The 56221-nt window shown below is 42.9% G+C and overlaps 1 protein-coding gene across 5 annotated transcripts; it reads right to left on the reverse strand.

Annotated features, from left to right (window-relative positions):
* Positions 1 to 15438: 15438 nt before the first annotated feature.
* PRDM15 (PR/SET domain 15) lies at positions 15439 to 53997 on the reverse strand. 5 transcript variants are annotated; one of them, XM_076354433.1, is made up of 25 exons: positions 53945 to 53997; positions 48565 to 48610; positions 45059 to 45152; positions 41121 to 41274; positions 40006 to 40258; positions 38711 to 38833; positions 35971 to 36069; positions 34931 to 35155; positions 34110 to 34245; positions 32828 to 32952; positions 32066 to 32160; positions 31037 to 31124; positions 29462 to 29629; positions 28105 to 28199; positions 26848 to 26979; positions 25742 to 25876; positions 23616 to 23779; positions 23074 to 23153; positions 22368 to 22487; positions 21525 to 21656; positions 20924 to 21007; positions 20551 to 20726; positions 19290 to 19370; positions 18698 to 18910; positions 15439 to 18192 (listed from the first exon to the last, which is right to left on the reverse strand). In XM_076354433.1, the coding sequence occupies exons 2-25, from the start codon at positions 48599 to 48601 to the stop codon at positions 17716 to 17718; spliced, it is 3486 nt and encodes a 1161-aa protein (XP_076210548.1). In that variant the 5' UTR covers positions 48602 to 48610; positions 53945 to 53997; the 3' UTR covers positions 15439 to 17715. The 5 variants fall into 5 exon arrangements, with proteins under 5 accessions (XP_076210548.1, XP_076210529.1, XP_076210539.1 ...); XM_076354414.1 differs by having other exon boundaries at positions 32828 to 33006; XM_076354424.1 differs by having other exon boundaries at positions 20551 to 20723; positions 32828 to 33009.
* Positions 53998 to 56221: the final 2224 nt, after the last annotated feature.

Below are 56221 nucleotides of genomic sequence, written 5' to 3' on the forward strand. Positions count from 1 at the left end.
CCTCACAAATTCAAACCAACTCAGACCACCAGCTAGTATACAGAGGGTCCCCGGAAAAGACTGATCACTTCCTATCTGTTGTCCCAGTTCCGTAACAACTGCTTCCTCACAGAGGTGAGACCTTACTGGCCTGTCCTTGCTTGTTAAGTTTGGGGGTGTGAATGAAAAGGTGTCTTTCACTGCCTGGACATTATGATGCTGCATGTCACTTTCAAACGTATACCACCACCCTGAATGTCAAGATCACAGACTACAACAGACCTTGTAAAACCCAGGACCTATTCTTTTGTTCTGAGGCAGGATCAATTACACCTTGGTCTCAGAAGAGGTCTTCTCAGTTCCCCAGTGATAGACAACCTCCATAATATCAACAGGCAACTGCTACAGTATTTTAAAATACCCTATTAAAATGGCTTTCCTAACTTACAACTTGCACCTCTCTTGTTACAACTTTTAGTGGGCATGGTGGTGTTGGGTTGACAGTTGGACTCGATGATCTTAGAGGCCTTTTCCAACCTTAATGATTCTATGATAAGTGAAGCTCATTACTTCTCATCCTTTCTAGCACAGGCATGGAGAACAGATGATGTCACTGTTCCTAACAGCAGGGCATTTCTTAAACATATTTGAAGACATATCATATTCCTTTTCTTCCGCATTTCCCTTTTCCCCATTCTGTTATTTAGGCTATACAGTCAGAGGAGTCCCTACACCTGTCCTAATGGGCTATATTTTCTAAAGCTATGGTCACACTGATGCGTGATTTTTGTTCCTCTAAGGACTACAGATTCTACATTATCAGGTCACTGGAGTGAGTTCCCCAGCCAAAAAATAGTGCATCTGTCAGCTAACCTCAAGAGCGAAAAGGAACAAAATTATGTCGCCTTGCATCCACTGATGGGATTTTTGTCATCATTGCAGTGAACAGCTAACCCAAAAAGTAACTTTAACACATACATTGAAAATACACATATCTGGGGGGGTTCACCAAGAGGACTCCAATCAAACCTGGACTTTGTTGACACATTTTACAAGACACAGCCAAATTGATTGGTTTAAAGCAAGCACAGAATGATCTGTTCCAGGACCAGAGTCCCACAAATTGTCTCATTATTTTTCAGCAGAAAGTCTTTTCTTCTGGAGAGGTTCTGTTCATACACTTTGTAGGTCTGAAGCTGAATGGCATGCACATCAAATGGCAGTCCATAGTTTAGCCCTTACTCAAACAATCAAGGCATCTGCTGTGAAAGACTGTCAATGGAATGTGGCTTCTACAACATAGCCAAGGGCAGAACATCAGCTTTGAAGCCATGACAACAATTTTAACACAAGAAGTAGCTAGCAATATAGAGAATGCATTAAAAATGCTCTTTCTCACCACAGAGTTGAGAAAAACTAGGACGGCGATAGGTGCACTTCCCTTGATTTGAAGGGAACAGATGAGGGAAAGCAAAGAGTAAGCTCACCATGAAAGATTATTGGGAGGGAGACAACCTTGATCCTGAGTACTAGAATATAAGTGAGAAGTCTGTTTGAATGGTATATGGACTATCAACCACAGGCAGAATTATGAGGAAACCCAACCCTGTTCAGTACTGGCGATTCTCAACTTAGACTAATTGGGAGTTGAGGGCCTTCAACCCCATGGATGATAGGAACGATTCTACATAAATCATGGTGCCTATAAAATAGAAACGTTTCTGCAACTATTTAAGATAGATGAAAAAATTTCTGGAGATCTCTCACAAATTCCTATGCAATACGTAGCACTAAGTGAATTTTATAAGCAACACTGCAGTGAAATACTTTTTGAAATAGAATTTTTTTAATATGAACTACCTTTCCAGTGACAATAAATAGCTTGCTTCTAATCTGTAACAGTTTCTCCCTCAGTATAATAGGCACGAATAGTAACATGTTGATAAAACCACACTGAGTTATTGAAGGTAACCTAAAAACAAAACAGAAGATGGAGAAGACAAGATAGACAGGAACATAGAATTAAGTGTTTTTAGAAACCAAACAGACACCAGTAAACACTGCAGTAACATTTAATTAACTCACCCCAACACAGAGACAATTACATCAACTACAAAAACGTAGAACATTCTGCAGCATCCACCACACAAACCAGGCCCTGAATTTTCACCTACCGTCTAGTAGTTGAAAAGTCTGTCCAGACTAATTGAGTGAGTGCGACCCATTCTTTGGGGCAGGGATGTGTCTGTTAATGTATTTCTGTTGATTTATTTCTTTGGTATATTTTTACGTTCTCCCCTCCCTTCACTTCTACCTGCTCCTACTCACGAGAAGGCTATAAGGGCAGCGCAGGTAATTGCAACAGAAATGGGAAGGCTGCACAACGATTAAACTGAATTAGGTGTTACGGACACAGCACTCCACGAGTCAGTACTTATGTGACAAGGGGGACTAAACTTTAATTAGCCTCTGTCTCACTCCATAAAAATCCACACCTGCAGAGTGAAAGTAGACTGCAGATTGCATTTTCTTCAAGTAACACAAGGTGTCATTCAACTGCATGCTGTCATCAGTCGCAATTCAAAGTATTCCTCTCAGTTCCCAATAATTTAACCCCTTAACCTCTCTGCTGTGCTGGCACTATTTAGTAAGGCTACACATTGATTTGGGACAAGGAATTGATCTGGGACAAGGAATTGATCTGGCTTTCAATGAAATCAAAACACTGGGGAGAGGAAATGGGAAACGGGTGAAACTGCTTAGGCTGATATTGCCTCTGCCAATAACGTACAGTTGATGCAAATTTGAACAGCATTGTTTTTTTTTTTAAAAAGAAAAATATATAAATGAAAAAGCCTATTTATTTAATATGATCTGGTTTTAATCATCCTAATCTTAGTAGAGTGGATTAAAATAAGCTGCTAGGCATTCTGTGTGCGGAACAGAGCATTCACATGAGGAGTTAATGCAGGCAAACTGCTGCATTTTAAATTCATACTCCAATGTATTTCACAATAGCTCCCTTGGGGAGACAAGCCCTTATTTCCTCTGAAGGGCTTGAAACATGATCTGAGAAATCCAATGTCTTGTGTATATGAAAACATACAGGCGTATTAAGGTGAATCAACTAAAAGTATTGAGCTAGACAGTGATCGAAAGCCTCTTCACTTCTTAATCAGAGTAACCACATGGGTGTTAAACCCATTTTAATTTGTTGGCACCATCTCTTTAAGTGTTTTGCCGGAACTTTCTTGAATATTTCTTTCTATATAAAGAGGAGAGGGAGTTTTTGGGGCTGTTGCCCGAGTCAGAAGCTTTACCTTTGGGGAAACTGAATCTGACACAGTAGGAGGCACCACAAGAGTCAGGGAAAGCTGTATGGGTGATTTTCAAAGAGAATTATATTCATAACTGTGGGAACATATTTGCAGGAGGGTGGGAAAGGTAAGCAGTTTTCCCTGCCCTCAAAGTTCTCCTCTTTTGCAGTGTGCCCTACCCCACCTCCTGGGTCTAGTCTAGCCTGCCTACTAAGTTGGGAAACATTCTTTTAATTAATAAAATTCACAACATAGTTTGAACTTGAAAAAACATGTATAAAAGGATTTAGCAAAATGCTATGGACTAAAGGTTTCCATTAGCCAAAACTGCCCACTTACATAAATGAAAAATGGAACATGAAATCAATTAATGGGAAGATTTTTCTTCTGGTTTTTAAGCATGTTTTTTGAAAGACTGTGCTTACTGACAGATGCAGCAAAATCAAATTCTGAGGGCTTTGAAGTTTTCCTGAACCTCCTCATTTTTAAAATAAATAGACCGATCATAGCAGTATCTGAGTAAAGACTGATTGGTATGTATTAAAAAGTGTTAATAACAAAAATAGCTACTGTAACAAATATGATTCCTATAAGCTATAAAACATAATGGCAATTAAGATTTGTTTGTAACAATAGTTTGTAATCAAACTATGCAAACAATCCAAAAGTTATCATAAATAATGCTCTGTATTATATGTTTAGGCTTATAGCTTTAAAAAGAAGAGAATGGGGTACTTCCATGCTTAATCCACTAGTAAATAAAAGTCTTTATTTACACAGAGATATTCTAAATTGAGACCCAAAAGAGCCAAATGGATATTTCTAGACATTCTGTCCAGTCATAACATACAGATGAGGAGGCACTCACCTTTTATATACACTATGGCACAATCAATCTGTAAGCTGAAACGTTAAGAGGAAACTGGAAAAAAATATAGACCTAGTAAGGAGAAGGTTAGCAAAGCAAAGCAGGGGCTGTAACCACCATCAGAAAACAGAATTTCACTCCATCACTGCAGTATATTTACTCAAACATCACACTGATCCTAATTCAACAATGTGATGCACATGAGAGATACAAGACCTATGTAAAGCATCACCAGTCTGACATTCCCTTGCATGGAAATATTTTCATCCTCATTAGTGTTTGTTTGTAACCTCAAAAAGCATAGTTTATGTCATAAATTATTTTTATCACAACTTTGACATGAAAAAGTCATAGATAGTAGAGAACTAGGATTTAAGGATGATAACCCATGAATCACTGAAAGGCCTAGAGTGACATAAGGAAAAAAGGATCAAAGGCCTTTGAAAAACTTTAAAGTTTTTGTTTTGATTTGTAGTTCAACATTACTAAACCTGCATCAGATTTGCCCATATGAGGTTTGCAAAATTGTTTAGTTTTACAGTTTTTCTGATTTCCACAGTACAACGTATTTCAGTTGTTTCTTCTTCGCCAATATTTTGTTTTCAGTTATATCATTTAACTCAAATGAAACAAAAAACTCATACAACATGAAAAAATTAATGTAGACCAGATAGACAATTTGCCTGCACTACTACGTTCTCTAAAAACTATCTTGCTCAACAGTTATACAGAAAAGGACATGGTAAGAAAATGTCATCTGCAAAGCATCACACTTGTGGATGCAAAGGTAATGCTCACTAGCCATAAAAAACAGCTGAGGTTCTGAGGCCAACAGCAACAGAGAAAGTGCTTCCCTATAACATCACATCAATACGAAGCCACTTCTGATCAGGAATGAACACCTCCAAGAAGCAGAAAAAAATTTATATAGGCAGCACTATTTGTGTTAACATTGTCAAAAAAAGGTAGCAACTGCTAATCATCTTGGTTTACTTGATGCAGAAATAGCACAGTCAGAACTGAATGGATAATGATTTTATTTAATACAAGACACCAAAAAGTGGTCAAGATACAAACCGTTTTTAGTTGAAACCAATCTCGGCCACATTTGGACATCAGACTTATATGAACAGCCTGTTGCAAATGTCTGATTTCTGTCCCAGTAAAAAAAACAAAAACATTTCCAGCTGACCAAGGAAACATCAGATACTCTGTTGCCTTTCTTCAGACAAGCAATAAACACTCTGGACCTGTCTACAAACTACCAAGTTCATTAATTTATCATTAAACCAGGTATATTACAGTTTTGCATATATGCTCTTAAAACACAAGAGAAGTTGCACCTTTGTCAAAAAGATCACTTTAGTCACCACAAAAAGAAAGAAAATTTTAATTCGAGGTCACAGATGCTACGCAAATATGTTGTTTACATTTTTGTGAATGCTACCATAGTAATTATCATGTATTACTTACAAAGATGGTGGGAAACATTGGTCAGAGTTAAGACTGAGCAGAAATTCCCAATAGTGAGTGAAATCCAAAGAATGCTGAGGTAAAGTTAGGAAAGGAAAAAAAATAGCAATATCTCAACCTATTTCACTTACATCACAATTCTCCCAATGGCAAACAAACTCTTCTGAAGTCTTTGGTAACTGATGCCAGCTACGGCTGTTCTGCAAACACACTGGCATATCGTGGTGCAATGCCCGTAACTGAGAGCCTATGAACTTCAGTTTGGGGCAGTAACTGTGAAAATTGACATGTGTGATCAGCTCTCTGGGATGTTCGCCCCAAATTCACAACTTCTCCACCAACACTGGTACTGCTCTAAACACAAGAAAGAAGCAACATCTTACAGAACGGTGCATGAAATCTGCAACCGTGTGCCACAACAGTGAGAATGCCAATAGTACTTACATTTGTAGTAACTTCACAATCTGTAAGTACCCTTAGCAGGGAAGCCAGTAATGGCTATCTACTGATAATGCACTAGATAAAACTTGCAAGTCTCAGTGGCAAACAGATTTTCCACTGTCTCACAACTGCAGCAATACTAGAGTGCTTTGTTCCTTAAAACACAATTTTTTGCAGAAAGGCACTTCATAGATTCAATAGGAAAATTTTGTAAAAATAAGTATTTTCTTAGGTATATACTATGACACTCTTCAGCTTAGGTCACAGAGACATTGTTCACGTTGGTCCAATTCTACTTTTTTCACCTTTAATTAAAACTCATTCACCTTTAATTAAAATGTCTACACCTGTAATTATACTTGATTACAGTGTTAAGAATAAAGAGCAGGATGCACAAGAGCCAAAATAGCTATATTAAAAAGTCTAGTATGTTATTGCTATTACATCCACAGAGACTGCCTATAATTTTCTGCAGAATCGAATTTTCTTGTTTTTCCTTTTAAGTACATTTAATACTATCAAAAATATGTAGAATATAATACCTGTCATAAAGTAACACCAGTGTATGTATCCAAATAAGGCAAATAGCATACAAACAATAACGTTTCCATTTTTCCATAAAGATTCATACAAGTGCTACTTTAAACTTAGAATTCTTAAGCAGCAGGCCAGTTCCCTGAAAGGGAAGAACTCTGCCATTCAAAAGCAATTTGCTAAAATCTGTTTTAGACAATTGCACCTGCCGAGGCCCTAATCTTAGAAAAAAAATCCTCAGCAGAAGTTCTCATGACATCACCTCTCCAGTCTCTTTCCACATTAGTAATAGCTATCAATACAAACAAAAATCCAGGACAATCAGATACGAAGCAAAAAGCAGGTGTAAGTCCTTGTCTAAGGGCTTCATGCAGCTGGGCCTTAGGAAAGCTATGAACATCTGCGGTGCAGGTAAACTGAAGTCAGTATTATTTCCTAGGCTAGGAATAATCTCCCAAACTGCAATGTAATCTGTGTGACAGATGAGACATAAACGACCTGCTGTTTCCAAGGGGTGCTGTAGGTATTCTTCCAAGTGTTCCGCAATATGATTACAAAATTCCTCTGTGCATTTCCCTACAAAGCAGCATTCTTTCCATTCGCATGGCAATATCAATTCAGCGTTCTTAAATTTGCTTCCAGGGGACATTGCCTAAAATTTTTAGGAGTACAGAGAAGTTCTAGTTATCATATTACATTTCTGTAAATTTCTTTTGTAAAAATAGCAGTTCAGATTACAGGCTCCTAGATGACATGAACGTTTCTTTTTTGTTTGGGTTTTTTTGTTTGGGTTTTTTTTTTTTTTATTATTACTGGATACATTATTTTAAGAATCTAAGGCCATATTTTGCAAACATTTACACCTTGCCAGAAGCCACAAGTTGTAACATTTTCATTACAACCACACAGTAAGAGTCCTACGATCACCATCCCAAACATCTGCTGAGGATGCCTTCATTGTAATTTAACTGTACAGCAGTACTGTAAAACCTCTTTCCACATAGAAAGCCAAAGTAACCATTACCAAGAGTGCAATTCCACAGTCACTTTAGCCTGACATCAGTGTGGGCTCCCACTGAAGAGGGCTGATTCCATGCACCCCTTCTTGTTCTTCTCAAGATCCAGCTCCGGAATTGGCACAGCCGGCCACTAAACTGGTGAGAAAACTGATCCAGCTGAAAGCTAATTCTTGGGGGGAATGATAGACAGAGGGCCGAATCAGTTTTCTGCTCAACTGGATGCATGTTTGTATCAGTATGAAGGAAGCAACAGGAATATAAACGAAGGAGAAATAGTTCCACCGTTTTTTCATGACGCTGAACAGATGTAACGGCAGCAAACTTTATTAAAAACTACTGGCCCTTTCTCAGTGGTTTTCCACCCCCCTACTCTTCCCTGTGTTACTAGCTTCAAAGATCTGCCAGTTCAGCTGCTCAGAGGACCACTCCCTAACTTGCATTATTCCCAGCAATCTGAATTAGTTTTAAGAGTTTAAATAGCTTCCAAGCAGATCAGCTGATGGATCTCAATCAGCAGCAGACTTTGGAAGGAGGATGGTAACAAGCAGCTGGGAGGAGGTTCTTCATTTTCTCATCAACACATACAGAGCTGGAAGACAAACTCTGTCCCATAGCCTAAAGCATCAGTATGAAAGTCTGACTGTGTCTTCCCTGATGCGCTTACTGATTCTATTGATTAGAAGTCAGGCACTGACATAATACCAGATTAAAAAAAAATAGCATGCAAGTGGAAAAGCACGCAGGAATCAGTATGCCAACGCAATGGCGTTAAGCAGACACCATCAACATAACTGGCAGTATTTTTGTACTTCCGGCTACTAAAAATGCCAATTTGGAAGCATTCCCCCACTGGCAAGTTAATTACCAGAAAACTTCCCAGAGAGCTGATCATCTTACATTGCAAGAGGGACTCCTCTTACATTGTAACAGTTTAATCTAAACTGCTACAACCAACCCTTTCATTTCACCAATGCCCCATCTTACTGACCCGAAGCAGAAAACGCTGGCATCCCCAAAGGCACACTGAAAGGTAAGAAGACTGCCGTTTATGCTACACATTTAATAATCCATTGCCAAGTACTTTATTAAAGTTATTCCAGACACACTATTAATACTACTGGAACAAAATATTTCAAGTTATAATTATTCTAATTGACGAATGCCGGTATCCACAATACCCTAACAAGCAGGCTACACTAGAGGCAAAAACGACCAGAGAGAAAACTCTGGGAGCGACCTCGAAATCCTCCCGTCCATCACGACACGGACCCTCACCGCCTTCCCCCTTCCCCCCGCCGTCTCCACACCCCACCTCAGCCGCCTACAGACCCCCCGCTATCTCTACACCCCCACCTCAGCCGCCCTTAGCTGCTTTCGGCTGGGGGGCGGGCGGGAGAGAAAGCAAGCCCTCCCCGGGCAGAGGGGGCTCTCCACACGCCTGACCAACGGCACTAACCGACCCCGGGGAGGGGGACGGGAACGCTGCAGAGCGGGACGGGCAAGAACGCGCACCTGCGCCAGCCGCAGGGGTGCGCATGCGCAGAAGCCGTACCCAACGGGGGGAGCCGGCTGGGCTCTCCCCTCACAGCGCGGCGCGAACGGGCGCGCTCGGGTCGCCGCCGTCCTTCTCCTCCAAGCGAAGGCGGAGCGGTGGCCGAGCCAGGCCGTGGGTTGCCCCGCGGTGGTGAAGCCCATGGCTTTGCCTGAAACCGGAGTCAGTGTGCGGCCCGCCGGCCGTTTACGGTCGCGGCGGTGATCTGTCCCCCGCCGCGCTGTGCGGAGGCAGCCTCAGAGGTTTATTCCCCCATTTTAAACCCTCCCCCATCAAGACGTTTCCCAAACCCGAGGGGTGCCCCGCGTGTGGCCGGGCGGTGGCCGGGGCGGGGCGGCGCAGCCAGGGCCGCGCACCTGCCTGGTGCGGGCGGCTGGGTGTGCGGGGACGTGCCTTCACTGGACCCGATCCATTTCGCTTCCTTTGTGGTGCAGGGTAACGAGTCCCCGCAGCTCACGAAGGCCTCGGAGGCGGACGGTGGCATGTCCCGCGGGCCCCCATTTCTGGTGCCGGAGCCAAGGCTGAACTGCCAGCTCACGGGCAGGGATGGGGGAGCTGCTGGTGGGAGGCGAATGTCCAGAGGAGAAGGGAAGCAGGCAACGGCCCGCAAAGGCATTTACGGTGGTTAAAACGCATCTTCCTATGACTGCTGTTGTAGCTACCACTGAGCAATCCCACTCACCACCGCCCGCCCTCTAACTCTCCCATTTATAGTGCTGTTAGTTTAGACTAAACCCCACCGTTTTCAATATCCTTCGCACCAAACACAGGCACCCTTAAAGGTAAGAGTGTATTAGCTGGCAATGCACGCTATTGAGAGCTGAGTCTTTGCAGCCAAGTGTAGGAGACCACACACATTCAGTTACTGCTTCCAGACTCCGCTAAGTGTCCCGTGCAACCAGAATTTGTGATTTCTTGCAAGCATTAATTGATTACAGCAAGTTCTCACTCTTCTTGAATTACTTCTTAAACTACTCTTCATTTTGATAAAATGCTTACACTTAATTTCTAGACATTTTTTAAAGTAGGTAGACTCAGAAATACTGGCTATACTGCAAGAAGACAAAGCAAATTAAGAAGGAAATGTGTATGCTGTATAATTAGAATGACAGCTATCCCTTTACTAACTAGAAATGCTCCCAGGGGTGACTGGATTACTTTAAAGCAACAGCAGTAAATAGAGCACTCTTTTCCAAGACTTTTCTGCCAGGAACACCTCGTATCTCTATTCAATCCACTTCTTTCTTAAATAACCACACAAGTATATCATGCCTGGAGGAAAACTTAGTGCGTGTTGGGATTTGCATGTATTTCATGGGAAAAAAAGTAGTGGAAAAGGGAGGAGTGTGAATGAGAAGTACGTGCATTTGCCTTCAGGACAAAGTTTCTCATTTTTCTCTGTGATTACGCAATCTAAGCTCTTCTTTTGCATCTTTAAAAATGGTGCTTTGTCATTGATTCCACTGTCTCTTCAGTAAAAATCTTCTGTTTGCATCAGCACGGACTTCACAGGAAGGCAATAAAGCAACTATTCTTTACTTTTTAAGACACCCCCCCCACACACACACACAAAAGAACCTGCTCCTGCCCAAATACCCCCAACCTATGTACCCATATTTACTTTGAAAACTAATCCTGAATTCTATAGAACTAGGGCCCTTGGGCACAAGCGCCATCTGTACATCAGTCAGACAAAGGTATTTACTCCTCTGAAAGCTCAGACTAGGGTCTTAGCACGGGCATGGGTGTGCGGAGAAGGGAAGAGGAGCTCACACATGCAGACGATCTGTTTTTTACCTACCTACAACACAGCCAGTGTAACAGATAGAGCGTCATCTCCCTCGCCTTGGCACAGCAAGGAACTGGGGTCAGAGCTTCCCCACCCTTTCCTTTAATGACCCGATTTGATTTTTTTGTTTTGTTTTTTAATTGTAAAACACCCCTCTCTATTCCAGTGTCATCCCCTCGATGGCACTCCTGTGTCCACCGTGCATGCCGATATCACGTATGCAACAGAGCAGGTCTATTCTGTGCGTGAGAAAGGACAGTCACTCTTGAGAAAACGCTGCCCACAACCTTGCTTTCGCTCTTCCCAAAAGTGATGAAATGTGGACCTGCTTCATTCTCTTATCGTTTGAGCATCTTACCCTTTGGTTTCTGCATGTTGCTGCATATAACACACCGAGTGTGTTTTACGTTTGAATTTAATTTATGGTAAACTGAACACACACTAACACTTTCCCCTATACAAGTAACAGAATATAGAAAAAAGCACCTGAACGCAACAGTCACTAATATTTAGTTAACAGCACTGCATCCACCACAACTTACCATACCGTTTGCTACAGCAGGCTAAGTATGTGTTCTCCCAGCTTTTTTTTTTAGCTGCACTTCCCATGTATTTCATTGCCTCAGCTCTCAGGTCCCTCTCTCTCCCCAGTTTTGAATCTGTTTCTTGACGTTCACTACAGGTGAGAGGTACAAGTCTCAGAGATGCTCACATTCCTGTGAGCTCTGTGAAAACAGCCAGCTGTGTCGGGAAGAGATACTGAAATGGGCACATGGCTTGAGGGGAAGGCTGGCAGAACTCAGCTGGTATCTGCTCTCATTAACAGCACCCAGCGCATCAACCCCTACACGAGTAGTTCTGGCGAACGAGCCAGAGCATGTCCCGTCTCCTTCCTTGAGCTAGTGTCACGGCAAGGACCCCAGACTCACGTGGGTAGGAGAAGGGCAGAAATCTGTAGAAAATTAGTATCATTAGTTTCTCCTAATTTTAACTCCTCATTCTGCCACTACTACACTTCTTTTTTTGTAGCCATTTAAATTTTTGCTACATTTACTGATCACCTTAAAAACTTTTTGGAATCCAAATCTATAAGCAAGCAGAAAAATAAAGGAAAGCACTCAACTGATAGCAAAAAGACATTAGAACTTAAAAGCTTTGCTTTAGATGAAATAAATCCCTAAACGAAGTAATTTTAATTGCTTTTGACATCAGCTGCTCTAACAGCCATTGCAACTAATAACCAGCTTTTCAAAAGTGTTAGCAGCTAACCAGGCACTGTAACTGGTCCAAACAGCTCATGGATAAGGCAGAAAGAAAATAGCATTACACAACAAACGTCGATGAAATCCTGACTCTAGGGGTGAGACTGAAGTCTCCTGGACAAGTCTCACCTTCCCTGCCACGCTCAAAGCATACCCTCTCTGCCCCTTTCAGCTCAGCTGTTGGGAATTTACGTTTAGCAACAGTGAGCTTGGACTCTCTAGAAAAGCGATCCAACGTGTCGGCCACCGTCAGGCTGTACTGCAGGGGCTCTCTATGCTGAATTCCAGTCTGAACTGAACTGTGCGCTTTGTAGCTGGCTGCAGTACCCATGCAGAACAGCACTTTAGCACCCAGGAGGGAAAATAAATCCAGAACAGCTTTCTCAAAGCATTTTAGGGCAAGAAACGTATTTCCCAACCGTGGTTACACTGTATGGTGAAGTACCTGTGGCTTTTTACAGTGTTCCAACATTTTTAGTTAAGAAAATTTAATGGTTTCTTGCCATATACAGCGCGAATATCATAGTAGCATCTCAGTCCTGAGGAAAATCACCTCTAAGATGAGTTGATGACAAACACGATGGAAATACTTTTTTCCTTTCTGCTGTTGCCACCGTGACACTGTGGGTTTGCTATAGGGCAAAAGCGCTTATGTGAAAACAAACCTTGGTAACTAATCTCCCAGATGCGAGTCACTTGGCTGCACACTGTCTCCGAGACTACTTCAAGCAGAGCTTTGCTGTGCATCGTGGTGTGGATCAGCATATCCTCCTCCGGTATGTTTCCTTCTCCCTTTACACCAGATGAGGCCAACACACAACCGCCGTGAAAAGGCATGCCGAAAACACAAACGGTTAAAGATTTTCCAACAGGTATGCCTGTATCAATAATAAATGTAAGGCCAAAGTAATTAGAAGGGGTGACGTTATTATTACTTTAAATAGCGCCAAGGAAATCTCGTTACTGAACAAGAATTCACAAAGCAATATTAACAAAGCTATTTACCCTGTCCACTTTCACGTAGTGCCTATCGGTTTTATATGATTGTCATTTGGACGTATGGTATTTTTTTCCCATTCCCAGTTTTCAAGATGAGAAATTCAGGCATCTTTATGTATGCAGAACACCAGCAAATCACTCTGACAAACTGCCAGAAAATTCAGTTCTAGAAATAAATTAATTCAACTGTTTCCTGGCTGTTAACTTCAAACAATTTCTGGAACAATAAAAAGGGACAGAAACATAGCTGGTTAGACCGATAGGAGACTGACTGGTAGGTTTCTGCAAAAATACTCACTTTTCATACTGACACATCTAAAAAGAAAACTTTAATTTTAGAGAGCGTAATAGCACTTGATACAGTAGGTTTTCCTGAGAGAACTCACCACAGACCATAGCCAAGAAAGATTCAATCATCTCCTCTGCTTTCTGTTATTACCCAGTAACAAGCCATAGAATAAATGTTTTAGAACGCTACCCCATGTTTCTGTATATTGTGGGATGTACAAAGTTCTACGAGATGATGATTTTGAAGCTTGCTTTTGAAGCAAGTCTATGTGATTTGAAGAAAAAAACGTTTGATGCATTAATTAAGGAACAGGAAAGAATAACACTGGTAGAGAAAGGGTTCTGTACCTTGATGCTCCTTTACTTCAGAGCCCATGTGCCACAGACAGCATTCAATTAAATAATAGTCTTAGCAATAAACAATGACAATACACAGAACACTACACAACATCACTCCTTTGGCTCAAAGTAATTCCAGTTTGTTACTGAACAGTTGTTATGCAAAATCTCCAACACATGGCTGAAAACAATAACCGTCACCTCCTATAGCTGAAAAGGCTAGTAACAAATCGGCAAAAGAAACTTAGATTGCACATCCCTTACGTGGTTTTCTCTCTTGTGCAGTTCGAAACAGCATCGGTATAACTTTGGTATTCACCTGAAAAAGGCTTAGTTGGGAGAGCAGCTGGCAGTCACTACTTGTCCAAGGTAAGCTCTGTCTGAAAAGGCATCAATTTCCAACGTCCCCAAGCAAAATAATTTGTTTGAAACAAACCCAAACAAAATAATTTGATTTGAAATTTTTCATGTTGCAGCACACCCAAGATACAGTTGTGTTCTCATAGGGATGTTAGTAACAGTAGTAATAACAAAATCACGCTGAAAGATGATGAGGTACCATAGCAATGGTTGCAGGGAAAGTCAAGATCATTTCTAAAAGGAGTGCTCTGGGAAGATCAGCTTTCAGAGAACTTTCTATTGCCTGGCCTAGTCAAAGCCCTTCCAGTGGTTGTATTTTTCCCTCCTGAAGCGGAATATTGTTTAAGATAATTTTTACAGTAAGAACAATCATCCACTGGAACAACCTCCTCAGGGACATGGTAGAGTCCCTGTCACTGGAGGTTTTAAAGATGCGATTGGACAGGGTGCTAAATAATCTTATCAGGCTCCCTTTAAGGTTGGACCAGGTGATCTTTCGAGGCCCCTTCCAACCTGGGCTGTTCTACGATTCTGTGATTTTGGAGATACTGAGAGACTGAAGAGAGACATTTCTTTTCTATGTGACCACCAACATGCAAGCATTTATTGTGTGACCATTCCTTTTTAAATCAGCTAGAATCGATCATTATCAGAAAGGTAAGATGCTAACTTGCCTGGATGGAATTACGCAGGCCAGTTAGCGTGAGAGGGATGCTCAGCAGCGTAAGAGTGCAGAATACCAGAGGATCGTGTTAGGATAAAGAGGTGTTGTGAAGTCGGAGAGGTCTCTGTAACGGTTGATTACCTCCATATGCAATTCTTACCAAATAGGCAATTACATGTTAAAATGGCTCAGGATGATTCAATGCATCATGAATGCTACTATCAGTAGTATTAACATAGAGCAGATGTACTCACTCTGCAGCTAAGGCAAAAAACCTCTTCTTCCCCACTTAAAAGCTTAATCACCATTTACATACGTCTAAACAAAACCCTGATCTTCTAGAAGCTCTATATGCAGCACTGTGACGCTCCGTGTGTGTGTGTATATATATATATGGATTTTTTTAGATGTTAGTCATCTTTTATTTACCATAACAACTTGACCTAGGACCTCTACATTTGCTTTCCTTCCCTTTTTTTTCCTTCTCCAAAGTACCCTGCCAAGAGGTAACGTGCTTTTGCCAATTAGGCACCAAACACACGGGGGGGGGGGGGGGGGGGAAGTTTCAAGTACTTTCAAATACATAAACAACATATTTAATAAATAAAACCTAACTTCGTCTTGACCAGTGGGTTTGGTGTGAAGGGGAAGCATTTGTGGACAGGACAGCTGAGGAGAAACTTAACTGGCTCTGGCCAGTGGTGAAATAATCCAGGTGATAGAGCAGCATAAAACTGTACCGCCCAGGATATTGGGAGGCTAATAAAACTACAGGATCTCATGGTATTGTGTGAAAAGGATCTGGGGAAGACAGAAGGGGCTAGAGAATGAAAAATTCTCTTTCCCACACCCCTAAAAGGTATTTTCTCTTTCTGATGCACATCTTTGTCCCATCAAATATAGGTCCCTCCCATGTGGACATTTTATAGGCTTGTTGACATTTACAGAAAAGTAGTTCTGCTCCTCTGACACACAAAATCTGTCACCAGAAACCCCTTTCCTACACATGTCCTGTTGCAACTAAGCTTTACACAGAGCCTAGCATAGTGAGCCTCTGGACACTGCTATGGCACCAAGAAAACCATCAGAGGTTAATTTTAATATCCAGACATTTATACTTTGGAAGAATTTGTGGTAGAGATTATAAGGCATCCTTTAGGGGTCAAGTAGTCCATGTTAATACAGACTTTCAAAGCTGAAGTCACTCCTACTCATATTTTTGCTAATACATAGAACATTTTCATAAATACGATAGGCACAGACAGGATTTTTACAACCATCAATCTATCTTCACTGTCAAACACAGCAGCTGCTTTATCCTCAGCAAAAACCTTCAGCACGGTTCTGTGGCTCAGTCTTCTGCCCCAAAGGACCTTGTTCTTCAGCCAAAGCTGGAAGGACAGATTTGCTGTTCAGGATTCCAGGCAGCAACATTTTTTTTTTAGTTTATTCATTTTTGATATCAGCTGCTTTTTCTCTGTGGGAAAGATACTATCTTCTTGACGTGCAAAAGTCCAGACTGCACATCAATGTATGGAGAATGGAATGGAAGTGTAGTATCAGCAATTGTGTATTTGACCCAACCCACTATTTATATCCCCAACAGTCATGCAAACCTTGCCCATTATACACTAGGGCATACTGCCTCCATGTGGCAGAATATGCTTCAGACATTCTTTTTTCTTGCATTTCACACACTCTTGTGTGGCTATGAATTTTGGAAATAGTTTTGGAAACAGAAGGAGTAGAATCCATACATTATTTCTGTGAGAAAGGGCAATACGGGGATGAAAAAATTAATGTATCATATTGATAACAGTGTTTTTCACACAAATACCAGGAACACACAGTAAAGTACAAAGGCGCTCTCTCTCTCTATGTGTGTGTGTGTGTGTATATATATAAAAAGAATGTTTTCTCAAATGTTTATTACACGATGAAAGAAGACTAATTGAAAAAAATTCACATCCTGAACTTCATCAAAGGGGACCGATTGCTCTTCAGGCCTATTAGCTAAAAGCAAGATTGAAAGAGCAGTTTTGAAAAATTACATAAAACTGTATCACATTCTTTTTTCAGTTCATAACTGGTTTGATTCAAACTTGACTAGAAGACCATAAAAGTTGCTTTAGCATTAGACCAGCTATCTGATTCAAGTAGCACTAACACCGTGTTATGGGTATAGGGTTTTTCCCATGACTAAAATGGAAATACTGTGTGAAATTGGTGTATTTTCTTCCACACCGCACTCATCCCCACCCCAAAGTCCCAACCTCCACCTACTTTACCAATGTTGTTAGATACAAGACCTAAAGAAGATAAAAACCAAGACGATTATTGTTTTGCCCATTTGCGTCTTTACATTTCAGTCTCTACCAGCTGACCACAAGTGCATTCCACCTCACCATGAACAAGGTCTTCATATGTAATTTCCAGACTGGAAAAAAGTGACATGGTATGGCTGAAAGGGTTTTGTAAATCACCAGTGCCGTAATATTTAGGATTTCCCTGCTTTGGTTAAGATGTATTATGATGCTCCTGTCAAATCTCAATCTTACTGCACAAAACACACAGTGCAAGGGGGTGCTAAATTTACGGTCAAATTTTTTTCCTTTTTCTTTTTTTTAAGACAGTGCAAGGTCTAGAGACAGCGTGACAATCTCAAGGTTAGGGTGTTGCAGGGTGCTATGCCAATTTTAGCTTACATTTCATTGTATAAACATTTTCCCATCTGTTTGGTCTCCAGCAAACAATCCTATTGGAAATTTTCCCAACGTCTCTGTGTTCTTGTCTCTAAGTACTGTCCATGTCAAAACTTTTCAACGTATAAATTAGTAGCTATACATCTGTTGTTGTTGCTCTGTTTGAACCTGTTGCTGTCCTGACTGCTGTTGCGTTGGCTGTGCCTGGGGCTGCAAGACATCAGTCTGCGGCACTGACCTCCATGTCAGAGGATGCTGTTCCGTTATCTGGTTCCCTAGAGGAGCAATGGAGTTCACCAAGGTGGTCAGGTTTATAAAGTGGGCCACAGACTGAGGATTGGCTGCCTCTGGCTGCGGCTGGATCTGAATGTCATTTTGGCGGTTGTGCAGCATGGCGGAACCACTGACGGTGTCAAACGTCACGGTGAGAATTGAGTTGTCCAGCTGTAACTGGCGTTCAGGTGCAGTCAGATGGCCCACAGCCACTGGCTGGAGGTTTGTGAATTGGGTTCCAGCTGCCGTCGTAATGGGGGTAACAGTGATATTTGTCAGCCCGACAGAACTGGAAGGGGCTGTGACATTTGGGTCACCAAGGGTCACCACCACCTGAGGAAGAGCAGAAAGGTAACCTCAACCTTATATCTTGCAGCCGACTACCAAATATCAAGCATCAAGAAAGATCACCTGAGTTCTGATGGGCTCACATGTTGCTACTGCCAGCAAGAGAAGTCATACACACAGAGGGGAACACAGAAAGCTTGGAATATAACAACTTCCCCATCTAGAAATAAGAAGGTAATGGGAAGGAGGCATAGGCAACATTCAAAACAAGCAGCCGAAGTAACTTTCACACTTTCAGTCACAGCTTCAGCCTGTTAGTGGTATCTGGCAAACAAGGAGACGGTAACACCAAAGGAAATGAAAACAAACATGAGGAGCTTACTGGTCCAACTCCTTGGTTTTTTAAAGTCTCTATTCGTCTTCCTATTACCACAGTTTATCAAACTAGCTCTAAATGTTCCAATCACTCTTTTGGTTTGCTATTAGGAAAAAAGAAGGGTTATCTCTCTAAGCAATGCCTGCTACTCATCACCCTGCTACTGGAGCTCACCTGCTGGATGCTCTGTACAGCTGAATTAGTCTCATCTCCAACATTCCCTGTGAATTCACCTTCCTTCTCTGTGTATTCACTGAAGGCAGGGTCCTCAGGCACTTGAGCTTCCTCCTCCTCACCTGACTTTTGTTTTCGTTTCTGGCCACGTTTAGGAGCTTTCATATGCTGCTTCCCTTCTGGTAATTCTCCCTGTTCCAAGGCTAATTCCGGCTGGAACAACACATTTCCAAACAAAACATCAAGTCATTTTGCTTAGCGAGGTTCCAAGTAAGAGACTATGACCTGAAGCTGGTTTACTGTCAATTCTCAAGTGAAGACACAAACTTTAGCAAAAACCTGATTTCAGAGAATCAGACCTCACCCTGTAATTACCTCCATTTTACCAGCACCCACGTTATACAACAAAACAGATCAACAGCTTGCATCTGCTTATACATGTTAAGCTGGGCCTGACTCTCTAAAAAAGCACATTCCTTGCCCATCAGCCTACGCCCAGCCATCTTATGTACCAAAAAAGTGACGTCCCCACCTCACCCTCGAGAAGGCCTGGAACCTAGCTGCCACCAGAATTCTGCAACGACCAATTTACCTGAACAATCCCAATTGAGGAAGCATCAATGGTAGTCGTCTCTGGCAGCTGCTCTAAATCATCAATCCTTACCGAAAGAATCTGTAGACAAAGAGGTGTCAGGTGGTGAACTACAGCAGTGCATACCACAGTCAAACAATACAGCATTGCCCTAATAAATCCTGTCACAAAGCAAAAAAGATGTAATCTAACATTTTACACATATCATTTAATACAAGGGATTTAACCATGGCTTTTTTTTAAATAACCTTTTGGCATATAACCTTTTCCTTCTCGCTGAACACCAGCAAAGTTTAAAGACAACAATAGAAGAATATGTTTATTTTCATATTCTAGACAGAACACAACCCACTGGGAAGTGATGAATTCCATAGAAAACAAACAACGTGAAAAAAATACTATTATTTTAGCATTTCTATTTATAAACCTATCGACTGTGTCCTACTCCATTATTTTCAGCTGAATCTATACATCTCAGCTTATCAAAGAACAGAGACAAACTGCCCTCTGGATTGCAGATATGTAGCTGCATTTTTAATCCAAAAATCAATAAACAAAGCTTTTTGTTGACTTCCTTCCCAGTCATCATGATAAAAAAATGTTCACGGCAATGCAATACTAATGATAAATTGGTAGTAAAAAAAAAAAAAGCCTCAAAGGAAACGGACAAGCCTTAGTCAACCTAACCAAGAAATGCTGAGGAGAAATGCAATAGCTATTCAGAAATCTAGAACACAGAAAAAGCCCCGTTGGGGTCAGACAAAACATCCCTCTAATCCAGATTGTCTGCAGTCAGCATTCATCTTTAATACTAAGAATAATTTTGTATCATCAGCAGATGCTGCCATCACCTCTCTATTCACCACTTCTTTCAGATCACTTCTGAATACAGAGAACACAATGGGGAAAAAAGAATCAATTATACTCACTAATGAATGAAGACAAAACATGAAAAAAATATACATTTAAGATGAGGCAGAAAAAGAAAAGGGATTTAAATAATCAGAAGAACTTCATTTTTAGTGACTGACAATCAGATATGTTTACTACTGAAACATAACACAATGAAAAGGCTGATTCAGCTAAGTGCACACTTGACACTACCTAAAATTGGCCCCAAAAGAGCAGAAAAAAGAGAGAGAGAGAAAAAAAAAAGTAATTCCTTTCAAGTCACTGAAGGCCATAAACTTTCTTTACCAAAAAAAGAAGTAAAAAAAATGCAAACAAACCACCCCACAATCTACCTGCCAAACTAACTCACCTCTGGATGTTTACGCCTCATATGTCGACTCATGGACGCTCTGGTAGAAACCTTTGTCCCACACAGCTGACAGCTCTGGGCTTCTACCTTATCATGAGTGAGCTGGATGTGCTTCTGTAGCATGTAATCAGTGACATATTTCTTATCACAGACTGAACACGTCCACTGTTTTCCTACTGGTGGCAGACGGAAGGAAACGCTGTTAGCAACAGCCCCCAAAGATGAGTATTGTATTGTCAGCATCTCAACAAGAGGAACAATTTTATGCTGGTAACATGATGTGTAACACTAGTTCCAAGACTGGCAAGTCTAAAGCAAGCCTAGCAATAAAATTAAGATATTGTCTTTGGATACTGTTTTTCAGATGATTTACCTGTATGAATCAACTTATGAGTCTCCATTGTATTTCTCTCACTAAACGTCTTGCCACAGAGCTCACACATGAAATCTTTGATTCCTGCATGAAGAGCACATTTAGCATCAGAGTGAAAACAGTCTAAGGTATCTGGGACAATTCTGAGTCTCGTATTACTAAAAAAAAAAAAAAAAAAAAAAAAATCACAGCCGAACAAGTAGAAGCAGCCCAGCTTCACCAGCTATTTTTATCTAAGCCATGCCACTGGACCTGGCAGAAAATGAATCCAAGAGAAATTGATGTGGGAGGTAAAATTTTGTTTTGGGAAATGAGAACCTGAAGACTAACTTAAAACAAAACCAACACTCTAGACCTACCCTAGACCAAAACAACCTCTCTTAAAAAAGCAAAACAACATGAAACCAACTAAACTATGTATCTTAATTGTATAATAGGTGGTCTTGGCTGACGAAAGGACAAAATCTCACTCTTCAAAAAGCAGAATATGTGTATTTTTTTATTGGTGTTTCTCATACTCTCTGACTGTTCTAGAAAAGAGTTCTCTCAGGAAGCATTTAACTGATTCGGTGCAACTTTTGTACATCTTTAGAGACCTCACCCGTGTGTCTTTTGTAATGCTTCAGCATGTTGACTTTCTGTGCAAATTTTCGGTGACATTCCTTGCATTCATATTCTTTAATCCCTTTGTGAAGTTTCATGTGGTGACGAAGTGCATGTTTTGTCTTCATTCCTGTGAGACAAAAGGTACAGCATGACAATTAGTCCATTGCTCCCACCTTCAGAGGAGAACTCAAGATGACCATGTTGTTAGCCAAGAGCTCTAAGATTATATTTGCTGCATGTCCACAATTGCGTATTTTTAATTGTTTAGGTAGCAGTGCACATTATCATTATTATTTTAATTCCAGGAAAAAGCTCTGGAAAACATCTGAGTAACCACTGAGGAAGAGGCAAAACAGCAGGGACAAGCAATGACAAAACATCATTAGAGATGTCAGACTTCTTGCCTTCCACTAAAATACCAGCTCAGATTTGTTCAAGTTATAACGCGAACAATTCAAAAAGTCAAAGCAACTTTGACTCTTAAGGCCCTTACAGAGAGAAATTACTCTCTTTCTTAAGCCTGAAAACAGCCTAGAATGAAAAAATTAACTTGTATTCACTTTTGTGCTGCAAACTCAGTCAAGCAAGCGCTCCTCAATCTGACAGAAGCAAATTTTATTAACATCAGTTTTGTCTTACAGGCCATGAAACCAAATTATAGAAAATTAGGGGTAGTTTATGTAACCGGAAGGTTAATACAGTTTCTACCTCTCAAAAATGCAAGATTTACAACACTCCGAGGACCTTCCCAATATTCTAAGAATGGAAGTAGTTTTAATTCAGATATTCACCTGCTATTCAGTATCACAATTAATGGAAAACAAGGCATTAGACATACCTTTGCCACATTCTGCACACAAGTATTCTCGGATATTATCATGGACTCGCATATGTTCTTTTAACATGTCTTTTCTAGCAAATGATTTGCCACATTGCTCACAAGCATGACTTTTTACACCTTAAAAATAAATTTAAAAGACAACATAAACAAAAAAAATGTTAATGAAAAATGTGCATCTCCTAAAAACTGACTAAACTGGTGAATTAGAGGGCAACAGTCCACCTGTGTTGTCAACCACATCCTTCATGCATATTGTAGCCCAAACTAAATTAGAAGACTTTGGAGAGAGAGAAAAGCTGACCTTTTGTGTGAGATTGGAAAAAAAAAAGATAAAGCCTGAGGTAGGAAAATACTGAATAGCATGAAATAATAATGAGCTGTTAAAAATGATTTTGCAATAGCAGTTTTCAGCCTGTGTAATGGTGAGAAGGTGGCATGGATAAGAATTTGGGGAAGAACAGAATACAGAATTAGGATTTTTAGCAGGTGAATCCTGCATCATATTAACTAGGAATCTTGATTGTATGCCTAGACCAAATATCTTCATTAATACTACCTGCTTTAGAAAACCGGTCTACCTTAAAAGCATAAATATAACATTTATCTTATTGTAACTTCCAGTAAAAACCCATAACTTTGCAGGCACTGGCAACAGAAATTTCTTTTTAATATTGATAATAATGAACAAACACAACAGTTTTACCTGTATGTATAAGCTTATGTCTTTCCAGATTTCCTATACTGTTAAAAATCCTTCCACAGATTTCACATGGATGGATGTATCTGAAACCAGAGAGACCAAAAACTGTGATTCTTTTCTTGAGACAGAGGTGGTTTTCAAGCATCTGTGTCAGTAACCGTTTTTCATTTGGTAATACTAATTACTATAAAAGTTTCTTGAAACATAAATGCATTTTTAAAATGAGCCTTAAGAAACCCATAAGTTCACTGCAAGCTTGGAGCAGTCTGGCATTGCTATATCCTCAAATCATAGTTTTTAAAAAAATATTTACCAAAATCATAGATTTATACTTTACAAAGCCCAAACTGAGAGGCTGTTGACTAATCATCTGTGTGAAGTGAATCATTAGTGATATATATTTCAGGCTTTTAATAAACGTCTTAACACCCATTACACAGTTTCAGGTATTTCAGTACAGCCCAATTCTCTAAAAGCATCAGCTGGCAGAGCCATTATAACTTCAAAAACATAGCTCCTCTTATCAGTCCAGCACATCATCTTACTTCTGCACGTTAGGATCAGGCAGGTTTTCCCGATGAATGACCATGTGTGCGTGGTAAGTTGCCTTCAAGGCAAAACGTCGGTTACAAATGCTACAGCCATAGCCTTTCTCCTTGTGCACGTCCATTATGTGCTTCAGGTACTCCTTCCCTCTGCCGAACGTCAACTGTGGAATGAACCAATAGTGAATGAAAGGGGAAAAAAGTCCTCGGGAACAGCAACGATCTAGTAACACGTTACCGGGATCTAGAGTCGGAGCTACTAGACATAAATACCCTGTGTATCACTAGATGAAAAATCTGTGAAAGCTGGATTTAGGCCTGAACCTCTTTGGCCATTACAAGCACATTGCTACAGGACATCAGTTAACTCATTTGGAAAACTAGCTTGAGATGGTATCTCTGCTTCTTACACTGCACAAGTAGAGGACCTCCAGTTATTTCTGCACTGAGGAACAGCCTTGAAGAGAGCCATGTCTAACCTCCACTAGCTGTCAAAGCAAGGATGCCACAGGTGGAAAAATGTCTTTTGGGCTCTAGGGGCATGGTAAGCTCTAGTCTGCATAGTAAGCTTCAGCACTAGCTCCAGAAGAGTTGGTATTTCTAGGCATTGCAGGGCAGTGATTCTAGCTCAGCTCCTGGAAGTGCTACAACTACGATAGACAGGTGCTCCACTACTTAGCTCCCTGGGCTAAGTAACCCTGCATACACATATATGCTCCAACATACCAGGGCAAAGTGCCATAATGACATGATCTTTTGCTCCAATTTTCAAACTAGTCAGGGTATTTCTGACAGCACTGCACAGCTTGGTGAAGGCGTACTTGGGATGAGAAAAAAATAAAGAGAGAGATTCCTAAGAGCTCAGAAGAGATACTTCACTAAGACTCATTCGTATGTTGTTCTCCCTTAGGAATGCATGAACAGATATGTTCAGCCAAAAAGAGCCTCCCCATCTCATCACAGGTTAACGCTCATTTTCCACAGCTGTTGCCTTACACAACTGTTTAGGTCACAAACACCTGCAAAAGCGCTAAAAAACCCAGCTTCCAAAAAGAGCTTTCTAATTTGAATGGCACAATTGCCCTCATTTGGAAGCATACAATTTTATATAGTTTATGTACCCATTAAGTGTCAGGTGTTAAAATTACCACATTGAAAGCAAGCACACGATTAACTGCTGTGATACCACATCTTCTCATGCTTACTGACATAAGCTTAAAATCAGTTTGCACTTAAAACCAGTTCACAGACGAGAAAAGAAAACTGAAGTAGTATTATTCCCGTGTCTTTAAAACGAAGATAAGCTAAGCACTTTCACCACAGTAAGCGTAGGCTGTGAAACAAGCTCGGCTTTCCAGGGGCCAAGTCAGTGGCTTAACTACCAAAATTCCCCCGTCCCTATGTCAGTTTGGCCAGTTTTGCTGTTCTCACGGATTGCTTTTGCATCCCACCCACCCCAACACAGCGCACTCGCCCAGTAAGGACACAGAATCCAAACGGGCCTTAAGGACCCCATTCTTCCCCACTACTTTACAAAATGGCAAAAGCCATGCGGTAAGAGCTTTAAAAAGTCTTCCTCTCTCAGCTGACAACTGAGTAAAGTATGTTCCAGCAGTACTTCTAATGCCATCCTGTTAGTAATAGAGTAGGCCAAGAATAAGCAGTCATACTGAACATAAGCAGCAGTCTTAATCCTCCAAAGTGGATATCCACTAGAGGACCATCTGATCTCATCAAAATTAATCGATTTGTGGACTGTATCATTCAGAAATGCTCTAACGATTTTAATTTGCACATAATTAAAAGATAGTGTAAGATTTGAATGTTCCTTTATTGTTTCTTCCTCCAGTTTTGCTTGCTTGCTTCCTTGCACACAGGTAAGCGTACGTATGTGTATTTATCTTTTTAAGTGTTTAGCATTCACCTTACAGACCACCACCTAAAGTCTTAATGAATAGCATCGCTTCATAGATTAGAGGTAACAAGCACTGCAGAAGAGAGCAGACCTGTGGACTGGCCTTCTCTTTGTGAACCCTTAACGTTATTTAAAATTCTGAATGATTTACAGACATCTCCACCCCCTTCCCCATCCCAAAACAAATTAATCTGAAAGTATTTAAAGCTACCTGGCACCTTTTGCAGCTATACTTGTGAGGCTCAGAATCTGCACTTTCATCAGAGTTGTCATCGTTTTCTTCTGATGAGATTCCAATTTTACCAATGAACTCTTCTCTCTGGTGATCATCCATTAGTGCTATGTCCTGTGTAGGGTGGGAAAGAATATTCTGTTTAAATAAACTTCTATTTCAAAAGGTAACACCTAGTCAGCTTTTGTTGCCATGCAGACTGCCTTGCATTAACAACTGCTATAACATTATTTATTTAAAATATCCTCCTGCTTCATTCAATTCAGGTAAACAAAGTTCCTCTGTCCAGGACTAAACAAGGAACAACTGTTTATTCAAACAATACTCCATTTTTTGTGTATAAAAGGAACTTCAATGTAAACAGAGACTCAACCGGTACAGTGTTAGATCCATTAAAGCATCTTTATCAGCACTACTGAGTGACACCAATTCCCTTTCAATTCAATTCCTTACAATTCAGTGTTAACCTAGTTACATCAAAATAATCTGGGTCTGATTAAGCACTATTAATAGGTGGGGTTTTTGTGATTTGGAACATTTTGATAAAACCAGGTAAGGAACTCAATACACAGGCAGTTATGCCGGCATATACAAAAGAATCACAATCACTGGCATGGAAAGGGCAGAAACAATTAGTTCCCTTGTTTGTTTTTTTCCCCACAAAGAGAGGGGATGACAGTAACCCCTCAGCCCAACCAAACTACAGCTGGAACAATACATCTCTCTGCAGCCTTCCTGTTAAGTTATTCTCCCTGCTTTAAACCGAGCAGCCTCTGTGATTCACCCAAGTTCACAGAGGTGGTTTTTCCTTAGCGTTCAGAACAGTGTTCCGTAGTGGCAGCTGAAGTAACTTCAAATATAATAGTCCACAAACTCTGTAGCAATCCAGATGTAGAAACAGAGCCATGTGTAAATCAGAGCACAGCTTGTGCTAGGCTGCTGTAGAAACATCACTGCACAGGGTACATAATCACTGTCGTGTTGCCAGTATGAACATGTGGCCATAACAGTCCCAATATATTTATTGATATGTTTATATGTCTGCTAAGTAATATGCCTTTTCTAATAAATTATTAACACAATACCTTAAAATGGACATGAATGTGATCTCTCAACACATCCACCCTGAAAAATTTACGTCCACAGATTTCACAAGTGTATTTCTTGTCTCCATGTGTTAAAAGGTGTTTGTTCATATTGCTCCTACATGAAAATACCTAAAAGAAAAGAAGGAGGAAGGGTTTTTGTATCATGTCCAGCAGGGCTACAGTTCTTTGCAAGTTATCCGATGGATAGCATGGAACATATTTACTGTCCTGTTTTATTCATTCTGGCCAGAAACATGTAGGAGCTCCTGTTATCCAGCCAGCAGGCTACCTCAGAAACTGCTGGCACAGCAAAATACAGGTGTACAGTTCCAAGGAACTGACTGAAATGGGCCGTTCATCAGAGGTGGACTTCCAAAAAAGCCACAGCAGAATTACATAGGGTAGATTTAGAAATATTTAGACAGTGTCGTTTGAATCATGAATGTTCCACCTATCTATAAAAAGACACATCCACAAAATCTACCTTCATTGATAAGTAACATATCCAAAGCATCAAAAACAAAGGTCTACACACCAACGTAAGAGTTGTTTGAGTACACCTTGCACCATGAATCATTAAACATTTATAAAATCACTAGTTAAACCCACAGTCTTTGTACCTGTCATAACAGCAACTTAAGATCATGAGCGTTAAACACCCAAATACAACAGTGCCATGACTACACCATGAATTCACTTTGATTTCTAATAGAAAATGATTCCCAATGCACACAGTCAACTCCCGTTGTTTACATTCCAGCAGAAAAACTTCACTCTAAATAACATAAGCCATGAGATTTCACTGACAGACACAGCGGCCATGTTACACTCTACGTTGTGCTACATGTCCTGAAAAAAAGTCTAGCCTGAGCTTCAGTTTTGTTCTTATCTTTGTCCTAACAGCTCCCACCATCCATGGCCACAGTGGGCTTGGATATATCATGGAGCTAAGGCAGTGTAAAGAGTAACGTCTTGGCTGAGCGACAGGGCTCGCTGGTAACTAACCACGTGCCTGTCCGAGTTGCGAGGTAATCTGACTTGGCACGTACCTCAGTGCAAGTCATCTACCTCAACCTTTTGGCAGGCTGTGTGCCTATTCAGGTAAGCTGCTATTGTGGTTTAATACACGGGTGGTAACTTGTTATGCCACGGTAACTCGTTTGGAGGTGCTGGGTTGAGGCGCGCCGTATCCCTGCAGTATCCTGGAGCTACAATGCAGAGCTTCACATAGCACACGCTGGCAAAGACGCCTACCTTCCCGCACACGGGGCATCCCGAAGGCTCCTTCTTGTAGCGAACCATGTTTTCCGTGCTGTGCTCAAAGTCTTCTCTTTTCACACGCCTCACCCCTTAACAGAACAGTCCCCATCAAAAAAACAAAACAAAAAAAATAAACCATGGTTTTCCACTCCAATCTGCATGCCCTTTCAGGTGAATACTGTAAAGAAGAGTGAAACACTGGGAAGAGCCTCAATGCAGAATTTAATTGCTAACAAAAGGATAATTTCTAAATTAAAACGGTGTCTTAAGAGTATAAAAGCAGTCTGCCAAAGTGAGGTATTACGGCTTATTGGTTACTACACCAATTGTAAAGTGTCTGAAAACAGACATTTATTGTCAACACCTGGAAACAGGCAGATCTAGTAGACCTTGGCACTTCAATCAGATATCTGGCCCAGAAATTCCCCCTCGCAGTCTCTACGGAGAGAGGCAACCAGCCAGCATCATCTTTAATGCTCAATGAGGATTTCAGACCTCTTTCTCTGCTACTTTCAGGAGGGAAGAGGGCTGCTGCTGTTCTGTGACAGCTAAACATGAGAAGCCTTGCCACTGCCATTCAACCCCTTGTCCTCTAGCTGTCCTCTAGTTCATGACACAAAGGTCTGAATCACAAGAGCAGCCAGTGACGGTCGGCTACGTCCAAAGCACCAAATTAGACAGTCTGGCTGCTTTTTTAAAATCACCTTTGGTTTTATCATCTAGATCGCTAGAGACATTTTAATACATATTTCAGCAATCTACCATCACCCAAGTCTTTCCAGAGTCTTTGAGTACCTATAACATCCTTAGATGGTTGAGATTTTGAACAGCAAACTCTTATAATATCATTTTCATATATTCTCAAGGTTTTGAAAGATAACATCACACAGCATTCCATTTATACTATATTTACACAGTAGTCACTTTCAGTTGTACATTTTAAGTTAATTCTCTGCCTTCAAATTTTCAAGTTACATGTTTTTTAAAAAAGAAAGAAAAGAATTCAAAGAAAGAGAAAGATATAATTAAAATCAGCTAAACTACTGCATAATAAGCCAAGCAACTTTCACATGACTGTTAGTAGCACTGGATCCAATCACGTGAGGCTGAAAAAAAAAAGGCAGGTGCATCTCCTAGAAAGTTTTTCATAGAATTAGACAACTCCCCTCCAGGATCCATTACTATTATTTTTAATAAATGTCACATTTTGCTGAAACCTGCTATTCCAGATCAGGTAACTGACAAAAAAAAAGAGTTACCATCCAGAAGAATCTAATGCGCAATCGTTTCCTTGGCCTTCCCACCTCTACTGCCGTAGAGTAATAATTAGGTTGATCTGCAGTATACTTACCTTCCAAGTGTCGTCTTTGATGGTCTAGCATGACATCCTTCCGGTAGAACATCTTATTGCAGATTTCACATGCAAACTTCTTATCCCCATGCTTTTTCTTGTGTTTTGAAAGATTACTGTTTGTAGAAAAGAATCTGAAACACATCTCACACTGGAATGTCTTGTCATCTGTAAGCAAGAGAAACCATGCAGCTCTTTACAGATGAAAACAGGTTTTGTATGTTTGTGAGACTGGTAGTTCTTTTGTTAGATCCGAGTTTTAACATATAATCCATCATTATATGGATTGAGGAGGGAAATGCAGAAGCATGCATTTTTCTTTTACTTCATGATTTTCTTCAAAGGCAATAAATATATATGATGCTAACCTGAACATAGAATCTAGCATTGTAACTTCCTCACATGGGCTATTTCCATTGTGGTCTAGCATACATTAAAATTATGCTTGGAGTGGATTCTGTTACAGTTGATTCAAGTTTTTAATGTTGCTAAAATCACTACACATACAGCAACACGGCATCACATGAGCAGCTGTGTCTAAGCACCAGAATACTTCTGCCAGAACTGGCTCCTAATACCAGCCAGTACAGAATACTCCAGAAGAAAGTATAAAATCTCAAAAATATACCATTACATGACAATAGGCCTATGGGGAATTTGGTTTGTATTCAGTAGTTGAGACTTTTCTTGGAATATGAAAGCATGGTCCTATAGATGGAATCTGCCAGTGCTGCAGCAATCACAAAGAAGTAACAGTTTGATGCCTTGAAGAGTAGAGCAAAAACTGCTGCTCGTGTTGGCCAACTGACAGAGAAAATGAGCTGCTGCCCTTGAATAAACAGAATACTGAGGTTACTTGGCATTACTTTCTATTCTTTGTAAGGCTGAGTTTTTATACAAGCTGTACCCTCTGAAAAGAAATGAGAAAACCTACTTTGAATGGTGCTGTAAGGGGCAATTACCCAGGTGATTTTGGACTGACAGTTATCATGGGTCCATAGAAGTAACCAGGATGTCATTTTCTAAGCATAAGATCACTCAGCATAAATACTATGAGTAACCGCAAGGGATGGCTATGGGAGAGAAGGACAGGTTCTAGTGATACTAAGAAAAAAACATCTACAGGGACTACTGAAAGTATAAAGAAAGCATGAGAAACCAGAAGAAACCTGTAATCCCAGAAAACTACAAACTATCGATAGTACTGGCCCCCTTTCCAGTCCCTCTGTTTCAGAGAAATGAGGTGAAACTTAGTTTCAGGAAAGAAAATTAAACAGAGATGGTGACAGGGTATCTGTGAACATACAAATGAAATACCAGTGAAGATATTAGACAGGTGAGCAGGAGAGACTAAAAAAAGCAATACGTAAGTGGATGTGTAGCTCTACAGATTACTGGTTACTCTTTTCTTATCACAAAAAGAGTTTTTTTGAGGGAAGTGGGGCGGGTTGCTTGTTGTGATGATGACAATCTCCTACTCCCCTTCTGTAGTTTCTGTGCTGAGATGGATTTGTGGATATCCCCCCAAAATGGAGTAGAGACGCCAGAAGAAGCGGAACGGTTAGCCATTCTCACCTGTCCTGCAGTTATGGAATTCCAACGCACTCTCTATCCGAAAGGCCTTCTCACATGTGGTGCACTTGTATCTGTACTCACTGTCAACCTGAGGATTGCAAACAGTAAGTGTTTAAGTGGGGAAAAAGCCAAGTCACGTCTGACAGAGAAATTCTAAATCTCAACCACTTTTTCTGTTCTCTGTCTTTTCCAATTTTTCTTCCTTCAACGGGACATTTAAATACACATTGATGCAAAATTCTGACACTGTATCATCCTGCCATGCTCCTACATCTGAGCTCTATCAAAAAAAAAAAAAAAAAAAGTAGACCATGCACCTGTGTGCATGTAAGAGTCTTCCTGATAACCCCCGGTCCAACACAGAGACAGAATTTTTGAGAAGCAAGATGCAATCTGACTCATCCTCCAGCTCCAGAATAGATGCCAGCAATCTGGCAGCTTAGGACCTTGATGCCAAGCAGCAATGGAAATACTCACTGATAAGGCCCTGCTACAGGCATGTTTAATATTTATATGGCAGCAGCACTGAAAGGCCATCACCAACAGGCATGGTGCTGCTACTGTAAGAATGTAGGTTCACACACGTACGCATAGCCCTTCATGACACAGCCTTTACCTGGAGAGTTCATGCGTTAAATGACGCTATAGGTAAGGATAAATGAAACGGGACAAGCAAACAAGACTGGAACAATCCTATTTAGTACCATAAACTGAAGTCAGATCTCACTTCTAGATCATGCAGGTCCAGCTAACTCCAGCTTGTCTTGCTGTAACTGATGCCTGAAAACAACCTTCTATAGGAAATTCAGACATGAAAAAGGACTTGTACACTCAAAAGCGTGTCCACACTTTGCAAATTCATCAACTGTTCTAACAGGAGATGTTACCTCTCCCTATCAGCCTTGTCTCACTTATTCACATGGGCATCCGCTCAAATATAATTCACCCAAGCTCCCCAGCTAGCACCTGGAAGCTCACTGTACATTTTCACCTAACCTCAAAAAGAGCCCGCTAGTCATTTCCACTCACTTCGTTCCTGCTGTGCTTGTACGAAACATGCTGCTTCAAGCTCTCTTTACGGCTGAACAGCTTTGCGCATTCCTCACATTTAAATAGTTTGTCACCTGAGGGGATCAATCAAGATAAAATAAAAAAAAGAAAGTAGTCAGCGACTGATAATAAGCAATTCCAGGCAAGACATGGGAAACCAAAGCACAAGCAACTGCAAACGAACAGGCTAGTGATGAGAAGCTTTAGTAATTCAGGAGATCCAAATAGTGGATTTTAACCTTTTCCAACAATTTTGACAATAATTTTGTTTAGTTCCCCCACCCTTTTTCAGTGATTATTTTTCATGGAATCCTTAGAAGTAGATCACGGACCCCTGGAACTGCAGATCACAAGCTAAAGAGCACTCAGCTGACATTTACACAGCAATGTTACCCATGTGCCTGTGAAGGTGGGGTGCGATATATATGTATATATTTAAAGGGAAGAACAGTTTTGGAAAAAACATCACATCCTCGCCTCCATTTAAAATATGTACCTAAATTCAAATTTTAAGTACTCTAATTTCAAATTTCAGCTATTACGTTCTCATGCTTTGGTCTGCAAAACTAAAAGAGTTCCCTAGAGAGAGTTAAAAAAAAAAAAGAAAAAAAGAAAAAAAGAAAAAAGAGTTCTATTAAAGTTATGTATCCCAATATCTAGGAATAGGCTAGCTGTTTTACTCAAAGGTGGAACCACTGAAGGACAAAATCAATATGCAAGTGAGGCAAAAATCAAACCCACCGTGAGAACGGATGTGCCTGCTGAGGTTGCTGCTGTTCTGGAAGATCTTACTGCAGATACTGCATTGATAGACTCGCTTGTGCTCCCCAAGTTGTTTTATCAGCTTCCGCCGTATACCATGTCTACTGGAGAGAATTAAACTTCTTTTGAGGGACATGGTGTTTTGGTGATGAGCAAACCTACTGGATTAGAGAAAGAAAGGCAGGGACTGAAAGGTATCCCACAGGTTGCAAGAAAGAGTCCCACCAGCGGGCAAAAGCTAAAGGAGTGTTATGCTCAGCTTCTGGCAGGAGAGGGGGGCCTGAAGCTTCCTCATTGCCAAGGCGCCCTCCTGGCCACCCCCTGGAAGCAGCAGATGTCGGAGCGCGGCTCACTCCAAATTACCTTCACCCAGCACAAACGAGGAAAAAAGCAGCAGCCACCAGCCTCAGAGATTCTCTTTGCAGGCCCCTCAGAGGAACATAAAGGATCTGTTCTGCTTATCCTCTGAAACCATTAGCGCTATTTCAGCTCAGAAAGCTTGGCAGTTCGCGTGCAAAAGGCGTATATGATTAGAGGGCAGCAGGGCACCAAGAAGCAGTACTGTTCTATTTCCCAGCACAACCACCCGCTGGAATGCATTTTTGATGGCTCTGTGTCTGCTGAGGACTTCAATATATAGCTCTACTAGCTAATTTTGAAAAATCAAGTGCTTTATTATACAAAAAATAATTCAAAAAGCCAATTTTACCGAGACAAAAAGACATAAAAGAATCTAAATTAATCAAATGATATTTAAGAGTCTCTCTGATGTTGTTATATTGAACTTTTCCCCTCCCACCGCTCTAAATGTGAAGTATCACACGCACAAATCAACTTGAAGTCATTCATGAGTTAAGATGACAAGCAAGACTGAATAATAATGGTTAGCATAATTTTTTTAGCAAAAATCTCTTTGCCTGCTTTATCAGCAACATTCAACAGGAGTAATATTTCACCTTGCAGCTGCAGGAGGCTTTTGGAATCACACTGAATGAAAGGAGTAACATGATGGAAAATGAAATTCTCATGGTTTATGCTCCAAAATTCTACCACCAATATCTCACTATCTGTGCACCATCCTCCAGTGCACAAGCCATCTTTGTGGCACTCAAAGTCAGCTCTTGTAGCAGCAGCAGCAGCATCACACAATTTTACACTAATACAAAAGAGCATCTCTGGGCCTGGAAGTTGAGCAGAGCTGTTACGTGCTACATAATCTTAATTAAGCCTAAGAGGAAATTCTGCATCCCAGAGCACTTACTTTGTCACTGAACTCATGCTATTTGTGGTGCTAGGCATCTTTCCTAAAACCAATTCCATAATTCTCTCTTCTGCAGCTGAAGGCAGGGCTACCTCTTCTGGTGGGACCTCAGTTACAACGTCAGCTACACGTTCCGCTGCAAGCACGTCATAAAAATACAGTGTTAATGTGGATAGCTAGAAATAAAACCTCAAATGCAGGAATTTGCTTTTGTAATGAGGTGTGGCACTGAACATATTATTCATCCATGACAAATAATGGATCGCTAATGAGTAGGTAGCACTTGCAAGATAGAGAAAGTGGCTACTGAACGACAAGTAAGAAGAGTCAACATCTCTTACAGAGGTGTAATTTCTTACCTTTCCAACCTATTACTAAGGGGTCAGTTGACTATGCATCATGAAATTTCCTACTACACCTTTCCTTAAAGGAAGGTAAGGCCTTGAAAAAAGCCCCTTTCAAGAATAAACCTTAAGGTAGAGAGAGGAAGGTATCTCCTCTTGAGAGGGAGGATGCTTTCTCTTCTGTTCCTGCAGAAAGCTAGGCAGGTCTCTCATAACCACTATCCTGTGTTTCCCTGGGCCTCTCTATTACTAAAACCGTCACAGGAGAATGCAGGTAATCTAAGTGTAGGTGTTGCAACAATTAGCATAGACAAGGACCTCAGAGATAATTAACAAAGTTTGTAAATTGTCTGCTTTAGTGATCTAACTAAAAACCTCCATCTTGTCTCTGTGCTACTTTTTAGGCCTTTCTGAGAAGGCATCAATACAGACATATAAGAGGATATGTGCTTAGCATTTTCTTAAGTTTTGTTTTACCTGCAGAATCTTTCTCTTCAACAACAACAAGAGGTGTTTCTGCTTTTGCTGTTTTGGGCTTTCTTCCCCGCCTGGCCTTCCTCCTTGAGTCTGTACTGGCACTGGCTGCATCACAAATCACTGGCTGATCCACCGGGGGAGCCTCCGCTGCTTTCTCTGCAACAGCCTCATTTTGGCTGGTTTGGGGGGCACCTTTAGCTTGTTCCAGGTGACTCAGCAAGTGCTCTGGGTGGATGGGAAAGAACAAGAGAGTAAGGAGGAAAGAAACTGTCATGAAATACTCAAAGGGATAGATCCAGCTGAAGCCTATCTATCAGGTCAACCTCACTTAGCAGAGACTCACTTCAAATTATTTCAAAAGCAGTCACAATACCTTCCTAAATAAAAGCATACAGTCTATTAAACATTGAAACGATTACTCACAGGGACTGAATTTTTTAAGACGTTTGTTAGGTATCACTGGAAAAGGTTGCGCCCCCTGACAATGGGTACATTTTTCCAAATGCCCAAGTTATTTAGCAGCCTAAGTCCCCTTTTCAAAAATGATTCATCAAATGGTCAGAGCTCTTAAATATGCTAAGTTCTTTTGAAAACTGCACAAAATAGCTGCAAATGAAATGCAGGAAAAAAAAGGTATTTCATTACCTTTACTAAATCTGTGCCATAAATACCAGACAGACTAAGCATAAGCTGGCATCACTGACTTTGTACGCTGCTCATGCAGTTCCCCATCCTTGATACTCCTAACATTCACATGTCATCTTCTAGACAACAGTTTTGTTTCTTCTGGATTCAACATCACAGTTGTTTGCCCACAGCTTGACCACTGCCATATCCAAAATATCACTGTTTTACCTTCCCTGCTACTGTTTTTCTTAAAGGAACACAAAAATTAAAACCTTTATCTTACTGCATCATGGACAGGGTATGGCTTCACAGTGTCCTGCTCTGTGAAGGACAGAATTCTCTTCAGAATTCTGAAGAGCAGAATTCTCCTGATGCTTCTCAGTACTCTCTCATTAATTTCTAGCGCTTCTTACCTGTCAGCAGCTGAGGCTCCTGGAAAGCAGATGAACACACTTTACACGTCCACTGGCTGGACTCTGCTTCTGCAGCTCCACTGCCTTCTGGAGTGTTCACTAAATCACAACAAGAAGAAATACTGAAAAGCTTTGAAAATGGGAAGGTGGTAAATTGCTGCAGCTTTGTTTATCTTGCAGTAACTCCCTGGGTATCACAACTTACGATTTAAGCAGTAAGAGGCCCACAGGGGCAGCTGGGACTACTTCAGGATTTTCCAAACATGAACACTTGAAACATCAGAACAGATGAGAAGTCAGAACAGAAACTAAATGATGCCAGGAGAGAATATCAGTGCTCTTGTAAAGTCTTGAGCATCTCTTTATCACTTTCTAAAGAACTGCGATTATCAAAGGCACAACATAAAGCAATTTTTAGCACCTTTAAAACCGTGGTTACCAGTCCTCTTCTGGGTCAGCTGAGGACAGAAGCAGAAGAAGCCTCCTTGCTCTCTGTGAAGAGCATTGCAGAGTAAGAACATTTGGATTAATGCAAGTAAGGGTAAGGATACAATGAAAACCTGGTTTTGAGTGGTTTCGTTAATTAGATGTTCTATGAAACCACCATATTAATGTTTTAATTAACATATCAACTCACGCCAGATAAAGAAAATAAAGAAGAAATTAGGGGGAAAATGGAACTGGAATGAAAAAAAAAGAAGAGAGGAAAACGGTTACTCTGTTCACAGTCCATTGTCTTTAAGTCCTTGGATGATATGACTGAATTTGACAAAAGGATCTGATAAATCTGGACTGGTTCAGAGATTTTTTTTGGTCCACACAAAGCTGAATATTCCACAGTCTACAAGACTGCCCCAGAGAAGGAGGATGACACTGAAATTAGGTTAAGTGAATGGCAGCACAGGAGATTCAAACTGTACCTCAGTTTCTGCCACAGATTTCCTGTATGATCATTAGCAAGTCAGTTAATCTCTCCCTGCCTGAGGACCCCATCTGTAATGGGATGTTATACTTACTTTCTCCTTTTCACTGTTGGCTTTTAAACCAAAATAAAAGATTCTCTGAGGCAGAGGTTGTTCCCTGCTACAAATTACGTTCAACGTTCTGTACTACAGAGGTGTGATCCCATCCATGCCGTAATAAATAAATAAAAAATGACTAGACAATTCAGCAACAGAGATTCCTTCTTCACAGGCTACATAAAGAACTTATCTTGAGAGCTCCATCTGGGAGGCCAAAACCAGCAAACCTAAACCCCAAGATTTTGCATAACTTTAAAAAAAAAAGTCAGATTGGTAAGCAACATGTAAGCTACTGTATCTGTCTCATGAAGTTGCAGGCTAGTAAAACTGAAAAAGCACTATCTGCAAAACTGAAGTCTGTCTTGGAAAATTGTCCCCGACTCTGCACTTCCCTTGCTCCTTACCTGCCTCCAGCAGTAAACCTAGAAACCCTATAGTTGTGCACTGGTCTGCCAGGAAGAGTCAGGTCCTGTTTAGGTTCCCACTTCTTCAGGCTTCCAGGGTGACTACAGGGCAACCCAGTTTACTTGGAAGCACAGATCTGCCAGTTGGCAATAGCTTTGTACGACTTGAGGCAAACAGTCAGCATCAAAAGAGGCATGTTTTGTTTTCGAAACACCAAAACACTACTTTAGGGTTCCCGAAGTATAATAGGCAGCATTTTGTTTCTATTGAAGTTGGACTTTCAGACAGTAGGATGAAGGATGGAGGGGCTGTTCAAATTCTTCATAGTTTTTTTGCTCCCCAGAAAAATAAATGACGCCAAACTGAAAGACAATTCCCCAGTCACCTTCACATTTTAGCTGTGACAGTATCCAAGTTAAATGAATGGATCTTCTGATGAATTGCTCTGTACACATCTACAACAACTCTCCTCCTCCTGGCTACTTTTAGTAGGCAAAATTTAGCAAAGTAACCTTTTCAAAGAACAGACCCAGAATGGTTGTCTTTTGATCCTGATCTCCACACTACGTACTCTGAGTTTACTTTTAGACACGGCAATTTGTGTTAAGTGGGTTCTTAATGTCATTGTTCTGCTTATCAGAGATTAGGAGGGGGGGGGGGGGGGGGGGGGGGGATGGGACACGACGACACACCGGGACGGGGACACATGGCTTCATAATCGACCTTGGGGACTGAGTTCCTATGACACCACTAGTTATTTCCTGAGCCATATGTTCTTTGCCAAGAGTATCTGTCTTGCTTATAAGTTTATCTAAATTTAAGTTCCTGTAATCAAGTTCAGTCTGAACTCTAATAGGCTTCTGGTATCATTGTAGTTTGAGGATGGCCAGGGTTCTTGTCGTTTCCAAACAGCACTGTTCTTACATTCACTCACAGTCTCATGTTTTCTTCTTGAACCTGATCATCTGAACTGAACACATACTACACTTTGCACAGTGAGTCTGAAGATTTTCTTTGGAATTGCCCCCACCCCAACATTAACCACCTCCAAAGTCAGAAGCAGTTGTGGTTTTCATGAAAATCATCTGCCTAAAGGTTTATCGGCCCCTCTGTCACTTTTTAATCTGCATATGTATTTTAAGCACCATGCCCATGAAAATAAAAAGAAAAATCCAGACTTTCAAATCCTCTCTAAATTAATATTTGCTGAAAGTTACATAACCATAATATCTGCATATAAGTGGTACACCTAACAGCTCTTTAGATCTATATCTGTCCTCTATCTCCCTTAAAAATACCATAATTTTGCATACCTGCTGAATCAGCTGCTGGTATGCTGGATTTCTTCGTTTTTTTATGGGGGAAGATAGTAGACGAAGGTTTTGAAGAGATTTTATTCCCCTCTTTATCAGATTCCATCACTACCAGGCACATATCTGTGAAGAGGAAAAACAGTTCCTTTACTTTCCAGACCCTTTGATTCTCTTGCTCTGTGCTGAGGGCAGTAACCATAGTCAGAAAGTTTTGCCCTATAGCAGGCCTGCAAAAAACATTCTCATGTAAAATCCTAACCAGGACATTCTTATGCCTGAATCTCATACAATGTGCCTTTCATATTCTGGAGAGTATAGTGAAAGGGCTGAACAGAGAAAGCAGGACGTACCTAAACGATATTTTAAAATGCCCATATGCACATAAAAATACATGAACAGGTTAAACTAAAGAGGAAAAAGATGAAACCTCTCAGTTAATACCAAATGGAAACATCTTAGAATTCAGAAACCTGTTAACCGCATTGATTCAGCTGTAGCACTTAAGACTGTGCTTACAATCAAGATCAGCCATAAAGCATGCTGATGGCAATGGCCTCTCCCCAAGCCATTTGTCACCCCAAATTATACTCAGTGTAGCAGTAATACCATTCCAGGAGTACTCCCAACTCAAGATCAGAAAGAAAATGCCCTTGCAATGCTAAAGGATCATGCCTTTTAGCTGTAGAAATGCAAAAGTAGAAGAAAATGAAGAGGCAGAGGAACAAAAGCCTTCTGGCAATTCTAATCTGCTGCCTTTCTTTGCCAATGCACAAGCAATCGTGTGGAATGGCAGTTCACTCTTGAGCTTATCTTATTCTAGTGGGTCCCATGTAAGGCTGCATAAAATAAAAGTAGTTTTTTAGAACTGTGTAACAGTCCTGAGCAAAACCAAAACATTTTCACTACAACTGAAAAAGAATGGCTTCCTCAGCAAATCTGCATATACGTTTAGATTTACACTGACACTTAGATTCCTTTGCTCTTCTACCCAGAAATGTTTTTGATGCAGCCACCAGTTCTTCAGTTAAGAACTATTTATCCAGTTTGTTCACTCTGAAGAGGCTGAACCATCAACTAGGCCATCCGTTTTCAAAAACACAGATATTATCATGGTGAAGAATCTATGCTTTCTTCTTGTAGGGCAACCACGTATGCAGGTTAGCCTGACTCTAAAGGCTAACAAATTCAGGGTCAGAGCCTATTTGATAAACAGCACTGTCAACTACAACAGTAGGGGACTATCAGTCCCTATCAGGACTGGGCCCTTAGGAAGGAAAAAAGGCCCCCACACATACCATTGGCAATACTAGTGACCTGCTTCAGCACTGGCTTTTCCATTTTTTTGGCGTAAAAAGCTGCATACCACACTCGCAGCTCAGTTCCTGGTGGGATGTCCCGGGAGGTGGTGAAGTAAATATCATTGTCATGCTGGAAGGCAGTTAAGTTTTGATGCTCATATTCGGTGGCTGGTCGCACCATCATCATCCAGTTGCAATCATCTTCATTTGAGGTGTCAAAATACACCAGGGGCCCATCCTTCTGGAACACCTGCCAAGCAAAATACGCATATAATAAACCCCTAAAATAATACAAAGTTAAGAAGAATTTTTATTTTCTGCTTTTGTAATGGCTTCCATTCAATGTACATCAGAGAAAAAGCAAGCCTCAACACTTGCATCAAGCATGTTTCATGTATCAGTCACATCTTCAGATGAGTAAGTCTGAGACACACTATCAGGGGCAGGATGGGAACAAACCGAACTTCCATCCTAAGAATTCTTGCTATAGCCACCAGTTCCTCTCAAAATTTGAATGACTGAATACAGGATAATGGAGGGGAATCCAAACAGCACACTGTGAAACACCCATCAGCCTGAGTCACATTTCTGAATCTTTACTTCTGAGTTAGGTATTACTGAAAACGTAAGGCTGAATTCAATTTTTACCGTAGCATTTTTTCTACCAAAACTTGTCAAGAGAAGAATAAAACAAATGCAAGACAGAAAAAAATATTTATTCTGCACGTTTCATAAACCTAATGCATATGTCACTCATTAAGCAAATACAATCAAATTGAAGAGACTCATTAAAACAACTGAAATGAACTGCCATAGTCATTGTCCCTCTTGTATCTTCACATGCAGAAGGTGAAAGACAAGCAGTTTTGCTGACTGTATCCTAGCCCTACCTCCTATAAGGACGTTCACGTCAAACATGCAGAAAGAGCCTTCAGTTTGGTTCTTCTGTATCCTGCCCAGAGAATGCTTGTTTAGGTAGTCCATTATAGGGCATGCCTAAAAGATGTGCCAAATAATTCCCCTACACACTTTTTTTTCCATAGTGGTAGACAGCATAAAATCATCCTGGGTAAAACTGACTCTGTTACTGCTTTTCATGTGCCGTGTCTTACCTTCAGGGGAAAAACTGATTCTTTTTCCAGCTTGGCAACTCTCTTGGATTCAAATGGGCCAAACTGGGTACGTTTCACTAGCTGAGTCAGAGCAAATACTCCTTCAGTCCCATCCTCCAGTTGTCTTATCTCCAAATTAGAAGGCAGAGATGATCTAAGAATTGAAGAGAGAATTGAGAAAAAAACAATTACACATGGGACAAAACTGCAAGAATCCATGGAAGAAAGAAGTCAGCATCTATTTCTCCAATCTCCAGTAACAGAAAACTTTTTTTTCTGATTTCTATGAGGATTTGTAAATAAACAGAGGAGAACAACTACCAGCAGTGGAGGAAGGCTGAGTCAGTGATTACTTGAGAGAGCTGAACCCATGTAAGTCCAGGGATCTGACAGGCTGCACCTGAGGGTGCTGACAGAGCAGTCCAATACCATAGTGAGACGACTCTCTATCCTCTTGGAAAGATCATGGGCATCAGGGGAGGTGTCTGATGACTGGAGAAAGACAAAGGTTGCACCCATCTTCAAAAAAGGCCAAAAGGATGATACAAGGAACTACAGGTTGGTCGGCCTCACTTCAGTCCCTGGGAAAATCATGGAACAAGACCTTCTGCGAGGCATTTACGGGCACATGAGGTGAAGGAGGCTGGAAACAATCACCATGGATTGATTAAGGGCAACTCATGCCTTATGAACTGCCTTCCAGGATAAAATGATCAGGTTTGTGGATGATGGAAGAGCAGTGGATGTCATTTTCCTTGACTTAGCAAGGCTTTCAACTCTATCTCTGATGATATTCTTGTATCCAAGTTGGGATGTTATGGTCTGAATGGATACACAACTACTAGAGTAGTTCTTACTCTACCTGGAGGCCAGTAACAACTGGGGTACAGCAGAAGTCTGTGCTGGTACCTGCTCTGTTTAACACCTTTATCAACAATCTAGAAGGGGCAATGGAGTGCACTCTCATCCAGTTTGCAGAGCACACTAATTGAGGGGCACAGTCAATACATCTGAGGGCAGGATTGCCATCCAGAGGGACCTGGACAGCCTGGAGAGATACACCAACAGGAACCATACGAAATTCCAAGGACAAATGCAAAGTCCTGCACCTGGGAAGGAAGAAGCCCTGGTGATGGTACCAGCTGGGGGAAAGACCCTAGGGGTGGTGGTAGGCAGCAAGCTGGATGTGAGGCCATAGCATGTCCCAGCAGCAAAGAGGGCCAAATGCATCCTGAATGGTATGAACAGGAGCAGCCAAAAGATTGAGGCAAGCAATTGTCCCCCTCTGCTCTACGCTTGCTCGATCCCATTTACCTATTGCTCCCTGTTTTGGGCCCCCAATACAGGAAAGACATCGACAAACTGGAGCAAGCTCAGGGGACGACCACCAGGATGGTCAGGGTCTAGAGCAGTCACCCTGTGAGGAAAGGCTGGGGAAGCAGGGGCTTGATCAGCCTGGGGAAGAGATGGCTGTGAGGGCCCAAACAGCCACCCGTGCACACCTACAGGGATGTCACTGAGACAAAAGGAGTCGGGCTCTTCGCAGGGGCGCATGGCAAGAGCAGAAGAGACAACACGCATAAAATGAAAAATGAGCAGTTCAGCCTGGATATTAGTTCTGACTGGAATATCCTGAGACCTCTTCCAAAATGAATTATCCTATGACTCTACAGAACTTCGGTTCTGATCATGCTTATTTTAAAAAATAAGCTATATCCCTCCCCAAATTTTAAAACCTTACATAGTTACGCAGATCACAGCCCTTAAGATGAAAGCCCTGCAAGCTTCCCTTCTGTCTTCTAGCCCCCTTATTACAAACATTAATCGCAAGTGCCTCTGTGCTCCCTGCCTCTCTCATTTACCAAACAAGCTTCTGAGAAGAACTGTATGTAGTAAATATTGTTACTATATATAATACACAGAGAACATCTTCCAAAATTACTGGAACCAACATATTGGTTTTACAGACACCAAACGCAACCCTATTTTTTCAGGTCTGTGCTAACAGATGAAAAGCTAAAAATAATCAGACGGGCTACTGACTACTCTATAGAAGTTGACACTGGCAGTTCCGTTTTCCTGTCTGGATGAAGAGAAATACAAAAAGATTGCAATCTTAGTGATAAGCAAACGAATTGAAAAAATGCTTTCAGTTTTAATAACAGAATATGCAATGTTAGAGACATTGAAGTTCAGGAAATGTTTCTTAACACTTGTTTTCTAACCATAAAGCATCCATTTTATCTTTTCAGTAGGACAGAGGAAACAACAATCGTGGTTAAGCAACTAGACTGGTTCTTAAGAGATTCGTATCCAGTTTGTGGTTAAACTTGTCCTCAACCTCAGACAACTCACTCTCAGCTACTGTTCCCCAGATGTAAAATAAAGGCTGCAATTATTTTTCTTCTTTCTCTTTCTTATCTTACCTGTTTTTAGCTGTAAACTCTTCAGAAAAATAAATACATTTTTCTGTAACATGGCCATTTTTAAACTCGGCTTTCAAATCCACCATCCAGCAGCCAACACTTCCACTAGGGAACACTTACGCATCTGCACGTCAGAAAAGGCTGAAAACCAGTGCATGCACCATATTTGCAAACGTTCACAGTTGGAACATCTGGGCACTATGGTAGTTCTCCACCGTACAAATAAATAAGAGCATTAAATTGAAAGGCAAAAAAAGAAAAAAGAAGTTAACAGGTAAGAAATAATAGTTTAACTTGTCATTGAATCTGCTTAGGATGGGCTAGAGACTTACTGCACTGCCCAGTTTCTGTGTATAAGAAAAGCACCTCCATCACCAGTTTCTATTACTCCTATGGGCATTTTGAAATTACCCGCAAGAACGAAGCACCTCTAGTGTCAGGACTGTTAAGACAGTAGTCCCCACTAACACTTGCTGCAGGAGTTCATCCACGGCCGGTTTCCAGACATAGGAAGGCAGTGCCTGGCAGGAGCTGCAGGGAGCTTCCTTTCCTGGGAAGGCCCAGAAAAACGGCTGTGGCTCGTGCACACATGCAGCCAGCGTACACTGTGGGACACCAAAAGCATCCTGCCCAGGCAGAGAGGGGTCATGGCACCCACGCGGCAGACCCAGCACATTCAGTATTTGTTACAAAAGGATCCTGGGAATACATGCTATGGCCTACATAGCCAGCATGTGTCAGACTCGCTGCCCACGTGCCCAGGTTTTCTGTCCGCGACTTCCCAAGAAGAAATATGGAAGCCCTAAGCACATTATATAATACATGAAGCTATTTGAACTTGCTTCCGTTTTTGGATTTGTACTGCACCTTCACGATAGTTGTTTCTTTTCCTTAGCCTTACATTTTACACCCTAATATGAATTTTGCTGACAATGCCTGATTGCCTTTCTCTGTAAAAAACACTACTCAGTGTTGTTTTCTCCTAATTAGATTTAGTCTATTTGTTTCTTTTGGCAAGCACAAATGTTTCTGCTATGCTGTCACAGATTTTCTGACAGAAGCATTACCCTTAATCATTCATAAAGACTCAGTAGTAGTAACAACTTGTTTTGCTTCTCAGTGGAGGAACTACAAAGGTTATACCAAGCAGGAGGACACAACCGTTCACATGAATGAGAAATCCTCACACACTTTTCTGAAACTAATACAGTACATCTGACAAGGAGAAAAAGTTGCAGGTACTCGACCAAGACAGAAGTCATCACCCTATCTGGCACTATCTGACTTTTTGCCAGAAACCTCAGCAAAGAAGCCAAGTTATTTTTTTGGCTTCAATTCAGTAGAGCACTTAAGCGTGTGCATCAATTTTTCTATTTAATCAAGGCTATGTGCTTTCCATAGATTGGGACTTCACTTTTCAGCTGTCAGCGTGACACCCATTAAACAGCAAATATGCTTTAAAGAACTAACATGGATGTTGGGTTAGTCAGAACTAACACAAACGTTCCTTACCTTGCCCTGCTCAATACAAAGGAGTCTTTGACTGTCACCACTGGGCCCAGCTCAGGACACTCTGAATCATGGTACTGCCCACAGTCCTCGCACCCTGCAAGGAAGCAGACAGCAGACAGAAAGGTTGATGGAAAACACTTTTGTAAGACAGCTGCCTCCTTTTTTCAAGAGCCAAATACAAAATCTAGCACCAGGCAAAATACATACATATAGAGGCAGATTTTTATTTATATTGCTTAAAAGAACATGTATAATTGATCAAGTTGACAGCTGGCAGCTGTGTAGGTGAGGTAACACACACTGTGATCAGTACGATCAGAAGACAATTGTCTAAATTCTCTCTCAAAGGAAAATAATTGCCTTACATCCACAGTAAATATTCTGCTTAAAGATGGCATTATTCTTCAGATAAAGTGCCATAACATCTAGCAGCTAAAGAAAACCACATTACTACCTTCACCAGAACCCAGGCTTTTAGAAACAGCTTGGGTAGCTGCTCTTTTTAGCGACAGGAGGCATAAGCCCAGTACCAGTAGCAGAACTGGCACGGGGCCTCAAGCAGGGCACAAGTGTGCCGTGGGAGCCCAGCTCTGCCCACAGCCGCACCTGGCCCGCTCATGATCCTCACCCATGGCGCACGGAGAGATACCTCCAAGATACCTTCTGGTGCCTTTCCAAACAAGTCAGCTGGCTGCGCAATACACTTTGGCCACTTCTTAATTCACTGTCAGCTTACCTAAATTAACTTTTAGTTTAAGTGGCTGTAAATTACCCAGAACTGAATGGTTCCTAAGAAACAATTTTCAGATCAGGATAATTTGAGGCTTTCTAAAATAAGCCAACTTAACAGGATTTCAAATGCATATATATTGCTTCACCATGAAAAATAGCTGCCAAACTGCCCTGCCTGGTCAGCTGCTGACGCAGCTTAAGAAGAGATCATCGCACAGGGGTTATATTCCTATAATGTGATTTCCATTTAAGCTCCATGCTCACGAGGGCAAGTCAGGTAACCCCAGTAAGGATGCAAAGTAGAAGGTGGTTACACCTTGTTTGGGAAGAGAACAAGACAAAAGCCATTTCATTCCAGGGTATGCCCCCCCAGTAAAGCGACTCTGTACTCCTAATTAGAAAACTCTCCCTCCCAGTATTTGTCCCAGTGAACTAACAAAAGGATTTCTTCTAAGACATGGAAAAGGGATCCCAACCTACAATAACATAGCTCCACGTTGTTTTTCCTTCTGGCAAGAAAAACAGCTTAGCAGTGAAAATCCACATACATTTGACAATCGGCAGTACCAGCTCGTGCAACCCCCAAGCCTGACCGCTGCTTCCTGTACAGCTGTTTGTGCTGCCTTCTGGTGAACCAAGGAATGAAACAGCCAGCTTTTCCCATCAGTTTATTTTTCAGCTGAATGAATTTCCCAGTCCAGTTTGCTGCACAGCACCACACAGCTGTATCAGAGGAAAGGATCAGTGGGCGAGTGCTATCCACATAGCACCAGCATCAAAACTAAGCCTACAGCCAAATGGCCTCCCCCCATCCTGCACTGTTTACGATACCACCACCCCCCTTAGGTGTGCCCGTAGCTCACACTGCACTTAATATTACTGAAGTAATCTGGGCTAAATACAAATTTCCAAAACCAAAGAGGGTGGAGGAACCACAGAGGAACGTGTAAACCAGACTGCTGAAAAGAACTGGATTATCATCCACTAAGTGTTGTCATAACCAACGGGGACAGGAAGGAATAGCCGGAGCGACAGCTTCTTAAACTGGCTTTGCTGCCAAAGGAAATGAAGCACTTAGTCATCCCCCTTATCTTTCGACTGCACCTAGGCACCCCTCACCTCTGCAAAGATAGCCACTGCACAGGTTCAACAAGGTGCAGACAGCACTGTCCAAAACTACATGCAGGAATAAGCTACACATTTCTCTCACTCCTTTGCAGATGAACGATCAAAGCAAGGGGAATATGATACTGACATTGTGTAGCATGTCTCTCAAAATCTAAGGGATGCCTTACAGCAGACATTCCCCAAGGCTATTACATGCACCACATGTGACATTTCCAAGAGATTATGGCCACAGGAGAAATACAAAACTAAGCATGGGGATAAATGGTAAAATACCCTGGGGGGAGTATATTCACAGACTTCTATAAAATTATTCCAAAACTCTCTTTATGTCTACGAAATACATATTCAATGATGTTAACTATGGGAGTGCACAATTTCATTTATAACAACTCACTTCTTCAGAACGTAAGCAGTCCCCCCATCCCATGGGAAAAACTTACAGAGAGCACAAGAAAGCTCAAGAAATTCAATGAGCACAGCCTCCACTGGAAGGGGGAAAATCGTGTTGTGCGACACCTTCTATCTGCGCAATTAGGGAATGGTATCACATCCCAATCCTTGTTGCTATCCACCAGGGTCTTTTTATGAAGGGGAAGACAAGGTAACTTCACCACTGGTATCTGCAACTCAATAAAAATGCCTATTGAGTCAACACTATTTTTGAAGGAACCCTGGTGAATCGGTGGTGGAGGGAAAAGTGCAACTTTCTTTGCAATATAGTTGCCATAAGGCTAATGTGCAGCTGTGGAGCCATCAAGGGTAAAAAACTGTGGATCCATACCACCAAAGACATATGGTCCATTCTGGTCTTCCCAGATCGGATCCACAATATCTGGGCCCTCTCTGCTCATACAAGTAGGTAAGCAGACTCTACATCTCTTTAACTTTTTTCCACTGTAACACCAGACCCTGCATGTCCAGGCTGGTGACAAAGGAGAGGCTGCAGGGCTAGCATGCCACTGGGAAACGAGCCTACTAGCCAAGCTCCATCAAGCATGGGATTCTGCCCACCGTACTTCCTGGGCACACCACTGCTACAGCCTCTCTTCATGTGCCATGACCCCATGAGTCCAGATCCCAGGTCATGGAGCCCAGTCTGGCACACAGGGTTAAACAGAAGGCAGATCACAAAGCCGAGCTGCATGAAGCGCAGGCCTAGCCGCAGGGACACAAGAAAACACAGTGAACGCCATGAGTGAGACTTGTCAGGGCAGTCGGTGCATCTCAAACTGGGCTTGTCCAGAAAGAATAAGAAACCTGCATCCTCCTCCTGTGGAGGTGCAGATATCTTCAACTCAGGCTAGAGGTCAGAGTTCCCCACAGACACCTCTGGTTGCTAAAGCTCGCTGTATAAACAAAGGACTTAGACCGCGTTAGGCCTTCAGTCTCACTTACTTCAGCCATGAAAAAGCTGTTCTGCTAACTCACATTCAGAGGTCTCTTTGTGTGTTTGCCAAGAAAACCAGGAGAATGTGTATACTTAAAATTAGCAACCTTCTCTCTACTCCTCTATAAGCTGTTCGAGCTTCCTTTACATAAATACTTTTCTAAATAAAAACTTAGCCTGTTTTAGTCTTTAATTTCAAACATTCTGGGTAGACAAATCACATCATGAGAAGTTGATAATTTTCCTTTCTAATACTTACAAATAAACATAGTTTCATCACTGCCATCTTCAGCCATTTTTTAAACCTGCCAAAATACAAAAGATGAAGTTAGTTCTGAATTACTTTTACCTTCCAAATTATTGAAACATCCCTTTATGGAGTAACGATGCTGACTGACCCAGAGCATACCCAAACACATTACTGCCCCTGCAGGAGTATCAACGGAAAGTTGAAGAAATCAAAGTTGCTAAAAATCCCCCACTGACTGCTGTATCATTACATGTGCTGCTGAAATAACTACCAAGCCTAAATATCTGTAGGTTCACAGGCATTTCTCTCTTGAGGCAATGTTGTCTCATGCCGTTCCCCATCCCTCCTCTCACCAACCTCCAGCCATTCCTGTGTGTCCCTGCACCCCCTGCTATAAGCTCCCGTGGAGCCTCAGAACAAGCAGGGCCAGAGGGCTAATCCAGGCCAGCAACCACCGCTGCAGAAACAAGGCCCATCTAGTTCAGTGCGACATCTTATTGAACAGTAGGTTAAAAAATTATCTCTGAAGGGTGGATTACTTATTTAATAAACACAATAATCTTAAGAACCTAAAAAGTGCAGATATGATCACAGATTTGTTCCAAAGGCAAAGGTATACTGTGGTAACAAGCACCAGAAAACCTGGGAAAACAAATCCTGTCTCTGTCACTGACCTTCCATGAAATGGTAACTCACCAATTTGCTTTCACCTGTAAAATAAGGATAATCTATATCCACTTTTATAAATCAGTTTTGGCAGTATGTATTAAAAACTTGTATAAACACTATTTATTGCTCCTCAACGATGTCTAGACAATCTAAATTATGGTTGGCAAGTAGGCCAATTATGTATGGGTAAGATCACGACACAAGCAAGATCTAGAAGATAGTTTTCCCTTTTCTAACCATGAAAAGGCTCTCCTCTTCAAATAAGCAATTTTCCCAATGCCCCAGTGAGAGGCAAAGCAACACGAAGATTGAGACCCAAGTCTAAAAGAGACTGAGGCTGCAGAAATAGCGAGCACATTGGTCAAGAAGAGAACAGGAAGGAGTAAGAGACTGAACCTGTGAGAGGGAGGAGGACAGGAGGAGAGGAAACGTGACCAAAGACACACCAAGCTAGCAGAGCCCTGTTCGAAAAAAGATAAAGCATTTGCTACTACAACAACAAAAGCCAAGACAAAGATACGTACAAGCACAGCTGTTACTCAGGATCAGCATAGGAGCAGCGAGTTTACTCTTGAACACTGATGCTTCATATGCTCTGCCTGGCTGGGCCCTGAAAATATGCCTCAGGCTGGAGCCCGCAGTGGCAGCTACTTCTGCGCAGGTACCGGCTCTACTGACTTCTCAGCACAAGTGAAGTCCCTGTCCCACACAACCCCTTTCACTGCTTCAGGAAGGACTCCATACTTGCGCCAAGCCTGCTGCTAACGCCATGACGGCACCTGCACGTGGCAGGGAGCAATGTCTGATACACAGCTGCCAGCTGCACCCATGCTCCCCCCCGCCTCAAGCCTCCACCAGAAGCAGAAACAGGTTCCTTCACCAATCCTTAGGCTATTCCTGATTAGCAAAGGACAGTCCATCGCCACACGGAGATGTGCTGGGCGGGAAGCCAGCACGTCAACTGATGGAATATAAAGGGACACCTGGTTGCTGGGGCTTTTGGCCACGGCAGGAGGGATCTTGCTGCTCAGTTATCTGGGCAACAGCCTAAGGAGGATTTTGGTCACCGAGTCTGGGCATTCCTCCACAGCCCACCCCAAGCACCGCCCTCCCCAACTCCACCAAATGTCAAGAGCATGATCCCCCCTAACACCTGTTTCCCCAGTAAGGGGCCAGCACTGCCCACCTGTGGCACAAGCTAGGCCTTCCTTGGCTACGGCTTTTGGGGACTAAACTCATATAATAAAACACTTAAACGTTTATACAAAAGCCCAATGCTGAGCACGAGCAGCAATTCAGGTAACTTCCCAAAAGCTCTTTTCCTGAAAGCACTGTAAACAATGCAACAGGTATTTAGGGAAACCCAGAGTATAACGGTGCAAAACAAGCCACAGAAGGCGCATTGTAGGTTGATGTCAAAAACGGTTTGTTTTGCTTTTTAACCAAGATATTTTGTGGATGCTCTGCACTATTTCAAGAGGTGAGGTGTACGTCCAGTTATTTTTAGATAGTTTGTGTCCTGACAAGACTTTAATCCTAAATACGGCTGAATTAACAAATACTCTTCTTGGTCACTGGTTCAGATACGCAGGGGACACAGTGCAGCAAGACCAGCAATACTGCTGTGTAACCTGCTCGTCAAAGGCATTCACCTTCTAGGACTTTCCCGTGTCGCATTCTTCACAAACAGCAGATCGATGACATGCAGCATTACAGAAGCAGCAACGTCAGTCTTGATCTAGGGGCAGTCACATGAGAATAGCACCAAAGGGGCGGAGAAATCGTAGTAGCATAAATGTTGTTCAGGGTGATGGGGAGAAACTGGCAAGGTCCCTTAAACATACCTCACGTAGGTGGTAAGGACACTAATCTCGGTCATTATCTGCATTAGCATAATTTTCATTTTTGTAGCAAGTATCTTCATTTTCCACAACGCAAAATTTCTGATTTGTCATCCATCTTCCCTATGCTCAGCACAATGACCTGCTATGCTCTGAAATAAACAGGAATGGGTGACGTATTATGTATCAAATAAGCTCACACCTCAACACGCAGGTGCAAAAAGAGGACTACCTTGCATTAGTATTTGCACCTCGTTACAAATTCCTGCGTGGTCTTTTTTTCCCCCCTTCCTACTTTACAGAAAGCGTAGGAAAGGAAGAACTGCACCAAAGCAGGTTTAACAATTCTGCTTTGCAAACACATACTATTTCTCACCCATAGACTTCAAAACTCATCACAAATCTCAACTGTATTTCCCAAGAGTTCTTGAAATAAATGACATTATGCCACCCGCTCCAGCTCGTAAACGGAGACACAAAGTGCCATGCTAGCTCACACGATGGCACTGAAGATAGACTTTAGAGTTTTTTACCCTCAGCTACTGTTGTTCTGAGCCACGTCTGATTTTTTTTCTTTTCAAGCATTTGTATCAGAAAAATATTCCATTAAGTCACTCATCCTACCGCACATAACTATGTTCTTCTCTTGCAGAGAGAATCAAAGCTTCTGGGAATCCCAGATATTTTTATATAAAACAGAGAGCAATCATTAAGCAGTGAATAATCAGGTGAAAAGCTACACAGACAAAATTAGACCACAGGTACGAGGCCTAATTCTGACTGCAGAAAAAGAGCAGAAAACCAGAATTTTCTGCTTGTATAATTAACCAAGTGACTTTGTGCCCAAGAGTAGAGCACACAGCTATGCACACAAGCTCTAGCTGCAACATGGGCCTCCGAACACTGCTGAAACTCGAGGGAACCCAAATGACGACACTGAGGGGCTGCAGCGTCACAGGAATCTGCTTGCAAAGCATGACGTGCAGCGTTAGTGTCAGGGAACCACTCAAGCCATAAGCGATCAAAAAATGTAAGACCTGGTGTAAAAGCGTACTTTCCACTAGTAAACAGCTGAAGAAAAAAATCAGGCTCCAGTGGTGAGTCGAGTAATTTTGATCTTGCAAATGGATTTAAAACAACAGGTACGAAGAATTAAAAAATAAACCCAATCCCTAAAAATCTGTATTTGAATTTAATGACCAACAAAGTAAAATTAAAGTTTCCCTTTCTTCTTTCTTCAGTTTTCCATTAAAGTTCAACAATGGACTTCTACTAGTGTGAATAAGTAACTTGAAAACAGAAGCAGATGGGTACTGGAAATATATGCGTTCAAGCAAAATGCACTTAAAAATACTCTTTGTTTTCTTCACGATATAAGTCTAATTTGTTCACACTACTGCTCAATGTAATCAAAAACTATCTGGCAGAATATCTGGTAAACTACAGCGAGGCCTTGTATTTCTAAGAAATTACGACCATTCCACCAGTTACTGTTGAGAAGGGGAACAATTTCAGTACCAGTCAGGGGGAGCACAGCGCAACAGAGTGGGTGTTGACTTTACGCCACCTGCCCTCTCCAACATCTCCTGCGATCATGTTCACCCTGCCCAGGGGGAATGAAGTATATGCAAAGTTTAACGAATGTGGGCAGACAACGAGTGTACTGCAGAAAAAATGCGTGTGTGTGAAGCACTGCAGACTGGGGCTTTCATCCTTTCGTCTTGCAATCGACACACCGCGCCTTCTTCCAGAAGGCACGCACCTAGAGAGCCAGGGCAGGGGAAGGGCAGAGCCGCCAGCCAGCGGATCAGCCGTCGGCCCCGCCGCCGGTAAGGGCCGGTTCCCACACTCGGTTTACCAGACCTGCCTCCTCCTCCCACCCTCTTCCATTTGGATCCCGCCTTCACACCTGAAAGCGGCTTCCCCCCCACACCACCCCCGCCACCCCCGCGGCGAATCCGTGCCGCGCCGAGGCGCTCCTCGCTCCCGCGGCCACCGGCTCGCCAGCTGCCGGCACGGGCCGCCCCGCGGCGACTGCAGCCCCTCGTCCCGGCTGCCGGCGGGGAAACGCCGCTGCCGGCGGCACCAGCCACAACGCGGCCGTTTCCTCACAGGGCCCGCGCCCTCCCCGGACCAACGGCTTTACCGGCCGAGCCCCGCCTCTGGGGACAGAGCCCCCCCCCCCTTTCCCCCGTTACACAGCCCCAGCGGATCGCACCCGAGCCGCCGCCACCGCCCGCGCCCCCCGCACGACGCCGCCGCGGGGGCTGCCCCAGCCCGCCTCACACACCGCCCCGGCGGGGCCGGCGCTCGGCAGCGCGGCCAGGCGCAGCCCGGCGGCGGGGCCGGAGCCTCCCGGCGCCGCGGGGTGTGTGTGTGCGTGAGTGTGTGCGGGGACGGACGGACGGACGGACGAGGCCTCGGCGCGGCGCCGCGCCCGCCGCGGGCACGGTCGGCGCTGAGCGGCGGGACCGCGCCGCAGCCGCCAGGAGCCCGGCGGGCGACGGGGCCCGGCCCGGGATCCGGGAGCGGCTCCGCCGGGTTTTGCCTCGGACCCGCCTCACCCCCCTCCCTACTGCCCTCCCTCCGCGCGCCGCGGCGCGGCCGCTGTAACAAAGAACAGGCGGCATGGAGGAGGCGGCGGCGGAGGAGGAGGAGGCGGCGGGCCCGCAGCCGCCGCCGCTCCGGGAGCCCTCGCCGCCGCCCCCGCCTCGGCCCCGCGCGCCCTGGGGAGCGGCGGGGCGGCGAGAGGAGGCGCGGCGGGCCGGGCCACGCGGGCCGGGCGTGGGGCGGCGGGGCGCGGGTCCCGTGCGTGGGGTCCCGCGCGTGGGCCGGGGAGGGAGGGGGCGGCGGGCGGGAGCGCGGGGAACCGGCGTTACCTGTCTGGGGAATGGCCAGAGCCGGATCGGATCCGGACTCCGGGTTCCGATCCGCTCCGGAAACCACGCGCCACCGGAAGCCGGTGCGGCCGACCGCAAAGCACGGCGGGAAGTGTAGTCCACCGGCGGCGGGGCGGGCCGCGCCGCCCGGGCCCCGACGCGAGACGCCGCCGTTAGCGGGGGGCGGTGGCGGCGGGTGGGGAGCGGCCGGGGAAGGGGCGGGGGGCGGCGGCGGCGCTGTCCCTCTCCCGGCGCCCTCATCGCCCCGGCTCGCCCCTGCCAGGGCAGCGGTCTGCCCGGCGGCGGCCGGACCTTCAGCACCGCGTGGCTGGGGTCCCCCCCCGGCCGGGCCCGTTCCCGGGCGAGTACGACACCTGTGCGAGGAGCGGCCGCCCCCTCCCGGCCGGCTCCCCCGTACCGCCCTCCGCACTGCCGGCGCGGCGCTTCGGCCCTGGGCTGGGCTGGAGGAGGAGGGTGGCTGCCATCGAACCTGGCGTAGCACCCAGGTTGCACAACCTGGGTTTTTCCTTTCTCCTCCTGGCCGGTGTCGGCCGCGAGGTGGAAGTCCCACAACCGGTCTGCCAAAAGGCGTTAAGGGTTCATAGAAACGCCACATCGGGCACACAGCAGGCAGATTTTTCCCCCGTCGAGCCCCGAACGAGTACCTGAGTGCCCATCTCCTCAGTACCCAAGCCTCGTTGAGGCTAACAAGGTCAGCGCTCCCAAGTCTCGGCAGCCCTGCGTTACCGGGATGTTATCAGGGCCCAGCTCCACTGTGCTCGACGGCAAAGAGCAGGACCACACATACCATTCAGGAACAACCAGCGATGCCTATTTTTTTATGTCGTGGGCTACCGCTGAGACCTGGTGCCCAGGAAACAAAAGGACATGGACTCGGTGCCCTCAGCTCAAGGCGTTTTAAACCCCCAATTCGGGTTACTGCGGTGCTCGCCCCCCTCCCAGCTGAAAGGTGCGCCGTGCAGCCAAGAGCACCCCTTCAGAGGCAGAGGCCAGGGCCAAGAAGTACTTACGCTTTTTGTATTCAAGCAAGATGCCCCAACTTTTTCCGCCGGTAAGAAGCGTCGCCCACAATGGCGTTCCCCCACAGCCTTACGCAGCGCTCCCTGCCGCTGTGGTGTGACTGGCCAGTCTTCACAGTAGGAGCAGCCCTGAAGATTCAAAGATGATGGAAAGCAGGCGCCAGCTCTGTCCTCTCCAGGGGATGTGCTCTCCTCACGGCTACGTCTTTAACGGTTAAGGCCAGGCCCTTTCTCACCTCACCTTACCCATCCCACGTCCCCTTCTGCACAAGTACCCAGTTTCAAGAGGGATGTGCAGAGTATTGTGACTCTCTTCTTGTTAAGTGCTCGGGTAAACTGAAACAGTGCAGCATTTGAATTTTGAAAATGTTGCTTCTTGGGAAAACAGTGTTAATTTAAGGAGGGGGAACCATTTTATTCTTCAAAAATGACTCGCCAGAAGTTTTCAGTGAACACAGGAGTAGCAAGGGGAATTTTTCAAGGATCTAACCGCATGTACAGGTCATTTGCTTTTTCAAAGACCGAAGCCGACTGGCTTTTAGTTTTTTATAGTCTGCTTTTACTTATTTTCCCTGTACATCTCAGTGCATATTGACATTCACAATGCTGTCTTTGGGCCTCCGCCTAGGTTTCTCCAGCATCCAGTGCACAAGGGTGATTATCCTACTTGCAGTGCATTCACTTTGTCAGAATAAGTATTAACTAATTCAGAATAGTTATCTGTATGGCAGTCTGGATTTACAATGCGTCTGAGTCTGCATCCTGCAGCTCCAAAATAGAATCATAGAATAGTTTGGGTTGGAAGGGACCTCTAAAGGTCATCTAGTCCAACCCCCCTGCCATGGGCATCATGGACATCTTCAACTAGATCAGGTTGCTCAGAGCCCCCTCCAACCTGACCTGGAATGTTTCCAGGGATGGGGCATCCACCACCTCTCTGGGCAACCTGTGCCAGTGCTTCACCACCCTCAGGGTAAAAAATTTCTTCCTCATATCTAGTCTAAATCTACCCCCTTTAGTTTAAAGCCATTCCCCCTTGTCCTGTCGCAACAGGCCCTGCTAAAAAGTTTGCCCCCATCTTTCTTAGAAGCCCCCTTTAAGTACTGATAGGCTGCAATAAGGTCTCCCTGAAGCCTTCTCTTCTCCAGGCTGAACAACCCCAACTCTCTCAGCCTTTCTTCAGAGGAGAGGTGTTCCATCCCCCTGATCGTTTTTGTGGCCTTCTTCTGGACCCGCT

The sequence above is a fragment of the Aptenodytes patagonicus genome, chromosome 1 (assembly GCF_965638725.1).
Source record: "Aptenodytes patagonicus chromosome 1, bAptPat1.pri.cur, whole genome shotgun sequence".
NCBI lineage: Eukaryota > Metazoa > Chordata > Aves > Sphenisciformes > Spheniscidae > Aptenodytes > Aptenodytes patagonicus.

Excerpts from the sequence above, each read along its gene's own strand:
- PRDM15 (XM_076354398.1), bottom strand. The coding sequence starts at position 48,601 with ATGGCTGAAGATGGCAGTGATGAAACTATGTTTATTT. Across the intron at positions 45,153-48,564 it reads TGATGAAACTATGTTTATTT|GGTGCGAGGACTGTGGGCAG; the intron begins GTAAGTATTAGA and ends GCTTCCTTGCAG. Across the intron at positions 40,259-41,120 it reads AATCAGTTTTTCCCCTGAAG|GTGTTCCAGAAGGATGGGCC; the intron begins GTAAGACACGGC and ends TTTGCTTGGCAG.